A 72,089-nucleotide genomic window follows, 5' to 3' on the forward strand; every position below is an offset into this window, starting at 1 on the left:
ATGTATGTGAGTAGATACCCTACATGCTCTCTACTCACCATGTACTTCCATACATACCCACACCTGTCAGCCATGTCTTTACTTGCCTAAGCCATGCCTCACCAGCTACATTGCTCTTTATACCTTTGCTAGGGGTGCTATGCAGGTATGTCCTCTACACATTGTGAAAGAAGCATGCAGTGTAGACATACTTTTTAAGTGCTATATAATACTAAGAGCTCTGAAAATCCAGGTCCTAGGTATTTCATATTGGGCACCCAAAACTAGTGCATACTTGTGACTTTAATCTCTTTGTGCCATCTGTAAAATGGGGACAGTAATACCCCCTCATCTCACTAGGGTGCTGTGCAAATAAATTCATTAGTAATTGTGAAGCACTCAATGATGAGTGCCATAGGAAAGCCCATGAGGAAATTAATAATTCTGTCTTCAGAGCCCAGTTTGAATAGTGTGGAGTAAATAAGGCCTGGGGCCACACCTTGAACAATGAGGAGAAAAAGAAATATTGAACAGCTGATCATTAAGTGAGCACCATCCCATCCTGTGCACTGAATAAGGCCGGGGTCCTGTGGAAAAAAATAGTATGTGGTCATGTGATTGAAGACTATCATAATGCATAAAACAAAGGGAGCAAATTTTGGTTGCCTGGGCACATTTCCTAACTTTTGAATGCTTGCCTTTGCAGCCTTAATAATGTTCTCTTAGCATAGTTGTTTTGTGTGTAATATCTGTATGTATATCACTTATCTGGTGGTATTCATTCATACCTCTGCACTGGCCAGCAGATCTAGCAGGCTGTACAAGGAGAGCTGGTGCGTCTCAGAAGGATCATAGCCATAGCCTTTGTGCACCGAAACACTCTGGCTTGCAATGTGTATTCATCAGGCAAAATACCCCCCAATGCTCCTGGCTCTTTACTTCTCCCAGCATTGGCTTGTGACTGATGTATTTTTATTTAATACATTTGTTCAACCAATGCAGCTGAAAAGCAAAGGAAGTGTTTCTTGTAATTTCATTTGAAAGTATGAAGATTGGCAGCATCAGAATTTCCTTTGAACTGGTGATTGATTAAACTCTTTCTTCAGTAAGTTGCATTTCATATATAAACAATTACAGGAAACTTGCTGAAACGAACTGTTCTATTAAATGGGCTGACTGCATTCTCCCTGAAGTTAGTAGGAGGGAATGTTTTTTCTTTACTTTATATTGATTCAAATTGATTTTATAAACAGACAAAAATAGAAAATAACATCATCTAAATTTTGAAGCCTATGCCTTGAAATATATGGTACTGTACAGTAAAAAGATCTAAACAGAAAAGGAATGTCTTATAAATACAACTTTAAGTTTAGTAACTAATCATTATTAATATCAATGAACTCTTCAAAACCACTTTTATTCTCATTTCTAAAACTGGATTTTCTTTTCTTATTTGCCTTTTATTAGGCTTTTGACATTTTTCAAGTATATTGTTATTAGGGTGACCAGATGTCCCGATTTTATAGGACAATCCCAATATTCAGGACTTTTTTTTATATAGGTGCCTATTACTCCCCACCCACTGTCCCGATTTTTCACATTTGCTATCTGGTCACCCTAATTGTTATATAGATCCCATGGCATCTCACTGGCTTTTAAATGGATAAATGTTATATAACAATGATGAGTGAGGCAATATCTTTCATTGGACCAAATTCTCTAAGAGAAAGCATAGTATGTTTATTGTTCAGTTTTATGTGCCCACCATAAAAACTGTAAATATCACATTCTCTTGAAGACAGAGAAAGCAAGAAGGCTTGGGACTCAAATCTTTTCGTTAGGAGTAGTTCTTATGTACTCACTATACTGGGAATATACTAGCTGACACTGTAGGAAAACTCTTCACGCTCATTGCAGCTTTTAGTATTCTGATTTCCATTCAGTATACGGTAATACAGTAGTCAACCTAACTAGAAAATTTATTATGTTTATCTCCTAAAGGTGAATTCAACAATTAATTATCTGTTAAATTTAGCTCTTTGTGATTTGTCTGAACAGACTGCAATTTTTATTAATATTTTTATGAGAACTTTTTGTGCAAAATAAATCAACCTATGGATTGCTCATAAACAAGTCCCTATGATTTGTCCCAAAAACTTAGCTCACAGCAAGTATTCCTCTGGGAATTCAAGATGAATGAGTTGTTATTTCAGTGGGAGGTTTATTCATAGATGTCACATGGTACTGGTCCTGTTTCTCAAGTTGATGACCTTGCCTTTACAGAGTACTATCACTGTTGCCTTGTTTCATCATTAATAGAGTTGGTTAACAAATTTTTTAAAAAAATCACAACAAATTTCAAAATCACTTCCATTTCAAAGGGTTTGAAAATAACCCATTTTTATTATTTTGAATCCCTCCCCCAATTTTATCTAATTTTTAATGAAAAACATTATCAAAATTGCACTTCTGTTAAATAACTACATTAAAAATAAAACAATGTTGCTTATTCTTGGCTGAAATTATTCACAAATTGATATTATGGAAGAAGACTCTGCAATGAGCCTTTACAGCCTTTACAATGAAATATAGAAATTTCTTAGTTAAAAAATATAATTTAAAAATATATTGGGAGTTTTGCCATTGACTTCACTGGGAGAATGAGAAGGCCCAAAACAGACTCCTTAACTTGTTTAAAGATGTGGAAAGAGGATGTGTAAGGCCAGGAAAATGTCAAATGATTTAGCTTCAGTGTTCTCTTGTCCTTTAGATTCTGCCTTAGAATGTATTTATTGATCTTGCCTTTATCATAAAAGCATCAGCAAGTGAAGGAAGGGAGACAATGATCTAAATAAAATGTTTATGGAGACAATGTACACATGGAAGAGCTATTTTGAGGTTTTATTATTTTCTATTCATTTTTGACAGCTTGCCAGCCCCAAGAATTGTCAACCATGCAATCATGATCAAAGTGATAAAAATAGCATTTCTTTATTCATGTAAGGATTGTTTTGGGGTGTCAGATCCTGACCCCAGCAAGGGAGAAAAGTATTACTGAGTTTTTCTGGAAAAAAAGGTAAATATCTCCCATGCTCTTCAAGAGCATATAGGAGCTTTCATGTCTAGATGGAGGGGCAGGCAGCTGGGAAGCGGGCCTTTAAAGGAAGTGTTTGGGTTAAGGGAGAAATCTACATTACAAACAAAGATTGGAACAATTCTGTTTGGATCCCAGATGAAGATAAGATTTGCCCTTAGGGTTGAACTGCATAAAGGATTAGAGACTATGCATTTAGTCTACCTTGGACTCATAGTAGTAATTTGACGTAGCATCTCCAGGTGATTCAGGACCTGGAATTGGTTGGTCCCTCCAGGGTGTGTGTAATAAACTACCTATAGCTGCACTGTGCCTTAATGTAGTAATGTTGTGCTTTTCAATCTTAAGGTTGACTAGACCAAGGTGACTCTTCTGGAACTGCCAGGTAGCAGAATGTATATATGAAAATGACATGCTCAGCCACGAGATTGTCAGGATAAAGTCCTTTCTCTAAATATTCACTCATCCATCATTCCACCCTCACTCATCCATCATTCCACCCTCACTCATCCACGCTTTCACCCTGCTAACTAAATTGGTGTTAAAAATAGGAATAGGGAAGAGGAAGAAAGTCCACTAAAAAGTGGGGGAGAAGACAAAAAGCATGGGGGAGAAATTAATCTCCTGCTGTACTATGCAAAAAAGTCCCTTTGTTTAGGAGGGGAAAACCTTAAGCAAATGCTGCAGAAAAACGAAGAAATTTTGCTGGGAAAATGCAGATGGTCCTACTGTTCAATATATATATATATATATATATTTTAAAATCATTATACAGCAAAGCTTAAAAACATCATGTCAGATCTGCAGCCATACTAGTTTGTTCTTGTGATCTCAGCAGACTTCTACATTTTAGACAATAATATGTTGGCACTATACCATCATCTGTGTCTCAAAGGGGAGAATTGAAATAATTCTTCCACTTTGTGAATATGAACATTTGCATAAATAAATTGCATCTATGAACATGCAGAAATTGCATCAAGAATTCTCCCAAAGTGCCAGATGTTATTGCCCAGCAACCAAATCTCATGAAACAGAAAGAATCATAAGAATTGTCTTGAGTATATGATGTAAAGGGAATGAAAAGTTAGATACAGCCTGTGAACATGAAGACACTGTCAATAGTGGTCTGTACAATGAAAAGCATAATACATTCATGGTTATTAATAATGACTATATATTTTTTTATTGACCACCCCATGGTGACCTCATGTACCACAGTCCTTCAGTCAGTCCACATGCAGAGCTCCCATTAACATCTTTGGTAGTTTTGTGCACTCAAGTGCTCTAAGATTAGGTTCTAAGTTTCCAATACTATTGTCTGTTTTTACTGTGTATTCATGATACATCTTTTATGGCATTTGGAAAATTTACATCAGCATAGTCTTCCTCCATGGTTTTGTTTTCACAAACGACAAAACAAACAGGTTTTTATGACAGTTAAGAGAAGATGAAGAAATAAGGGAAGACAGCCCCAATGACACAGTTAGTAGCAGCAGAGAAAAATATAAATGCACCTGTACCTTCTTAGAGTATAGTAAAGCAAATGGATGTTAGCGTGGGCCTTTCCGTCTCAGACCAGAATGGGGCAGCATTATCCAAGCAAACTCTAGCTGTGACTTTGCTAGCGAACTTTCAGGATGAAATATCAGTAGGAAGCACAGAAAACAAACTTGTTAGAATGTATCTGTAACCAGCTCAGTCAAAAATGACTGCTTAGGAAAAAAATCAAATTCACACAACAATATTAAACTTGATGCTTCCAGTTGTTTAGTGGAGAAAGATCACACACTGCATCATAACAGCTCGGACAGATAAGGATATAATTGATTAATGACTGAAGACCAGATTTGAAAAGGTGCTTAGGAACCTAGTAATTTCAATGGGAGTTAGGCACCTATTTGGTTAGTGAGATTTTCAGAAGTACCTTTCTGCAGCTTTAGGCACTATTACCTTTAAAAATCTGGCCCTGAATGTCTTAAGAAACCAGGAACCAGTGAAGGCAAAACTCTTCTCTGTCATTCTATTTAAACCACACTCGTCACTCTGGTACATACAGGTACATATAAAAATTGAGACAAATATAATCAGTTCTATAGGTGACAAAAGAGGACTGGATATAGACCACTGTTACCTCTGTTGCTACGGAGCTGCCTACTTATTCTGAGAAGGTGTTTTCTCTTGAAGAGCAGCCACATAAGCCAGTTTCAGCCTTACAGGGATATTTATGCAATTTGTTTCTTACATCTTTCAGCCTGGCTGCCATATATGGCAATTGGGATCATGGGAAGGATAATATTAGGGGATACTCCATCATATCTATTTGTACCTCATCATGATGGCCTAGCAGGGAATTGGGCTTTTCCTAGCAGACTGATGAACATTCAAGCCAGGGAATATTCTGAAAAGGGCCCTGGAGCCAAAAGAGAAATCTCCCAGTTGACAGCCCTCTTAAGGATCTAGAGATTTCAGTCATGAATTATTGGCCTTAAGATTTATCACTCCCCATACAATACTAATCACTGGGAGATAAGGAAAGAGGATGTGAAGGAGACCCCTGCTAGCATTTAACACTTCATTTTATCAGCTAGAAATAGATTTAAGGCACAGGGAAACCTACTGTGGCAAACCCAGGACAAACAGCTACAAAGGGGGTGGGGGTAGTAATCAGTCCCAGGGGGTTAAAAAGGCCTCTCCTAAGCCACTGAAGAGAAAGAACCATGGGGAAATAAGGTTCAGCTGGGCAAGGGGTTACTAGGGAACTAATTAGGTTCAGCTAGCTCCAATGGCTTGGGACCTTTTTAAACCCTCCCCGAGTGGAAGGGGGGAGAGAGAATAAGCTGCCAGTAAGTTAGGAGCAGCAAGGCTCTGAACCCTTCCAGCAAGGAAGGCCGCACTCTGTCCCCAGAAGGGAAGACAAACAAGCACAAGGGACTGACTGAGGGAAGGAATAGCCAGCCCCTGTGCTACCTACAGGGTTTTGCTTTGCCCACGCTTGGGTCTCCAAGGCTAAAAAGGACTGAGCCTGCTGAGGAGAAGGAGGTACTTTGCCACACTACACAACATATTTTTCCCATACAGGAAGAAGTGAGATGGAAAGTGTTTATGATCTCCTCTCAACATTGTCAATTTTTCTTTTCATTTTCGTCTCTATTTTACAGTGGAAGTATTTGCAACTGAATTCCACTTTGGCTGAAAAGGTTCAGTGCTTTGGGGTTCCCTGGTAGAATCAGAGAAAGTTATTAACAAATTTGTACTGAAATTGCTGATTAGGATGTTTCCTTTTTCGCTTGTTGAAATGAAATTTTAAAAAGAGACTGTCAGGTTTCAAATCACATTTACTTTATTACACAAGAAGCAGATGTGAGTTTGTACTGTTGATCTGATGGTGTTAAAGTGGGTACTGCCAAGCTGACAAAACATCACTAATGGTTTAAAAAAAAAAGATATGGCAATTTTTCTTCATGTCAGTCATGATAATACTGCTAGGTCTGGTTTTGATTAATAAATACAAGTAAAAATGCCAAGCCGAGAGAGAATTGGTAACATTGATATCAAAGCACGTTTTGTTTGCTAGCAGTCCTGTTGCCTACAAAAGAAATGGCAAGGTGGAACTATGATCCAGTCTAAAAGTAATGAGGGACATATACATGCAGAGCTGGAAAATTAACAGCTTTCATTGACAGATCTATATGCTTGAGATGTGATTGTATAACTGTGAAGGTAAAATGATCTGGGAGTGTATCTGCATGGTGGGGTGGGGGGACAGAGGAAGCAATTAAATTGCAACAGCTTATTAAGGAACTAAAAAATAACCTTTGAAATTAGAAAGAAAAAAAAACTTAGCAGATTCACTGTAATGTGATACAAACCCAAGAAACAAATACTTCCTGCCTTGTTCTAGTCCATAATCAAATTGCGAAAATTTCATTCATTTTCAAGTCCTAACACAATGGCAAGAAATGTGTCGCTCTCCAGATAGTAAGACTCTGATCCATATTCAATACATGAAAATGCTCTCTGTCCCCAGATCTTCTTGCTCCAGAAAAATAACAACTAAACAAAATCTCCATATTAAATTTCTTTTAAAATAATAAAATTGCACCAAGAAGATTAGAAAATAAAAACGTTTAAAGTCACATTTAAAGGGGGGTATATTTAAAACACTTGCTGCCGCAAATGTCAGGATATTCCAGAAGACGTAGGCCAGAGTAGCAAAGAAATATAGAAAAACCCATTCTGCCCTGACACCCCCAAGGAACCAGCCCCTGGCAGACTTGCATTTGTGGTTTGAACACAACAGAGTATACGGAATTCAAATAGTATAGGCCTGTCAACTTCCAGAAAAACAGCCCATCTTAATTCAGCCAGATTCTGAAAAATAAATAAATAACTCCACAGTGTCAGAAAGGAAAATTTGTAGCTCAGCCTCTCAGGTCGAATTGCTTTTGTGCCATTTCTGCGGTACATATTTTCAGCTTAGCCTGAATTACTTTTGCAGCATTGCCTTAGACAATCCATTTGTTTTAATGTACATTTAGGGTTGAATTAAAGTCTTAAGTGTTCTTTAGAAGAGTGAACACACAATGCAGTTTAGAGGAGTGTTATTTAAAAATGCATTTGAATAGGACTGATTTGGCAGTCCTTACCCACATTGAAGGGTACGTAAGGTCTACATTGAGCATTTATTCAATGCCATGATTATGCGGCAGGTTGTAGCTGCATCTCCTAAGAAGGAGCCTCTGGAAGTAACTGAGACTTACAGTCATAATTTCTCCCTTGCTTCCCCCTGGCTCCTGGAGGGGAGTAATTTGTTACAGCACTTTACCAAGTACAGCATATTTTCCTCCCCCCACCTTGAACCATTTCAGCTTTTCTAGTATTTGCTAGTATTCTGGGGGCAGAGCCAACCCTCCTCTCCACCCCTTCTCGCCCACCTCCTCTGGGGGAGATGGGGTGAGTACTGGACATACTGGGGACAGGACATGCTGCTCTGCTTTCAATTAGGTGCAAGAACTCAAGGTCCGGGGAGAGCTGTAACACAGCAGGACAGGGTGCTGGAGGAGTCTCACCCCTGTTTGTCCCCCGTGAAGAGATATAGAAACCCCACACTGGGCCTAAAGGGGTTAAAAGGCAATACTGGGCTCAGGTAGCCCCACTCTGCCAGCATGCTCCGGTTGGAATCGGTTAAAAGGAGCTCAGAAGCCCAGGCATAGGTTGATGGACAGACTGCAGGAGAGAGGAATCATCCTCTGGGAAGGCAGACAGAAGGCTGAGCCTGAGAGTAGGCAAGGCCCACAGGCAGAGCCTGCTCCAAGCACCACCTGATTTGAGAACCAGCAGATCCAGCAGGGCTCTGCTCATTTGCACTCTTTTCATTAAGCAAGTGACTGTTTGGACTATAGGGGCCATGCCCCAAACTCAAGGGCCATATAAGTTGGAAGTAGCCCAGGCTGTTGGACTTACACTTTCTGCAGGGAGGACCCTGCTGAAGTAGCTTGCCAAAGGGGCCTGGGCTGGGATCTGCTGGAGAGGGAGGGCCCGGGTACCCCTACCATACCCCCTAAAGGCTGAGGCCCAGATGCAGGTGGAGGCCAGAAAATTCCCAGCTTAGGGTCAAGACCCAGCCATTTCTACCACCCTGACAGAAGGGCAGGGGGCTGGAAAGCAGCTGTGCTAACCACTAGGCATCCTGGCCCTCCGAGTGCCCTATCACAACTCTATTACGGCTAGGCACAAGCTGGCCCTAAGTGAGTAGTCCCACTAAATTCCAGTGAGTACATGTGGCAGAATCAGGCTTTCTGTGCTTAGATTTATAATTATTATTATTTATATAGGACCCAAGTGATTAGTCCCTCACAGAGCAAATACAAAATTTGTTCCCATTCTTGAAGAATTTACAATCTAATTTTACACAAGTTGTAAAAGGGTATTGTTACAAACAGTTGGTGGGAAACGTGTGAGGGTAGTGGAGGTGGACAGATGGGGAAACAGTAAAAAGATTATAAAGATGGTTTATTAGATTTAAAAGTTCCTTAAGTAACTGTTTATAGGCTAAGATTTTGCTTTCTACTGGTGTAGTGAACAGTAGAGGAGACAAAGATACAGTAATTATTGTAAAAGGAAAAGGTAACTAGCTTGGGATAAGGCAAGTAGAAATCAAGGTCTCTATTTATAATGATTCGTCCTTAGAATTAAGATAAAGGAAAACATAAAAACATAAAAAGCACAATGGGTCCAATTTCAAATACAGACATCTTACTTGGACATAGAAATCCTGTATTTAAATGCTCAGATCTACAGTTTGGTGCCCAAATACATGTTGTACATGCCCATGTGCTAATTTGCGTGATGATGTCCTAATTTTGAGTATGAACATCATTGGAAGAGCTTCCTGTTAGAAAATTGTTCTAAATATATTTTATTTGTACTGCAGCCCATAAAGGAAAAAAATATTATGCAAGTTCTGTAAAAGTTTAATTTATTTTGCAAGGCTCAGATGTGTTAAGGATCATATTCTTATCATAGAGATTAGAAGTAAAATAAGAGTTCAAATTAGTAGATTAGAATAATAAAGTGACATGTTCATATGTTAATAAAAATTTCTACTTGTGCATGGAGATTTGGGTGAATGACTCACACTGAAGTTATTGGGAAAGAAAGAACTGAAGTCCTGTGGCTACTCTTTGACCATATACCCCTATGTATTTTGGAGCAGAATAGAGATTATTGATAGGATACCAAGTAATTGTGCAAATATTTACATTAGTGAAACAAATGGGAGAAGTGTAAGAAACAATTCACAAGCAAGAATGTATATTAAAAATTAATGGTATATAATTTTCTTTTGTTTTTTCCTTGAGGGAGTTGGGTGGGATGGCAGAGGGAAAAAAAAAACATGTTTTACAGGAGAGCTTTGATTGCTTGCAGAGGGCTTGATATAAAGTGAAGAGTCTTTCCAGCACCTTCAGTGGGGTTTGGATGATGTTTGGTGTACAAAACCAAGTTAATATGAGAAAAAGTGGTAGAATCAGGCCCCTCTAAAGCAGCATATTGCATTTTTACTTGTTCATACTTTTATTGAATATTAAATTTAGTAAATAAAGCATGGGTAATTAAATCTCCATGAGAAAATAATTAATGACTGTGAAGCTACAACAAATGACCATGTAAATAGAGAATACAGAAATATGAGCACATAAATAAGCATATAATGGTCAGAAGTCAGTTTTACAAGACAATAATGCAGCACTGGAGTGACTGAACTATGTGGCTAAATACAAAACTGTTGTTCCCGAAGGGGGAAAGGGTAGAACTGGGTGAAAAATTTGCATGAAACCTTTTTCTTTTGCCAAAAAAATGCAGATTTGGGTCAACTGAAACAATTTAATAAATGCATGTAAATTTCAGAAGGTTGTTTTGGTTGGGGAAAATATTGTTTGGAAATGTTTTAATGGTTCATTTTGGAAAGATGTCTTGATTTTGGAATTTTCCTTAATTTGATTTTAAAAAACATTTTAAACCACTTAAAAACCTCAAAATCAAAATGAAATATTTTGTTTCAGGTTGACTGAAACATTTTAAGTTGATTTGAAACAAAACTTTTTTGACATTTTGCTTTGCTGAAAATTTCAAAGCATTTTCATGCTGGGCCAATCCAAAGCAATTTTTTTTATTATTATTTTTCACGACAGGCCCCAAATTGCATGTTTAGTTATTCGCAACTCACTTGGAATGGAGTTAGTAGCCTAGTAAACTGGCTCAAAGGTGATATTACCATTGCTATGACACACACGCTTAAAAATATATTTAAGAAATGAATCTTAGAAAAATAACAAACAGAACCCACATATAAAGCTAAGAAGCCAAAATCAATTCTGATAACCAAAATCAAAATAATCAAGCCAAACAATATCAAAAACTATGAGCAGTTTAACTTGATTTTGGGTCCAGAATTACTTACAGGTTCAAATGTGTCGACCCCAAGGGAGGCGTCTTCAGAGTTTAGGTTAGTTTAGGTTAGCAACCAACGCAATTTAGCAGTGAAGAGGAAGTGTGGAGGCAGTTGAGGAGGGGAGGCACAAAACTGTATGTTACTGCCTTAGGGTTTTGAAAATTTGGAAAGGCCATTTAAAAAATTGTACATTTTAAAAGCAAACTTTGTTCCTGGTTGACCTATCAAAAGTATTGAAATTAAAAACATATTTTGCCTCCTAAATCTTAATGCAGATTATTGGACATGAAACAAATATATCCAAAGCACAATTCATGCCAGATCACTAATACATGAAGTACTGAGAATGTGACATTGCTCTAGCATGGACCAGAAAGGAGCCATTACTAGAGCTGACCAAGACATTTCCATCAAAATGAGAGGAAAAATGTAACAAACATTTTCAAAATTCCCCATCACCTTCCTCATTTTCTGACTCCCTCTAGTCATGAAAATAATGAGTTCTTCCTCACCCCATCCAGGGAAGATGGAACAATCTACCTCTCCGCCAGGAAGAATAGCTCGGAAGTGAAACAGACAGGGAGCCATGTTCTGTGAGACTTAAGCAGGAGAGAGAATGTCAAGCAGCTGGGGAAAGAGAATGGGGCCAGTAACCTTGGTTGACGCAATGGGAGCTCTGAATTAGTCCTGCACAAAGAAGCTTCTTTCTTCTCAAGGCTGTGACACATATTGTAACCACATGCAGTGTCTGTGGGAACCATATTATATTAAATTTATTAATATTCTGTCTATGATTGTGGGCTAGGGATTGTATGCTAGTGTCCAGGGAAAGGTTACCACAATTCCACCAAAAAAGAGTTGCAAATGATTACTGCAGTCCCTGAGATTGTAAACCGCTTCTGAGAAGTACCACCCCTTGGGTGGGTTGCATGTACTGTTTCAAACAGGTACCGGAAGCCCAAGGAGAAAAAGAAAGGGATTTTGCTATAAAAGGCTGAGTTTAAACAGATTCAGGTCCTTCCTTCTGATTCAGCAAATGGACTTGACCTTTGGGAGACCCAACCCTGCTGAAGGGTTGGAAGGACTTTAGTCTGTCAGACTCCCCCATGTGAAAGATGGGCAATTTTGGGTATGTTTCGTGAGTGTTTAGATCCTGTTTTAATTTTTATATTTTCTCTGCATGTTTTTGTTTTTTAAACAAATGTACTCTGCTTTGAAAGAGCTGCTTGGGCCACGAGCAATCAGTGGCACACACTTGTCAGAGGCCTTGGAGACAAAGCCAAGAGCAGGGGGCAGTGGACATTAGACAGAGCTGCGGAGGAAGAATCAAATCTTGGGAGACACAGACCTGTCCTTGCTTACAGACAGCCCCCCAACCTGAAGCAAATACTCACCAGCAACCACACACCACAGAACAAAAACACTGACCCAGGAACTATCTTTGCAACAAAGCCTGATGCCAACTCTGTCCATGTATCTATTCAAGTGACACCATCATAGGACCTAATCACATCAGCCACCCCATCAGGGGCTCATTCACCTGCACATCTACCAATGTGATATGTGACATCATGTGCCAGCAATGCCCCTCTGCCATGTACATTGGCCAAACCGGACAGTCTCTAAGCAAAAGAATAAATGGTTACAAATCTGACATCAGGAATCATAACATTCAAAAACCAGTAGGAGAACACTTCAACCTCTCTGGCCATTCAGTAACAGATTTAAAGGTGGCAATTTTGCAAAAGAAAAGCTTCAAAAACAGACTCCAATGAGAAAGTGCTGAACTTGAATTGATATGCAAACTAGATACAATCAACTTAGGCTTAAATAGAGACTGGGAATGGCTGAGCCATTACACACATTTCCCCATGTTAAGTATCCTCACAGCTTCTTGTCAAACTGTCTTAAATGGGCTATCTTGATTATCACTACAAAAGATTTTTTTCTCCTGCTGACAACAGTTCATCTTAATTAATTAGCCTCTTAGAGTTGGTTGGGCAACTCCCACTTTTTCATGTTCTATGTATGTATATATATCTCCTCACTATATGTTCTATTCTATGCATCCGATGAAGTGGGCTGTAGCCCACAAAAGCTTATGCTTCTGTTCTTTTAGTGAGTGCAAAGGGTCTTCAGCCTAAACCCCTGATCTGGGGGAAGAGGGATGCAGGTCCTTGCCCAGAGAGCTGCAATAGCTACAGGCATGAGAGCTGGGTTGGCATTCCTTGAGCAGATCCCACAGAGGGGGATTGAACATACAGCTACCCTGAGACTGTGACAGAAGGAATCGGTAAGAAAGGGCCTAAGAAAAGCAGTCTGAATAAGGAAAGCTGCAGGAAAGTATCAGGGGGAGGAGGGAGGACAAGTTAAGGGGCAGGAATAACCAGGGACCTGTGGGAGTTGAAGTTGGTGCATGGAGTGAGAAACCTCAGCTCAGAGACTGCTGCCAGGAAAAGCCCCTGAAGTGTGGGAGCACTTGTGAGGGTGAGGAGATTGAATTTAAAGAGGTAGTGTCTAATTATAGCAGACACTCAAGTTAACTTTGTAAAGCCTATTTGATCCTGCATGGGGAGGTGTCAGATTTTGCAGTGGAGGCAACAAGAAGAACTGTGTTCCAGAAAGGATTGAGGGATGCCGAGGGATTACCAATAAGGGTCAAATTCCAGCCGTTGGAAACACCAACTCCAGCCCAGAGAACCAGGATGATGACTATAACTGGTTGAAAAATTTTGACTGGTTATCAAAACCCAAAACCAAAAGTATTTCAGGTGACAATCAAAGTGGTGCAATTTAGAAATGCCATCATGGTTCCTCCCTGGGAGCTGTAGTTCAGATGCCTTATGCTCCAATTCTCCTCTGTAGATTGCGCTCCTTGGTTGACTAGGTTTCCCATGGTCAGACTACGTCTCCTGTCTTGGTGCAGAGAGCTAGTCCATTGTGCGAATTCCATGTCCATAGTTCACCATCGGAGATGAAATCTAGCTAGGAAGCCCAGCCCACAGAGAAGAATGGGAATATGAGGTAACTGAACTACAAGTCCCAAGGGGCACTATGGAGGCATATCTGAATCAAAATATTTTGATTTTGGCTGACTAATTTTGTTCTTTGTTTGAAATAATTTAGATTATGGACAAAACCAAAATATGCTTTGTTTTTTGATGAAAAATTGGAATTTTCCATAGAAAGCAAACTCTTATAAAAATTGTTTTGTCAAAAACTCAATTTTCTGTTGTAAAACAGTTTTGACAAAAATATTATGACCAGCCCTAAGGATGACAATAACTAAAGTACAGAAGAATATAGACTTAAATCTTTAGAATCCTGGATTGGAAAGGACTATTATCATTCAGAGGAATGTGTAGGCCTACCAGTGTTTGAAACAGCCTATTGCAAAAAGTTATCCATTATTAATTAGCTAGTATGAGAATTATCATCATTTTATTATGTGTCCTTTTCTATTACCGGTTTTTAGTATAACTCTTATTGAACTATGTTATATTCTAACAAAATGAGAATTTATTTTTCTGTATCTCTACAAGACCACGTCTAAAAATCTTTTCTTTTATAACCCATGTGTGTGAATGTGATTAATGGGGAAACTCCATGGAGTGGTAGATCACAGAATCATAGAAATGTAGGGACCTCAAGAGGTCATCAAGTCCAGCACTGTGTACTGAGGCAACACCAAATATATCTACACCATCCCTGCTGCTCACAAACAGGGAAGAATTAGTAGGGGAAGCAAAAGTGGACGGGAACCTGGGAGGCAGTGACCATGAGATGGTCAAATTCAGGATCCCGACACAAGGAAGAAAGGAGAGCAGCAGAATACGGACCCTGGACTTCAGAAAAGCAGACTTTGACTCCCTCAGGGAACTGATGGGCAGGATCCCCTGGGAAAATAACATGAAGGGCAATGGGGTCCAGGAGAGCTGGCTGTATTTTAAAGAATCCTTATTGCAGTTGCAGGAACAAACCATCCCGATGTGTAGAAAGAATAGTAAATATGGCAGGCGCCAGCTTGGCTTAACAGTGAAATTTTTGCTGACCTTAAATGCAAAAAAAGAAGCTTACAAGAAGTGAAGATTGGACAAGTGACCAGGGAGGAGTAGGAAAATATTGCTCAGGCATGCAGGAGTGAAATCAGGAAGGCCAAATCACACTTGGAGCTGCAGCTAGCAAGAGATGTTAAGAGTAACAAGAAGGGTTTCTTCAGGTATGTTAGCAACAAGAAGAAAGTCTAGGAAAGTGTGGGCCCCTTACTGAATGAGGGAGGCAACCTAGTGACAGAGGATGTGGAAAAAGCTAATGTACTCAATGATTTTTTTGCCTCTGTCTTCACGAACAAGGTCAGCTCCCAGACTGCTGCACTGGGCAGCACAATATGGGGAGAAGGTGACCAGCCCTCTGTGGAGAAAGAAGTGGTTCGGGACTATTTAGAAAAACTGGACGTGCACAAGTCCATGGGGCCGGATACGCTGCATCCGAGGGTGCTAAAGGAGTTGGCGGATGAGATTGCAGAGCCATTGGCCATTATTTTTGAAAACTCATGGCAATCGGGGGAGGTCCCGGATGACTGGAAAAAAGCTAATGTAGTGTCCATCTTTAAAAACGGGAAGAAACAGGATCCGGGGAACTACAGGACAGTCAGCCTCACCTCAGTCCCTGGAGAAATCATGGAGCAGGTCCTCAAGGAATCAATTCTGAAGCACTTAGAGGAGAGGAAAGTGATCAGGAACAATCAGCATGGATTCACCAAGGGCAAGTCATGCCTGACTAACCTAATTGCCTTCTATGAGGAGATAACTGGGTCTGTGGATGAGGGGAAAGCAGTGGATGTGTTATTCCTTGACTTTAGCAAAGCTTTTAATACAGTCTCCCACAGTATACTTGCCAGCAAGTTAAAGAAGTGTGGGCTGGATGAAAGGACTATAAGGTGGATAGAAAGCTGGCTAGATCATCGGGCTCAACGGGTAGTGATCAACGGCTCTATGTCTAGTTGACAGCGGTTTCAAGTAGGGTGCCCCGGGGTCGGTCCTGGGACCGGTTTTGTTCAATATCTTCATTAATGATCTGGAGGATGGTGTGGACTGCACTCTCAGCAAGTTTGCAGATGACACTAAATTAGTAGGTGTGGTAGATACACTAGAGGGTTGGAATTGGATACAGAGGGACCTAGAAAAATTAGAGGATTGGGCCAAAAAAAACCTGATGAGGTTCAACAAGGACAAGTGCAGAGTCCTGCACTTAGGATGGAAGAATCCCATGCACTCCTACAGACTAGGGACCAAATGGCTAGGTAGCAGTTCTGCAGAAAAGGACCTAGGGGTCACAGTGGACGAGAAGCTGGATATGAGTCAACAGTGTGCTCTTGTTGCCAAGAAGGCTAATGGCATTTTGGGCTGTATGAGTAGGGGCATTGCCAGTAGATCGAGGAACGTGATCATTCCCCTTTATTCAACATTGGTGAGGCCTCATCTGGAGTACTGTGTCCAGTTTTGGGCCCCACACTACAAGAAGGATATGGAAAAATTGGAAAGAGTCCAGCGCAGGGCAACAAAAATGATTAGGGGTCTGGAGCACATGACTTATGAGGAGAGGCTGAGGGAACTGGGATTGTTTAGTCTGCAGAAGAGAAGAATGAGGGGGGATTTGATAGCAGCCTTCAACTACCTGAAGGGGGGTTCCAAAGAGAATGGAGCTCGGCTGTTCTCAGTGGTGGCAGATCACAGAACAAGGAGCAATGGTCTCAAGTTGCAGTGGGGGGAGGTCTAGGTTGGATATTAGGAAACACTATTTCACTAGGAGGGTGGTGAAGCACTGGAATGGGTTACCTAGGGAGGTGGTGGAGTCTCCTTCCTTGGAGGTTTTTAAGGCCCAGCTTGACAAAGTCCTGGCTGGGATGATTTAGTTGGGAATTGGTCCTGCTTTGAGCAGAGGGTTGGACTAGATGACCTCCTGAGGTCCCTTCCAACCCTGATATTCTATGATTTTATGATAGGTGTTTGTGCAAGCCCCAATATTGGAGATTTTTAATAGGTCAAACAATCTCCCTTAGAAGGCTGTTCCAGTGCTTAACTACCTGTATAGTTACAAAGATTTTCCTAATATCTAACCTTGTTGCAGATTAAGCCCATTACTTCTTTCCCTACCTTCAGTGAACATTGAAAACAAGTTATCACTGTCCTCTTTTTAACAGCCATTAACATATTTGTTAAGTCTTCTTTTTCCAAGACTAAACATGCTCAGTTTTATAACCCTTTCCTCATAAGTCAGGTTTTCTAAATCTTTTATTGATTTTGTTGCTCTCTTCTGGACTCCAACTTATCCACATCTTTCCTAGGGACTGGTCTACACTATGAGTTTAATTCGAATTTAGCAGCATTAAATCGAATGAACCCTGCACCCGTCCACACAACGAAGACATTTCTTTCTAAATAAAGGGCTCTTAAAATCGATTTCTGTACTCCTCCCCGACGAGCGGAGTAGTGCCAAAATTGATATTGTCATTTCGAATTAGGGTTAGTGTGGCCACAATTTGATGGTATTCGCTTCCGGGAGCTATCCCACAGTGCACCATTGTGACCACTCTGGACAGCAATCTGAACTCGGATGCACTGGCCAGATAGACAGGAAAAGCCCCGTGAACATTTGAATTTCATTTCCTGTTTGCCCAGCACAGGAGAGCACAGGTGACCACAGAGAGCTCATCAGCACAGGTAACCATGCAGGCTGATAATCGAAAAAGAGCACCAGCATGGACCATACGGGAGGTACTGGATCTGATCGCTATATGGGGAGAGGATTCAGTGCTAGCAGAACTTCGTTCAAAAAGACGAAATGCCAAAACTTTTGAAAAAATCTCCAAGGGCATGATGGAGAGAGGCCACAATAGGGACTCAGAGCAGTGAAAGTCAAGGAGCTCAGATAAGCCTATCAGAAAACAAAGGAGGCAAACTGTCGCTCCGGGTCAGGTCCGCAGACATGACGCTTCTACGCTGAGCTGCATGCAATTCTAGGGGGGGACTGCCACCACTACCCCACCTCTGACCGTGGATTCCGAGGCAGGGGTAATCTCATCAGCCACATCTGAGGATTCTGTGGACAGGGAAGAGGAGGAGGAGTGGGAGGAGGAGAGCTTGTGGAGAGCACACAGCACTCCGTTCTCCCCAGCGAGGATCTTTTTCTCAGCCTGCCTGAAGTACCCTCCCAAGCCAGTACCCAAGACCATGACCCCATCGAAAGGACCTCAGGTGAGTTTACCTTTTATAATATAAAACATGGTTTAAAAGCAAGCGTTTTTAATGATTAATTTGCCCTGAGGACTTGGGATGCATTCGCGGCCAGTACAGCTACTGGAAAAGTTTGTTAACGTGTCTGGGGATGGAGCAGAAATCCTCCAGGGACATCTCCATGAAGCTCTCCTGGAGGTACTCTAAAAGCCTTTGCAGAAGGTTTCTGGGCAGTGCAGCCTTATTCCGTCCTCCATGGTAGGACACTTGACCACGCCATGCTAGTAGCAAGTAATCTGGTATCATTGCATGACAACGCCGGGCAGCGTATGGTCCCGGTTTTTGCGGGCATTCAAGCAACATCTGTTCTTTATCTTGCTGTGTAATCCTCAGGAGAATGATGTCACTCATGGTAACCTGGTTGAAATAGGGGAATTTAATTAAGGAGACAGAGGTGGCCCTTCCTACTGGGCTGTTTGCCTGTTGCTGAAAAGAAATCCTTCCCTGTAGTAAGCCAAGCACGGGGGGGGAGGGGGAGGATTGGCGCTGAGCTTTTCACGTGTGGCTAGCAGGGATCTTCCCTGATACCAGCCACGCGGTGGGGGGAGGGATAAAGTAATCATCCCAGAGAATTGGATGGGGCGGGGTTAGTTTGTTTTCTGCTGCTGAAGGTTAACAGGAAAACTGCAGCACTCAACGAGCTTTGCTTGGTATGTGGAAAAGGAGGGTGCAGAAGCCGAAAGACAATGGCTTACCATGGCCGCATGCAAGCCGAATTCTGTTGCCCAGACCTGCGTCTGTGATCTCTATCAGCAAAGCCACAAGCACTCAATATTAAGAGGCAAAATGCGACCTTGCAGAAATCACATGTGCTATGTAATGTGAATTGTGTTGTTCACCATGAAAGAGTATAAGCATTGTTCTGTAAAATGTATCTTTTTAAAAAATTCTCTCCTTTTTTCCCTCCCTCCAGCACCTGCAAATTTTTCAAGCTTCCCTCCTCCTCCCGAAGGCTATCTCAGATAAGGCATAGGAAAAAGAGGATGCGAGACGAGATGTTCGCGGAAATCATGAAATCCACCCACAATGAAAGAGCTCATCTGAATGAGTGGAAGGGACACGGTTTCAAAGTATAGGAAAGATGCCAGTGAACGTGAGGACAGGAGGGACCAACGTGAGGACATGAGGGACCAACATGAGGACAGAAGGGACCAACGTGAGGAGAGGAGAGACACTCGAGATGAGAGGTGGCAGCAGGAAGATCAGAGGAGGCAGGATGCAATGCTGGGGCTGCTGAGTGAGCAAACAGACATGCTGTGGCGTCTGGTGGAGCTTCAGAAACGGCAGCAGGATCACAGACTCCACTGCAGCCCCTGTATAACCACCCTCTCCGCTCACCATGTTCCATAGCCTCCTCACCCAGACGTGTAAGAACGCGGGGGGGGGGGGGGAGGTGGGCGGGAGGATCCGTGCACCCTCCCATTCCACCCCAGTGGACAGCCCAAGCGAAAGGCTGTCATTATTTTAACCTTTTTTTAGTGGCTTTTTCCTTCCCTCCGATCCTCCTCCCAAACCCCACCCGGGCTACCTTCTCAGTTCTCTCCCTCTTTTTATAATCAATTAATAAAGATTTTTAAACAATAGTGACTTTATTTACTTTGAAAGCAAGCTGTGATCGAAGGGGGAGGGTGGGTTGCCTACAGAGAATGAGTCAATAAAGGGGGTGGGTTTTCATCAAGGAGAAACAAACAGAACTTTCACACGGTAGCCTGGCCAGTCATGAAACTGGTTTTCAAAGCTTCTCTGATGCGCCGCGCTTCCTGGTGTGCTCTTCTAATCGCCCATGTGTCTGGCTGCACGTAATCAGCATCCAGGCAATTTGCCTCAGCCTCCCACCCCGCCATAAAGGTCTCCCCCTTACTCTCACAGAGATTGTGGAGCACACAGCAAGCAGCAATAACAATGGGGATATTGGTTTGGCTGAGGTCTGAGCGAGTCAGTAAAGCGCACCAGCGACCTTTTAAACGGCCAAATGCACATTCCACCACCATTCTGCACTTGCTCAGCCTGTAGTTGAACAACTCCTGACTCCTGTCCAGGCGGCCTGTGTATGGCTTCATGACCCATGGCATTAAGGGGTAGGCTGGGTCCCCAAGGATAACTATAGGGATTTCAACATCCCCAATGGTTATTTTCTGGTCTGGGAAGTAAGCCCCTTGCTGCAGCCATTTAAACAGAGTAGTGTTCCTGAAGACGCGAGCGTCATGAACCCTTCCTGGCCAGCCCACGTTGATGTTGGTGAAACATCCCTTGTGATCCACCAGTGCTTGCAGCACCATTGAAAAGTAACCCTTGCAGTTTATGTACTGGGTACCCTGGTGCTCCGGTGCCAAGATAGGTATATGGGTTCCATCTATCGCCCCACCACAGTTAGGGAATCCCATTGCAGCAAAGCCATCCACTATGGCCTGCACATTTCCCAGAGTCACTACCTTTGGTAGCAGCAGCTCAATGATTGCTTTGACTACTTGCATGACAGCAGCCCCCACAGTAGATTTGCCCACTCCAAATTGATTCCCGACTGACCGGTAGCTGTCTGGCATTGCAAGCTTCCACAGGGCTATCGCCACTTGCTTCTCAACTGTGAGGGCTGCTCTCATCCTGGTATTCTGGCGCTTCAGGGCAGGGGAAAGCAAGTCACAAAGTTCCATGAAAGTGTCCTTATGCATGCGAAAGTTTCGCAGCCACTGGGAGTCGTCCCACACCTGCAACACTATGTGGTCCCACCAGTCTGTGCTTGTTTCTCGGGCCCAGAATCGGCGTTCCACGGATAGAACCTGCCCCATCAACAACATGATCTCCAAAGCACCAGGACCCGCGGTTTGAGAGAAGTCTGTGTCCATGTCCATGACCATGTCCTCATCACTCTCGTCACCGCGCTGCCATTGCCACCTCCTCCGTGCCTCGTTTTTCTGGTCCTGGTTCAGCATAAACTGCACGATAATGCGCAAGGTGTTTATAATGTTCATGACTGCTGTCTTGAGCTGAGCGGGCTCCATGCTTCCGTGGTATGGCATCTGCTGTGTTCACCCAGGAATAAAAGGCACGAAACACTTGTCTGCCGTTGCTTTCATGGAGGGAGGGGTGAGGCTGTACCCAGAACAACCTGCGGCAATGTTTTTTTCCCCATCAGGCACTGGGATCTCAACCCAGAATTCCAATGGGCGGGGGAGACTGCGGGAACTATGGGATAGGTATGGGATAACTACCCACAGTACAACGCTCCAGAAATCGACGCTAGCCCCGGTACATGGACGCACACCGCCGAATTAATGTGCTTAGTGTGGCCGCATACATTCAACTTTATACAATCTGTTTCCAAAATTCAAATTCTGTACATTCAGATTAATCCCGTAGTGTAGACATATCCTAAGTGTGGCATACAGAACTGGACACCGTACTCCAGCTGAAGCCTCACCAGAGGTGAGCAGAACAATTACCTCTAGTGCCTTACATACAACACTCCACTTTATATGCCCAGAATGATATTATTCTTTTTTGCAGCTGCATCACATTGTTGACTGATATTTAATTTGTGTTCTACTATAACCCCCAGATCCCTTTCTGCAGTACTGCCACCAAGCCAATTATTCCCTATTTTGTAGTTGTGCGTTTGATTTTTCCTTCCTAAGTGTAGTACTTTGGACTTGTCTTTACTGAATTTCATCTTGTTGATTTCAGACAAATTGTCTAATTTGTCAAGGTTGTTTTGAATTCTAATCCTGTTCTCCAAAGTGCAAACCCTCCCAGACTGGTATCTGCAAATTTTATAAGCATACTCTCCACTCCATTATCCAAGTCATGAATAGAAATATTGAATAGTACCGGACTCAGGACTGACCCCTAGCAGGCCTCACTACATATGCCTTCTGAGTTGGACAGCAAACCATTTATATTACTTTTTGAGTACAGTCTTTCATCCAATTGTGCATCTACTTTATAGCAATTTAATCTTGACAACATTTCCCTGGTTTGCTTCTGAGAATATCATGTGGTAATGTATGAAAATCCTTACTAAAATCATGATGCCTATATGGCTCTGATTTCTGGAACACCTACAATTCTTGCCTTTGAGATTTCTGGCACATATGCCATGGTTAAAAAACAACCACATTTGTACAATAGTGCCAACCCCAAGCATTCAAAAATCATGAGTCATGATCCAAAATCTTGAGATTTTCTTTTAAAAAACACTAAATTATACATTTTATGTTTTTTTTTATTGCCTTCTACTTTTTGAGCCTTTGGGCTTCATGTTGGCATTTTTTAAAAGCTTTTCTCCACAATCATGAGATTCTCACCCAATCACTGGGCTCCAAGAGCTGGGAATCTAATAAAAACTCCAAATATCACAAAGCTTGTGACAAAATCCTGGGATTTGGCAATACAGTTTCTATGGGATTGTCCACATGGGATCAATCATACCCAAGAACAGTAATTGTGGGTGGAGGATTTTCATTATGTTTGTCATTAAAACACCCATATTACCAGATTAACTGAGTGCTAATAAGTGCAATAATTTTTCAGATACTTTTTTTTAACAACTCCAATAACGCTCCTGTATCTATATGAGATGGAAATCAGGACTTGAGTCCAGAAGCCCCTGTATATATGATGTAGCCACTGAGAGATATCATCATGGTCTGCTACCTAGATGATAGTCTGAAAATCAGGAAGTAAGACTGGCTTCTACAATGCTTGTGTTCTGAATCAGCAGTGTAAATAATTGTTAGAGAGAAAAAGTGGCAATAATATTTCTTAAGATGGTACCTGCTGTTGTAGTTACAGTTTTGGCATCCATACTACAAATGAGAAGATATCCTTATACCTTAAGACTCACCTACAAGACGAGGTATTCATTTGCTTGCTTGTATAAATCATTCTCCAAGGAGTAAGAAAAGAATGTTCTCATCAGCGTATCCCTAAAGAATAAAATTATTCAGGATAATGAGGAATCACAGTGACGGATTGGAGGAAATTTTTCAAAAGTTCCTACGGGCTTTCGGAGGACAAGTGCCTCACGTGAAAGTCAATGGGACTTGTTCTCCTAAATCCCTGAGGTGTTTCTGAAATGTTCCCCTGGGATATTATGGCAGTGATTTATAATCTACTTCCCTGTATACAACTGTTTGGTTGATGTTTATAACTTGAAGTATGGAATTCAAATAGTACATCCGAGTCCTGTACAGATCCAAAACTTCACATATCAACAAAGTTTGGCTGCCTGAAAAAAGCTTAGTCCCAGACCTAAAGCAAATTTAAAAAAAATCCAATAGAGGGACTTTGAAGGAGATATGGAGAAGGGAACCCAAGACCTACCCATACACTGGTATCATTCAGAATATGTTTGCCCAAGGTGGAGATTTTTTTTTTTTTTTTACAATTCTTATCAACCACCAGGCAGACCTGAAATAAAGCAAACTTTATTTTAAGAAGTTTATAAATAACATTGGTTTTGGTTGAAGATTTTAGTTAACATCTGTGATGGAGGAGATGAAGCAGCCATGGAAATATTGTGCTGTCTATTTATGGTTTATTTGTTTTTCAGTGGACAATAGTAAGCCTTACAAGCCTAATTTTTTGGACATAACAAGAAACACTTAGCTGCCAGAGATCTGGGGGGCAGAGTCAAACATAGGATCTGAGCTTATGTGGCCTTCAGTTGTTCCTGCAAAGGTAAATACAACAACGCAGGGTTTGTGGGGGGAAGGGAATTTGTTTTTCAAACTTTGAAATATCTTCTAACCCTTCTCAAGGTATGCATGTGTGGCTTTTGTGGTATTACCAGCAATGCTAAAAAATAAAATCTTTCCACGGCAAATCATTAAACCAAAATCTTCCTCATTGAAATAGGAGTATTCAGGGATGGCTGCATCAGAGTTTGTTATTTATGTGGAAAAGGAGAGAATGACCCCCTGAATGGCCAGTTGTTTGCTTTTCTGCAGAGATTGAATGTGACTCTGAATTCTCTGACCACTCTGACCAAAATCAGACTAACTATGTGTGAAGGTACAAAGAACACAGAGACCTAAACATACGGAGCAGCAGCTCATAAGCTCAATAGGGAAAGTCAGGCCAGTAAAACAGACTGTTTATTGATGGCAAGCCCTGCAATTGCTAACAAAACAAACATTTAAATTATAATATAGAGTTGCTTGCAAACCAAATCCAGGAGAATAATTTCCACATTCTCAACTCCCCTCAATATGTTTTTGAGCACTGTCTGGAAAAGTTTTGATTTAAAACATTTAAAATCATGCTAGAGAGAAACTACAGAACCAATAGAAAGTCCCAAATACCCAGGGATTGGAGAGGAAGAGCTGTGATCAGAACACTTGGTTATTTATAAATAAAATAAATCTGCTCAGAGAATTGAAAACTTGAGGTATAAATATAGAAAGTTTTTCATTTTTTTTCTTGATTTGGAACAATCAGCTTAAGCCAACAGGATATGGCTTATGCCTGACAGGAGAGCTTTCGTGAAGTGATATGTAGATGCTTCATTTATACATAAGAAAAAACTCTGGATAAAAGAGTTAATCTTCTGGGATGCAAAATCAGCAGAAGTCTTACTGAGTAAAATCAAAGCCAAGAACACTTGGGAGTGAAAACTCACTCAGGCACCTGAAAATGAGAGGAACTTGTAAACATACTCTAAGATTGATAAACAGTGTAGCTAACTATCCTTTAATGTTATTATATTTGGTAGTGAATTTTACTTTTATTGTTACCAATTATACTTCATTTTTTGTTTCCTTTCCTAAATTTGTATGGTTCTAATCTTAAAACAATGCAAAATCATTTTAAAGAACATTGAAAGGTTCTTTCATACTGAAACACTATGGAACATAATATAGCTTTTCTCCAAGTAGCCAATTGTTGAGGCTGAAAAATTGGAAAGATGCTAGGTTAGCATAAGGATATAAAATAGCTATGCAAGGTCAGACGAAAGGTCCATCTAGCTCAGTATCCTGTCTTCCAACAGTGACCAGTGCCAGATGCTCAGAGGGAAAGACCGGAATAGGGCAATTTATTGAGTGAGCCATTCCCTGTCATCCAGTCCCAGCTTCTAACACTCAGCGGTTTAAGGACCCCCAAGTTGTGTCTCTGGCCATCTTGGCTAGTAGCCACTGATGTACTTCTCCTTCCTGAGTGGATCTAATTCAGGATCTAATTCTTTTTTGAAACCAGTTATACTTTTGGCCTTTACAGCATCCCCTGACAATAAGTTCCTCAGGTTGACTGGGCATTTGTGAAGAAGTATTTTGTTATGTTAGTTTTAAACTTGCTGCCTATTAATTTCATCAGGTGACCCCTGGTTCATGTCTTATGAGAAGGGATAAATAACAGATTATAAAGTTAATACTCTCATGACAAACAGATGCACTCTGTGGGACTAGTCACTCTTATGTAAATCACTACAATTAAATAACACAAAAAGGGAACTTGATACTGAGGGCTGATAGGTCCTTTGTACACATTACTTTTCTGTGGGAAAACATGTCAATATACATTTATGCTCCTTATATCCAGAATCTTTCACTTGAAATAGCAAAAAATGCAAAATTCCAAGACACTAAGGATAATTTATTTTATTCATTACTTCAGATTTTTAAATACACATATAGGTGCCCATCCAGTGCCCTGGATACCTACCCCATACATTAAAAATCACAACATAAACAAATAATTTACACCGGATTTCTTGGAGGGGGGAGGAACGACACATCTGTGGTTTTAGTTGAGCTCCAAAATGTCTAGCTATGAGATGACCAAAGGGGAGAAATTGTAACAATTTAAAAATATTTAAAAAGTGTCAGGTGCGGGTGAGGAATTATCTAACACGGTTAATTGTGTATAGCGAGGAGTAATGGAATAAAATGAAGAAAGGCGAAATGAATAGAATAAAATGGATATCGGGGGAAAGTGTCCTGACAGTACAGTAGGATAATCTTCCAAGAAAAGTGATGGAAGCTCCATTAAGCTGAGATTTTTTAGTACACTGGACAGTACACTAGGGAATGTATTGGAAGGAAGGATCCTTTAAATTGCCACCCAAGCCCCGCTGCCGGAGCCCTGGGGTAGCGGCAGCAGGGCTCCGACGGTGATTTAAAGGGCCCAGGGCTCCCCACAGAGGCCAGAGCTCTGAGCCCTTTAAAGCACCACCAGAGCCTTGCGGTTGGAGCCCCGGGGGTAGCAACGGCAGGGCTCCAGTGGTGATTTAAAGAGCACTGGGCTCCGGCCACTGCGGGGAGCCCGGGCTCTTTAAATTGCTGCCCGAGCCCCGCTGCCACAACTCCAGAGTAGCAATGGCAGGGCTCCAGCGGTGATTTATAGAGCCCAGGGCTCCCCGCAGCAGCCAGAGCCCCAGGCCCTTTAAATCACCGCCCGAGCCCCACTGCCGGAGCCCCAGGGTTACCGCGCTATATGCGAACCCGTGTTATATTGGGTCGCGTTATATCGGGGTAGAGGTGTATGTGAAAGAAAATGTAGAATCAAATGAAGTAAAAATCTTAAGTGAATCCACATTTTCCATAGAATCTCTATGGATAGTAATTTCATGCTCTAATAAGAATATAACATTAGGGATCTATTATTGACCTCCTGACCAGGACAGTGATAGTGACGATGAAAAGCTAAGGGAAATTAGAGAGGCTATCAAAATTAAGAATGCAATAATAGTGGGGGATTTCAATTATCCCCATATTGACTGGGAACATTTCACTTCAGGACGAAATGCAGAGATAAAATTTCTGGATACCTTAAATGACTGCTTCTTGGAGCAGCTGGTACAGGAACCAACAAGGGGAGAGGCAACTCTCTATTTAGTCCTGAGTGGAGTGCAGGACCTGGTCCAAGAGGCAACTATAACAGGACTGCTTGGAAATAGTGACCATAATATAATAACATTTAACATCCCTGTGGTGGGAAGAACACCTCAACAGCCCAACACTGAGGCATTTAATTTCAGAAAGGGGAACTATGCAAAAATGAGGGGGTTAGTTAAACAGAGATGAAAAGGTACGGTGACTAAAGTGAAATCCCTGCAAACTGCATGGACACTTTTCAAAGACACTATAATAGAGGCCCAACTTAAATGTATATCCCAAATTAAAAAACACTGTAAAAGAACTAAAAAAGAGCCACTGTGGCTTAACAACCATGTAAAAGAAGCAGTGAAAGATAAAAAGGCATCTTTTAAAAAGTGGAAGTCAAATCCTAGTGAGGTAAATAGAAAGGAACATAAACACTGCCAAATAAAGTGTAAAAATGTAATAAGAAAAGCCAAAGAGGAGTTTGAAGAACGGCTAGCCAAAAACTCCAAAGGTAATAACAAAATGTTTTTTAAGTACATCAGAAGCAGGAAGCCTGCTAAACAACCAGTGGGACCCCTGGACGATTGAGATACAAAAGGAGCATTTAAAGATGATAAAGTCATTGCGAAGAAACTAAATGGATTCTTTGCTTTGGTCTTCACGGCTGAGGATGTTAGGGAGATTCCCAAACCTGAGCCGGCTTTTGTAGGTGACAAATTGGAGGAATTGTCACAGATTGGGGTGTCACTAGAGGAGATTTTAGTATTAATTGATAAACTTAACAGTAACAAGTCACCGGGACCAGATGGCATTCACCCAAGAGTTCTGAAAGAACTCAAATGTGAAGTTGCGGAACTATTAACTATGGTTTGTAACCTGTCCTTTAAATCGGCTTCTGTACCCAATGACTGGAAGATAGCTAATGTAACGCCAGTATTTAAAAAAGGCTCTAGAGGTGATCCCGGCAATTACAGACTGGTAAGTCTAATGTCAGTACCGAACAAATTAGTTGAAACAATAGTAAAGAATAAAATTGTCAGCCACATAGAAGAACATAAATTGTTGGGCAAAAGTCAGCATGGTTTCTGTAAAGGGAAATCGTGTCTTACTAATCTATTAGAGTTCTTTGAAGGGGTCAACAAACATATGGACAAGGAGGATCCAGTGGACATAGTGTACTTAGATTTCCAGAAAGCCTTTGACAAGGTCCCTCACCAAAGGCTCTTACGTAAATTAAGTTGTCATGGGATAAGAGGGAAGGTCCTTTCATGGATGGAGAACTGGTTAAAAGACAGGGAACAAAAGGTAGGAATAAATGGAAAATTCTCAGAATGGAGAGTGGTAACAAGTGGTGTCCCCCAAGGGTCAGTCCTAGGACCAATCCTATTCAACTTCTTCATAAATGATCTGGAAAAAGGGGTAAAAAGTGAGGTGGCAAAGTTTGCAGATGATACTAATCCGCTCAAGATAGTTAAGACCAAAGCGGACTGTGAAGAACTGCAAAAAGATCTCACAAAACTAAGTGATTGGGCAACAAAATGGCAAATGAAATTTAATGTGGATAAATGTAAAGTAATGCACATTGGAAAAAATAACCCCAACTATACATATAATATGATGGGGGCTAATTTAGCTACAACGAATCAGGAAAAAGATCTTGGAGTCATAGTGGATAGTTCTCTGAAGACGTCCATGCAGTGTGCAGTGGAGGTCAAAAAAGCAAACAGAATGTTAGGAATAATTACAAAGGGGATAGAAAATAAAATGGAGAGTATCTTATTGCCCTTATATAAATCCATGGTACGCCCACATCTTGAATACTGCGTACAGATGTGGTCTCCTCATCGCAAAAAAGTTATACTGGCATTAGAAAAGGTTCAGAGAAGGACAACTAAAATGATTAGGGGTTTGGAACGGGTCCCATATGAGGAGAGAGTAAAGACTTTTCAGCTTGGAAAAAAGGAGACTAAGAGGGTATATAAAATCACGAGTGATGTGGAGAAAGTAAATAAGGAAAAGTTATTTACTTGTTCCCATAATACAAGAACAAGGGGCCACCAAATGAAATTAATGGGCAGCAGGTTTAAAACAAATAAAAGGAAGTTCTTCTTCACACTGCACTGTCAACTTGTGGAACTCCTTGCCTGAGGCAGTTGTGAAGGCTAGGACTATAACTGCGTTTAAAAGAGAACTGGATAAATTAATGGAGGTTAAGTCCGTTAATGGATATTAGCCAGGATGGGTTAGGAAGAGTGTCCCTAGCCTCTGTTTGTCAGAGGGTGGAGGTGGATGGCAGGTGTGAAAGTGAAATGAATTATACTAAAGAAATAGAAGGAATTAAAGAATGCTGTATGTACCTTTAAGTAGAAATTAGAAATGCTGCAAGCCAGGTGTGCAGGAAAGCAGACATTAACTGCTTAACTTGCCACTTAAGGGCAATTGGTGAAGCATTAGTCTTAGATTGATAAGAGTTAACAAGGAAGCAGGATATGCATATTGTGCTCCATGCATATTTTACAGTTTTGCTCTCTCTGTCCTTTTGTTTAGTTTGCACCTTTTTATCTGTATAAATAAGACTGTTTGAATCTTGCATGGTGGCTCACACTATCTGATTGTATTAGCAGAGCGCTGTGCTAATAAACAGAGTGGTCTTGACAAAATTGTGAGTCCTGATTCTAACTTTGACAATTTGGAGGTTCTACCGAGATGGCAACCGTCTTCACTGGGGCTGTGTGATTCCTGACCGTTTTTGTAGGACGACCGTGGTAGCCGGCACCTGGGCATTTGGCCCGAGCGGTCCTCCTCCTGAACGGAAGGGCACACAACCACAGTGAGGTCTACGCCATTGAACCTGTTGGTTCCCACTCTGTTCTGGTAGGGATCCCAGGATCTGACATCAGGAATCTGGTCAGGTAATTATTTCTGTGTTTTGTCCGGACTGAGGACTGTCCTGTCTCTGTGTCTATCTGTCCTCCTGTGGAGTGTTTGAGTCTGGGTGCCATCTCCGTCCGGGGATCGGCCGACCAAGGGGTTCCTGTCCCCACGGTCTGAGTGAGTGAAATCTGCACAATCGCAGCCGCACCGCACCTTGGGTAAAACCCTTGGTGTGAAAGCAAGGGTGATTGAGGCAGTAGCCTGTGGGCTCCTTTTGTGTGTTGCACCGGGCATCGCTCTGACGAACCCGAATTTCCTTCTTGTGTGATTGGTGTGTGTGTAAAGTCCTCCTGTATGGGTAACCAGACGTCTAAGTCGGGACAGTTCCCTAAAGGAACGCCGGCTCATTTTATGTATTTTAGGAAGGGTCCGGACTCCTGTAAATTTCTGGAAAAATGGTCTAGGCTAACTCAGGGAGATCCCAAAACTCAGTGGCCACTGTTAGGATCTTGGGACAAGGACCGAGTAGACGTCTTAAAAGACAAACTCGGCCAATCTAAAACTAAATTGGCCAGAGGAGAGGTTGATTGTTTCATGCAGTGGTGGGAAGAGGCAAATCGTAGGTGGACAGAATCGAAACTCGCCTCTCTCAAAGATTCAAATGATAAGTTAAAAGCTTTATTGAAAACCTCCTCTCCCACCACCAGACCGAGCGCTCCCCTTTTTCCCGTTCTCCGAGCAGATCCCCCTTCATACTCCTGTCTCTCTGTGAAAAAAGATGAAGAAAACTCCTTGTTAGATTCTGGGGATGATGATGAGGAAGACGCATTAATTGGCTTGGCAGCCTTGCGTCGGATCAATAGACTGTCACCAGATTCCCCAGCTCAGGAACAACTGTCACCAGATTCCCCAGCTCAGGAACAATTTCCAGAGATCTCCAGTTCAGACCCATCTGGATCGTCCGATACCACCCAGGCCCATTCCTCTGATCCCGCTCTGCCCCGTAAAAGCTTACGCTTGGGCCTTAAAAATATCCAGGCTCCCCTCCGAATCCTGCATACTGGGGGCCAAGACGGGGGTCCCACTTGGAGCTATAAACCCTGGACTCGTACAGAACTCCTTTCAGTTGTAAAAGGCTTTCCAAAGCCCCGGGAAAATCCTACCAAATTCGCAGAGGAATTTTTGTTAGTATGTGACACCTATGAACCCTCTGAGGCAGACCTCCTGCAGCTGTGCAAGCTACTTACCCCTGGTGAGCATGAAAAATGGCTCACAGCAGCAAATTGGCTCGCAGCTGACCGCCACTCTACTTTACCAGACACTGGTCCTAATGCTGAATACCGGAAAAGGTGTAAGGAGCGAGCTAAAAATCTATTTGAAGCCATCCCTCGGGTATGGACTCCTAAAACTAACTGGACGGCCATAAACGGCTGTAAGCAACGACAGGGAGAAAACCCGGGTGACTATCGCTCCCGGTTAACTGACATTTTTCTGCAACATTCTGGTATACAGCAACCGGATAAAAATGGACAGGGCGCCCTGGCTAATGCATTTGTTAATGGCCTCCTACCTGCTGTTGGTAATATGCTAAAACGAATAAGTGTTGGGTGGGAGACCGAAACCATGGACAAATTGCAAACAGTGGCAGAGCACTGCCAACGTACTTTAAAAGGAAAGGAGGAACAATCAGCTCAACAGTTAATGGCCCTGCAAATACAGCATTATTCAGGACAGGGCAAACAGTACCGGGGACGGGGAAAATACCAGGGACGGGGACGTGGTCGAGGGAGGGGCCGAGGAACTGGATTTTCGGGTTATGGGGATGTTTGTAATTACTGTAAGCAGCCCGGACATTGGAAGAACGAATGTCCGAGCAGGCCTAATAACTCTGTAAATAACCAGCTAGACCCCCTGCCGACACAGCCGGTCAGTCCCCAGCCTTACTTTGTCCCACAGCAATGACGGGATGCCAGGGAACCTCAGGAAATTTTAGCTCCTTTACTACCTCTCACTCCCACGGGTGAGTGTGTGTTAACTATCAATGATTTGTCTCTCCCTTTCCTTGTTGATACGGGAGCTTCGCTCTCTGCAGTTCGTACTACTGACCTGCCTGCGGTTCCCTGCTCCGGAAAAACTGTGTCTGCTGTGGGCATTTCGGGAATCCCAACCCCTTATCCCCTTTCAAAACCTCTACCGGTCCAGGTTGGTCCCCTATCTGCAGATCATGCCTTCCTTCTCTCTGACTCCACTCCAGTAAACCTTTTGGGTCGGGATCTGTTATGTAAACTTGGCTGCACCATATACTGTTCCCCGGATGGTGTCTATTTGCAAATTCCCCAGTCCTCTCTGAGTGATTCTGTGGCCACCCTGCTGTCTGAGACCCCCCTTTCCACCCCAGTCCCTTGTTGCACACTGGTCCCGTCCCTTGAACACCTAATTTCGCAGGTCCCATCCTCTCTGTGGCCAACCCATCCCTCTGAGGTGGGCCACCTAAATACTGACCCCGTCTGCATTACTGTTGACTCCTCCAAACCTCTGCCTCGCCTGTCTCAATACCCTTTAAACCCCGAAGCCGAGGCTGGCATTGCTCCGGTCATGACCGCCCTGCGGGAGCAAGGCATTATTGTTCCCTGCTCCAGTCCCTGTAACACCCCTATCCTCCCGGTTCGAAAAGCTGATGGCAAATCATGGCGATTTGTTCAGGACCTTCGAGCCATTAATCGTATTGTCATACCTGCCTTTCCTGTTGTCCCTAACCCAGCAACGATTCTGGCTTCTATCCCACCAGAGGCAACTCATTTTACTGTTGTTGATTTGTGTTCTGCTTTCTTTTCTGTTCCGGTTCACCCTGACTCCCAGTACCTCTTTGCCTTTTCTTACAAGGGACAGCAATATACATGGACTACGCTTCCCCAGGGGTATACTGAAAGCCCATCTTACTTTTCCCAGGCACTAGCCCGAGACCTAGCTGACCTTGTTTTCCCATCCGGGTCCACTCTAGTCCAATATGTAGATGATCTACTCCTCTGTTCCCCCTCATTATCTGCCTCAAAAACTGATTCTTTAGTGCTCCTTACTGCCCTAGCAAAAAAAGGTCACAAGGCTTCTCGCTCAAAACTACAGCTCTGTCAAGCCTCTGTCACATACCTTGGTTTTCTCCTCTCCCAGGGTTCCCGTACACTTTCTCCCGCCCGCGTCCAGGCTATCCTTAGCTTTCCCCGACCCCGCTCCCCACGCCAGGTCCGAAAGTTTTTGGGCATGGCTGGATTTTGCAGGCAATGGATTCCCCAGTATGCCTCCCTTGCAAAACCTCTCCAGGAACTCACTCGACTCTCTGTGCCTGACCCCATGCCATGGCCCCCTGAAGCAGACTCTGCCTTTGTTTCCCTCAAACAGGGTTTGGCTTCTGCCCCTGCTTTAGGGCTGCCTGACTACTCTAAGCCCTTTACCCTTTTCTGCCATGAACAATCTGGGTGTGCACTTGGAGTTCTCACTCAGGTGCACGGAGGCAAGAACCGCCCAGTGGCTTATTTCTCTGCCACTTTGGACCCTGTGGCCCAAGGCTTACCCCCCTGTCTGCGTGCTGTGGCTGCTGCAGCGCGCCTAGTTGAAATGTCCGAATCCCTTGTCCTTCGCTCTCCCCTTACCCTCATGGTCCCTCACTCTGTGGAAACCCTGCTGTTACAACGTAACACAGGCCACCTCTCCTCCGCTCGCCTTACTAGGTATGAACTTTTACTGCTGTCAGCTTCGTATATTACTGTGAAGCGTTGTTCTCAGTTAAACCCTGCCACTCTCCTTCCTTTGTCTGATGACGGTGATCCCCACGACTGCCTTGCAACTGTTTCTGCTGTCACCGTCCCGCGCCCTGATCTCTCTGATGCCCCTCTCCCTAACTCTGACCTTGTTTTGTTTACTGATGGTTCCTGTTTTCGAGACAACCAAGGTCGTCTCCTTGCAGGGTACGCTGTAGTGTCACTCGCTGAGACCCTAGAAGCTGCGCCTTTACCTTCTGTAACCTCAGCACAAGTTGCCGAATTGGTTGCCCTCACCCGTGCCTGCTTTTTGGCAGAGGGACGCTCCGCCACTATTTACACTGACTCCCGCTATGCTTTTGGGGTTGTACATGACTTTGGCACCCTCTGGCAAGCTAGGGGTTTCCTTACTTCTGCCGGTACCCCTATTAAGAATGGCCCCTACATCGCTGCCCTCTTGAATGCAGTTTTACTTCCGTCTGCCCTAGCTATTGTTAAGTGCCCTGGCCACTCGATGGCAGATACTGATGTTGCTAAGGGTAACGCATTTGCTGACGCCTCTGCTAAACATGCTGCTGCCATAGAACCTTCCCCAGATGCATTTCTAGGTTCCCTTTCTGTTTCTATACCACCGCTGTCCCTCACTAACCTCACCCTGCTCCAAGACTCTGCCCCAGAAGTTGAAAAAGACTCCTGGATTGCCCAAGGTTGCTCTCTATATCCTGATTCCCTTTGGCGTTCGCCTACTGGTGCCTTTGTGGCCCCCTTTTCACTCTATCCGTCGCTGGCCGACCTGCTACACGGTGTTTCGCATGTCGGAAAGGAGGGGATGGTCTCTGCTGTAACTAAGGCAGGATGGTGGGCCCCGCATTTCAGCTCCTTTGCAGCCCGCCACTGTGCTGCCTGTACCACTTGCCAAAGCCACAATATTGGTAAACCTGTAAAAGTGGCTCAGGGGTTCCGGGGCCTGCCCCAGGCACCATTCTTGCATTGGCAACTTGATTTTGTACAAATGCCTAAGTGTCAACGATATGAATTTATTTTGGTTATGGTATGTTTATTTTCTGGTTGGATTGAAGCCTTTCCTTGTCGCAAGGCTGATTCACTGTCTGTTGCTAAATGTTTGTTAAATCATATTATGCCTGCCAAGGGAATTCCTGCCACTCTGTCCAGTGACCGGGGTACACATTTTACCGGACAAATTGTTCAACACCTGGATCGTATATTACATATCACACACCTGCTGCACTGTCCCTACCATCCACAAAGTGCAGGTGCTGTGGAAAGGCGAAATGGTGTACTTAAGAATAAGCTTGCTAAGATTTGTGACTCCACAGGGTTAGGCTGGACAGCAGCTTTACCACTAGCCCTTATGGAAATGCGATCCACTCCATCCCAAAGGCATAAATTGAGTCCCTTTGAAATTGTTATGGGACGGCCCATGCGAGCTATGGCTACCATTACTCCAGTCCCAGACTTGAACTTGACTCACAGTACGCTCCTTCAATATTGCAAGGGATTAATGCAAGCTGTAAGTCACTTCCATTCACAGGTTCGAGCCGCCTGGCCAACAGAACCCACCTCTGACGCTTGCCACAACCTCGAGCCAGGTGACTGGGTCTACGTACGGCACCATCATCGAAAACACGCCTTGGAACCCCGGTGGAAGGGTCCTCATCAGGTACTGCTTACTACCCAGACAGCTGTTAAACTATCTGGCATTGCAGCGTGGATACATGCTTCGCAGTGTAAGAAGACACCCTCCCCGGTGAACCAATCATCACCTCAGGACTGCGCAGAGTCAATTTTGACTCCGGAAGAAGACGTAGAGGAACAGCCTGCAATACCTTACAATCTACGCTCTCGTAAGGGTTGCCAGAAGCAGACGACAACCTAAAGCAAGGCCCGAGAAGGAGCAGTAGTGAGCCTAGCGCCTGCTGCCTGGTGGACGTAAAACCGTAACTACGGTTCCCTCAGTTGAGGTTGTCAGAACCAGAAGGGCCTTGCCTCCAACAATGCACCTCTGGTGGCGCCTGTTCCTTGGCTGCTGGTGTCTTAAGGCTTGGGGAGCCCACAATGACAATTCTTTTATCCAGCAGCAAGTGTGGATAGCTCAGACTCTTAATATTTCTAATTGCTGGGTCTGCAGCCACATCCCAGCTCACTCTCAAGCTGGTGTTCCTGTCCTGGCAATCCCACTCAATTCCCCAGAGCTCACTGGGGGACTTCGTCCGTTTAACAAAATATGGAACAGCAATGACACTTGGGAAGCAGTGGGAATAAACGTATCTAAATGGATAAGTGTGGTGGAGGGAAAAGGTCATTGGTGTTGGGTGTGTAATGGGACAGGGCTGGACCTGGGAAAAAGTCGTTGCCTTCAGCATATTGTGGCAAATGGTGTATGGGATTATTCGAACAAAACTAAAGAGTGGCGGGCTGGGTATGGCGATATGAATTTTTTCTCAACCTGGGATCAAACAGAAAAATCAATTTCATGTTCCCCCTACAGTAATCTTAGTGGAAACAATACAATCTTCCAATGCCATGCAAATAACACCACTCCTCGTAAGGAGAATTACCCTGTGCCCTTCGGAGGATATTACTCCTCCTTTGTAGGCACCTATGTGACAAATGGGTGCAACCGACCCTTCCCAGCCTTAATAGGCCATCATTGGGTTTGTGGGACCAAAGCTTATACTGTGTTACCAGCTAACTGGTCAGGTATCTGTTATCCCGCTCGACTCTTCCCACAATTCCGAGTGCTGGGGTCCTTCCCACGAGAACGCCTGCGTAATTTCAGGCGAAGAAGAAGGGACTTATCAGATGCCCAATGGTATGTAAATAACATAAGCCCCTTGACCTGGGAAGAGGCCATTGGCAGTTCCCTTATCCCACTTGGGGGAGTAATACACCATGCAAAAAGGCTCCTAAGGTTACAAGCAGTAGTTGAAATAATGGCAAATGAAACCGGAGAGAGTTTAAAAACCCTGGCCAAAGAAACAGGGGCGATCCGACAGATGGCCCTCCAAAACCGTCAGGCACTGGATATAGTGCTGGCGGCCAAAGGAGGGACCTGTGCTCTCATTGGAAAAGAATGTTGTGTGTTCATACCTGACGACACCAATGAGGTAATAGATCGCGCTAGTCACTTAGAACAAATTGCATCTCTTCCCCATGAAGAGCCAAGTTCTTTATGGAAGTGGCTAAGTAACCTATTCAATTTCTCTGGCATAGGAAACTGGTTGTTTCAGGGAGCCCTGACTATCCTGTGTGGAATCCTAATGATTTTTGTATGTTTTCAGTTAATCTCCTGTTGTATCCAGAATTGTGTAAGGTATGCCACTCAGGTGACTACCCCAAAACAGAGTGCTAATATGATGATGTTAAATATCGCTGATGAACGTAGAGATAAAGAACTATTAATATGTGGAACCCAGTAATTGTTGGTCTTTGCGTAAGCTTGACCAAAAGGAGGGATTGTGAAAGTGAAATGAATTATACTAAAGAAATAGAAGGAATTAAAGAATGCTGTATGTACCTTTAAGTAGAAATTAGAAATGCTGCAAGCCAGGTGTGCAGGAAAGCAGACATTAACTGCTTAACTTGCCACTTAAGGGCAATTGGTGAAGCATTAGTCTTAGATTGATAAGAGTTAACAAGGAAGCAGGATATGCATATTGTGCTCCATGCATATTTTACAGTTTTGCTCTCTCTGTCCTTTTGTTTAGTTTGCACCTTTTTATCTGTATAAATAAGACTGTTTGAATCTTGCATGGTGGCTCACACTATCTGATTGTATTAGCAGAGCGCTGTGCTAATAAACAGAGTGGTCTTGACAAAATTGTGAGTCCTGATTCTAACTTTGACACAGGAGAGAGATCACTTGATCATTGCCTGTTGGGTTCACTCCCTCTGGGGCACCTGGCATTGGCCACTGTCAGAAAACAGGATACTGGGCTAGATGGACCTTTGGTCTGACCCAGTATGGCCGTTCTTATGTTCTTAATACTGTCAGCTAAATTCTTAGCTGGTGTAAATTAGTGTAGTTCCTTTGACTGGTGGAGTGATGCTAATTTATACCTCCTGAAGATCTCGCCCTGTATATTAAATATGTGTGTTTGTAAATCTATGTATATTCATTATATATATGGTGATAACCAGTTATAGTACATCATCATTTGTATAAAGCCCTTCAATATAAAATGTACTACCTAGCACCCATTTTTAAAATATAGTCCCATCATATTAAAAAAACAAAGAGTGCTGTATCTTTAAAAGGGTCTCATAAACTCCATAATATAAAAATAACGCTTTGCAGGTACTTATTCTTTGGGATTTATAAAATAACCTAATCTATCTGAATATTCTAATTATCTTTGACACATACCTCAAAGTAACATAAATCCTAAAACATAATAATACAGAGTAACCAGCAGCACAGAAAATCATCCAAACTCCCAATTTTTCTTTAAACATTACCCCTCAACATCAGCTTCCTCATCAGCTCTCCTAAGCATGGAGAATATCCTGAAGGTCAGTGGATGTGGACTATTTTGCACCCAGGAAGTGTGTATATTAAAAAAGTATAGGACACTCACAGGCCCCTTTCTTTTACAAGAAACCAAATAATTTTATGATGAACTATATTACATAAGAATATAAGAATGGCCATACTGGGTCAGACCAAAGGTCCATCTAGCCCAGTATCCTGTCTACTGACAGTGGCCAATGCCAGGTGCCCCAGAGGGAGTGAACCCAACAGGCAATGATCAAGTGATCTCTCTCCTGCCATCCATCTCCACCCTCTTTTCCAAGCTGAAAAGTCCCAGTCTTATTAATCTCGCCTCATATGGCAGCCGTTCCATATCCCTAATCATTTTTGTTGCCTTTTTCTGAACCTTTTCCAATTCCAATATATCTTTTTTGAGATGGGGCGACCACATCTGCATGCAGTATTCAAGAAGTGGGAGTACTATAGATTTATATAGAGGCAATATGATATTTTCTGTCTTATTATCTGTTCCTTTCTTAATGATTCCCAACATTCTGTTTGCTGTTTTGACTGCTGCTGCACATTGAGTGGATGTTTTCATAGAACTATCCACAATGACTCCAAGATCTCTTTTGTTGCCTAGTCACCCAGTTTTGAGAAATCCTTTTGTAGCTCTGCGCAGTCTACCTGGGACTTAACTATCTTGAGTCATTTTGTATCATCTGCAAGTTTTGCCACCTCACTGTTTATCCCTTTTTCCAGATTATTTATGAATAGGACTGGGCCCAGTACAGATCCCTGAGGGACACCATTATTTACCTCGCTCCATTCTGAAAACTGACCATTTACACCTAGCCTTTGTTTTCTATCTTTTAACAGTTACCAATCCATGAGAGGACCTTCCCTCTTATCCCATGACAGCTTACTTTGCTTAAGAGCCTTTGGTGAGGGACCTTGTCAAAGGCTTACTGAAAATCTAAATAAACTATATCCTCTGGATCCCCTTGGTCCACATGCTTATTGACCCTCTCAAAGAATTCTAGTACAGAGGTTCTCAAACTTTGGTCCGTGGACCACCAGTGGTCCACAAGGTCCATTCAGGTGGTCCATGGATAGTTCCCTCTAAGGTGTGGGTAGCTGCACATGAGAGAACGAAGGGCCACCCACCTAATTAGTGGAGCTGCACAGGCATGTCACCACTAATTAGATGCTAGATCCTGGAGAAGACACACATGTAAGGTAAGGTGGTGGCCTTGGGGGGAATAGGGGATAGGTGGGAGGGGGTAGTGGGGTTAGAAGAGAGGGGGCAGTGGGGTTAAAAGGTTGTGGGGGGAATTTGGGATGTGCAGGGCTGCAGCGGCCAGAGAAAGAGGTGACATTCCCCAGCTCCAGGGCTGCGGCTGCTGGGGAGAAACGGCCCTCCTTCCCAGCCTCAGCTCCGTGACTGCTGTGGCAGGGGAAAGACCCCCCTCCTTCCCAGCCCCAGCTCGGGAGCTGCAGCAGTGGGAAAGAGAGGGCACATCCATTGCATTAGAAAGATAAGATTACTGATATTAAAATATGAGTTGTGTGCTTTTATTTGTAGAACAAAAAACATTATTAAGATTTTTTTATATAGCGCTTTTATCCAAAGCACTTTGCTATAATTAGCTAACAGAATAAAGAACTTTTGGAAAGATCATTAAGTGGTCCGCCGAGACCCTCAGCAATTTTCAAGTGGTCCATGAAAAAAAAGTTTGAGAACCACTGTTCTAGTAGATTGGTGAGGCACGATTTCCCTTTACAAAAACCATGTTGACTATTCCCCAACAAATTATGTTAATCTATGTGTCTGACAATTTTGTTCTTTACTATAGTTTCAATCAGTTTTCCTGGTACTGAAGTAATTGCCAGGGTCATTCTGCAGCCCTTTAAAAAAATTGGTATCCCAGTAGCTATCCTCCAGTCATTTGGTACTGAAGTTTATTTAAATGATAGGCTACAGACTACAGTAAGTAGTTCTGCAATTTTACATTTGAGTTCCTTCAGAACTCTTGGGTGACTACCATCTGGTCCTGGTGACTTATTACTGTTTAGTTTATCAGTATTTAATATTCTGTTAATAAAACCACAACACAAATGAATTGCTCAGTCCTATAAAATATGAATATTAGAATTAATTTTCTGAGGTCAAATTTTGTGAGCCCAATTTTAGAGCCCAGCCTTGCCATCTTTACTGACATGAGAAATCCCTTTGACTCATGTGAACAAATGATGTGGTATTGGGTCCAAAATGTGTTAATCCATAAAAATAATTAATTAAAACAATAAAATCAAGTTATCTTAAAACATTGTGAGGAGACCTATATGAAGTGTTTCCAATGAAATCTGAATATAGATGAAATTCAGGTACTAGTGTATTTTGTTATGACCTTGAAACTCGGTCTATACTTGCTAAGGTTTGTGAATTTGGGCTTCATTTTGAGTGAACATAAGCCAGTTTGTGATTTTGATGCAAACCCAGGTGAAACTCGATGACTTGGACTGAGTTTTATTCTTCAATTTTGTGTTCATTTTGATCAAAGTGAAACTTTTGGAGTGCAAAGCTACCTAATGTAAGTCTGAACTAGAAATAGGCCAAACCTCACATCTTAGATCCAAACCCTTTGGAATTATGGGCTGTTCAGATTCAGAACCCCAAGATTCAAAGTTGCACCTACTTTTTCAGTTCTGGATTAGCTCCAAAATTGGAAGGGGCTTATTTTCAGTTTATAAGTGACCCACCTCATGAATGTTCTCATGTGATTTTTGGCCCAAGATGGGAGAAATCTCATGAGCACCAACTGATTTTATGTCACTGATGCAAGTTTGGGCTTAAATCTCTTTAGCAGCATACAAGATTTTTGCACTGATGAATCCAGGCCTGAACACTGACCTTCCCCGTATGATGGCAGCAGGTTTTGATGGTAGTAGGACTGGAGCAGTTCCATGGGAAGGTGGTGGGCTTCCACTGGAAGTGGAGGCATTAGGGATCCAGTGCTATTTTGCAGGGGGGGGGGTTGCTGCATCAGGGCATGTGGAGATTTTGAGGGCAATCCAGAAGAGTTGCAGACAATCTGTATAGTTGTGGATCCACTGACCTTAGTCCTCTTGTAGGGAGTGGAGGGCACACACACTGACCATGGGAGCTGATTCCAGTATTACCTGAAGTGCCAAAAGAACTGCTCTCTTGCGAAAGGACTATTCATCTGAGTGAGCAACGTGTGATTGTCATTCCAATTCATGGAGCCTTATTATTCTCCTGTCAGCAGGACACTATTTTTTTCCAAGCATTGCTGGCAGATGTATTCATTTAAGAAGTTAATACACTTCCATCACTGCAATATTTGGTTTTCTAACACTTAAATCTGCTGGCCTACCAGTTTATTTTAATTCTTTGGATCACACTAAAGTGATGAGTCTGGGATGGAAGGCTGGGATCAAATTTCATCCAGATGGTGCTATTTCAGGCCCATATATTAAGAGCTATATAAGCACACTGCTTGGGGTGGAGTGGAGGGAGTCAGAATGAACTCTCTTTTTTTCAAGTATATTAATACGTAGGAACACATTTCTAATTTTACCTTAATTAAAAAGAGAAAATCAAATCACAGAGGTTACTGTGGATTTAAAATCAGTCTAAGAAAGTACTAACAGTGTACATTAATGATTTTAGAGGATTTTCTCTATTGCTGTAAGCCTTTACCATGTGTGATGGTTATCTAAAACAGACATCTATCTAAGACATTAGCAGAAACAGATGGTGGTGGTGGGTTTGTTTGTTTTGTATAAGGAATAGGCTTTCTCCAGAATAAAGGGTATAGAAACCAAGAGGAAACATTTTCCCTCTTGCACATGGTTTCTATACTTGGCCAGCTAGCTTACTATTTATGATTGCCAGACTTATGTCCTTTGAAATAGTAGATATGGGATCAAATACTTATGCTGTGAAAACAGCTGAATGTTAAATCAATGAAAACATGATTTGAACACCCTGGAAATTTCACAAGGATTTACACAGACAACACTATTGCCTTACATCATAACACAGGATGTGTTGCAAATGTGATAATTTGGAACTCAAATGGAAATATGCAATAGCTAGCAAAAAAAAAAAAAAAAAAAAAAAAAGAGAGAAATGTATCAAGAGATAGATTCTTAGTGAAAAACATCTTCACAGGTAGTTCATTTTGATCAATCAGTAGACAAAGAAAATCTCCCAAGCATAAACCAAATGCATCCACAGTATGCTGAGGAACTAGAAGAATGATTTCAAAGTGACACAAATTTCAGTCAATAATGATGGAAAGAGTAAACTGTATAGCAGGTAAGAGCCTGATCATGTGAGGTGCTGACAGTCGTGTAGCACCCTCAACTCCAATTGACTTCATTTTGAAGAGTGAAACCCTAAATTAGTTGATGGTAATAAAGAGAGAGAGAGAAGGCAAGAACACCACTGAAGACAGATATTAGGACCAAGAGGTTAGAACGAGCAGAAAACAATATAATGTTATTCAGCTTGGAAACATACAAGCTACTATATTTGGTGAAAAATAATACATAACAAAGATATTCAATCGGAGCGGAGAAATCTGGAAAGCAGTGATGCTGGAAGAGGCCTTGAGGTGATAGTGGACAGCATCAGATATGCGTTTCCAATGCAATATGGCAGCAAACAAGGCCAAAGAGATTTTGGCCCACATACACAGAGAAATCACATCACAGAGTAGGGAAATGATACTGCATCTCCATATGGCTCTTTGGAGACCACCTCTGGAATACTGCATTTAATTCTGGACACGAGAAAGATATTGACAAATTGGAGCCCATTCAGAGAATGGCTTCCAAAAAATGATTATAGGACTGGTTTTCTGAGGAGAATTTTAAACAGCTAGATATGCATACCTCTGTTAAGATACAGACAGCTAGAAAAGAAGACGTTAACTGTAAAAAGTATTTGAAAGAAGTGTGGCTCAAGTGTATATAGAGAAGAACAATGGTCTTAAATTAAGAAAGAGAAAAATTAGGCTGAATTACCAAGAAAAAATTCCCTAAGAGTAAGATATATTAGACTGAGGAAGAGACTATCAAGAGAAGTGATGGATGTCAATAGCCTACTACATTTAAAACTGTGCACAGCATTACTACATGTAGGGAACAATTCCACACTTTCAGATGGATTGATCCTTGAATGACCTAATAAATCACTTCTATCTGTAATTTCTGTGATACTTTTATTCATCTTTAAGGGGAAGATTATAGCATTATGCAGTTGCTCTTTTGTTCTACTGCCAGCAGTTCAACTAGATGGAATCAGTATCAGTCATTCAGAGGGCAGGATTGGTCACCATTATTCTTTTATAAGAATGTAAACCAATAATTTTAGGCAGTGAAGACCTACCTTACTTATGAAAGTGAAGTATGTTTTGATGAAAGAAAATTATTTCTATGTCTAAGCTGGTCTAGGCTAAAGTCCACAGTAGCACTCTAAACCCAGCAAAATACAGAAAGTCAGTAAATCAATTCCACAGAGCTTGATTGGCACTTTTATAGGAAAACCTGTGGGAATGAGCTACAGGGGAGAAAATCTCCATGGTAAATTCTTCTCAATCATTCCACCAAAGGGAGAGGGTATGCTTTCTCTTTGCTCTTCCCTCCACCCAGCAAACAGGCCCTGGGACCCACAACCCCACTGGGGACTGCTTAGATCCTGAGAGAACAGAAATAGGCCAGGGCTGTTGGTGGAGGGGGCTCCTTGCCTTTGCACTGGCTCTGGATCCTTGATGCTCATAGGTGGTGTTGCTCTAACAAAGATGAAATTCTCCAGCTGGCTACTGCCTGAAGGACTATCCTTAAAATGAGATCTCCACTGTGGAGAGGGCCCCAGAAATATAAGAGGCTGTATTACATTTAGCCATGATCTCTGTGACTGGTGGGGATAATATACATCTTTCCTGGGTCATCCATTGCCTTCCCCCACTCTTGTGTGTATCTCTATACCAGCAGAATAACCTCTTGGTGTCTGAGGTCAAAGAGGAGAGGCACCTAACTTTTCTCAATATAATCGTTAGCATTTAGATTTACATGTTCAAAATGCTGAAGAAACACTTATTAATGACTCCACATTTGGATTATTTGGGTTATGGAATATTGGACTAAATTTTAAGAGCTTTATCAGATTTGTTTACCTAACATTTGGAGAGAGAACAGCTTAAAGTCGATCTCAGTTCAGGCAACTGAATGGAAATATTTTCTTTGCAGTTGGAACTGATTTTCAACTTTGATTTGTACTATTGTTTGTAGGTAGTTCCTAATAATAGAATGTGGGACATTTGCCCTTTTCTTCCTTTTCTCTTTCCCCTCTCTACTTGCTTGGTTTCATTGTGGTATTCTATGTGTACTTCGTGGGATGGAATTCATGCCCTCTGAACAAGCCTCTTATTAACGCTGTTCAATTGATTGATTTGGAGGAGCCCTATGGGTATGGTGTGGCTAACTTCTACTCCTCTCACTTGCAGAGATCCCATTGATAGCTTCTGCCATATTACAGTCTCATTTGCACTAGCTACTGAATTAGAACTTCTGGCTCAGGTTGTTTCTGAACTATTGTATCTAGAGAAACTCTTAAAAAAGGAAATGTTTTGCAATTAGAGCATTTTTTACTGTGGCTTCTTTATAACATTGTTTTTGGGGTAAAAACTCTGTTTCTGCCAATCTAAGCTTGTGTTGCCGTGGCACTGGAACTAATATGAAATCTGATCTAAAATTCTGATTCAGCTATATAATACTTTTGCAGTTCAACCTTGGTCTACTTAGATTTTTTTTAATGTTCGAGTCTCTGGAAACAGTTATAAATATCATTTTATGGAACAGAATGTTCATATTTCTAAAGCAGTAAATCTGTTTGCTCTATAGCGTCAACGTTTTCACCATGCTTTTTTCTCTTGTATCAATATTTCTAACAGAAACTATGCATTCATGATCACTCACACAGATGTCACATAGATCTAAGCTTTGTATAGTCCTGAGATTTGTGTCAGAAGATGCAAAAAGGATTTGTGATCATAAATAAAAAAGTTAGACCACACGTATGATTGAACTGTGATTTATATGTGGGTTGTAAGTCTTCACAGTATATGACTAGTTGTACTGGTGTATTTTGTCTCTTTTGTTAAATATAGAGATAATTATGGAGTAATAGTAATAAAATATTATTGGTATGATTCAATAGTATTGCTTTTTCCTCCTAAGAGACCTATTTTTATTTACTTGATATAGAAAAAATAAGTAATTTAATATTTGTAGAGTTATAATATAAATCTTGGTTAAAATTTACCATCTTCACTTTTTCATTTTTTGTTTTATATTTGTACTTTTTTTAAAAAAAGCAAAACAATAGCTTTCAGTAGTAATCTTCTAGTACTAACTATACTACTTGTCAATCTAAACAGTAAGCCAAAAAAGCAGGTGAGAACAGCCCACCAAAGTGATCTTAGATCTCAAAAGTAGTATAATATATTCAGCTGATATATCCAGCCAAAATATATGTGATCACAACATTGGTAATAAACATTCCAAAAATAGTATTCACAGTTAACTAGTGAACTATACTACAGCATTACTGTGTTTCACCACTTTCTGTTATAAATTTCTCATCTGGTATACAGTCCCTTGACAAACATTGCCAGCTGGTGTAAATTGACACAACCCCTAGAGGCCAGGTCTCCCTTACAACAACCCCCACCCCCACCCCTCATGTGCTGAGCAGACCTGGGTACAGGAAAGTATCTGGGTCATTATTTTTAACATTACTAGCACCAACCTGAAGGTGTGGCCTCCCATGTTCTGTTTTCTTTAAAGTTTTATTAATAAGTTTTTAAGAGTTGTGTCTTATATTCTTTAGGTGGGCCTTTGTTATCTGTTCCAACTTGATATGTAACCTTTTTGGTGCCTATTTGTCTAGCTATCGCTCTAGCCTTCCTCTGGGTGGTAGTAATCCCCTTGGGTTCTGCCTGCTACCCTTCTGGTCTGTCCAAGTTCTGACTACTTGGAGCTCAGGTAAGTAGTTAAATTATTTATTAGAGACGCAAGGCTACAGACACCAATGCTCTACTGGCCAGGCAGAGTCACAGCGGGGTAACCATACCAGCAGATAGCACCAAAGAACTGGTAACAACATACAGTAAAGTAACCAATCAACACACAGCCTGATGTATTGTTGGGTAAACAAGTTAACCAATCAAGAACTGTTGCTAGATAAACAGGTACCTGTCACATGAATTATAACCATAAAATTCTGAGACCTACGAACCTTAAGTTAGGAGTCCCCTCTGCATATGTACAGACCTACTAAGGTCACACAATGGACAACTGGATTGACAGTCCTAGCTGCGCTTACTCTGCTGGCTGTATCCTGGTAGTGCAGCCTACAACCTTCCCATTTTAATTCCTTGTAAAATTTATTTAGTCTGATAGGTCTATGTTATTTTCCTATTGGCTGACATCACACTTGATACTTCTGATGATGGTCTATCAGAAATTTTCACCGTTGAGATATCTGAAGGGAAAATAAAACAAAACACAATTATTCTGTCAAAATTTAGGACCTAGAAGTCAATTGGATTTTTTTCCATGGCTCCAACAAAAATAGATTAAGCTCTTAGGCCCAAATCTTGAGAAGTACGAAATATTATAATTCCATCTGAAGTATATAGCCCCACTTGTTAGTGGAACTGAACACCTCATGGAAGGAATTGATTGTAGGGACGCATAACTCCCGAATCGCCAGCCCACGGGCGCGGCAAACTGCTCCCATGGCTACGAGGCAGGAGTGACCTTCAATCCAGCGTTTGTGTTTGGGAAACTTATTTGGCTGATTTGATTGTACCCTCGCAGCTGGTGTTCACGCGCTCAAGAGATGGGTTCGTTATCTTATGTGCATGTATACTGCCTGGCTTTTCTATGCGCAAGAATGTAACCACTAAGAAGAGTTGTAAACAAAGTAAGGAGAGAAATAAAAACCCCAGGAAAGTTTTCCTGGGAGGCTTTTTGCAAGAGGCTTTTGAAGCTCTCTGGCTACCAACAAACCTGGCGTTCTGTTTCCTTTCCTGTGTCGTCACCACAGCTGGTGACCCCGACGTGATACCCCTCTACTCACCGGCTGGATACGCCGAGCGCGCCCGCAGCTGTTTGCCGCCCCTTATTCGTGAGTATGGGGGGGAGACTTTCCAGTGCCCAGAAGGAGCACGCAAGAGAGTTACAAGAGATTATACGACAGCGATCATGTGTCGCTGTCCTGGTCGCTCATATTGAGGACCTCCTAAGGGAAATAGATCGCCAGTGCCCCTGGTATCCTGACTGCGGGTCTTTACAGCTTTTTGATTGGATACGGATTGGGATCGCCTTGTATAGTGAACCCCGTGCCCCAGTTCAGCACCTGCTGCTCTGGCAGCGTTGTAAGGAGGAGCTGGAGGGGTTCGGCCCCGACGGCCTTAAGCCGGTTTCCCCTTTGCCCCCAGGTGATGGGCCACCCCCCTCCTGCCCGCAGCTGACCCCCCCTGCGCCGCTGCCCGTGGCGGCGCCCCCATGCCTACCGGTCGGGCAGGGGGGCGCTGTCGCCGCGGCGGTGCAGCCGGTGCGCAAGGCCGGTCTCTTGACCGACAAGGAATCCAAGTGTGGGTTCGAGGCGTTCCCCGTCTCTAAGCGAAATAATGGAAACAGGGGGCGAGTAGTGGACTGGGAGGCTCTCCCCTACTCGGTTCTGCACGAGCTCCGGGGGATCTTGAAAGGTGTGTCAAACGGTTATCACTTGCTCCCCCAAGATTGGAAAGACATATGTCGCATGGTGCTGTCTCCCGCGCAATATGTTGTGTGGGACAGCGAGTACCAGCGAGAGGCGCTTGCGGCAGCAGCACAAGGGGGGGGGGCTTATCTTGCTGAGCAGTTATATGGCACAGGGCAGTTTTCGAGCATCCCCGAGCAGGCGGTGGGCACGCCCCAGGTAGCTTTTCCCATCATTGGCCAGTGTGCCCATCGCGCGTTTCGCAGGGTCCCCACTGCGAGCGAGTTCTCTAAGTCCTTCGACCCTGGCGGAGTTGCTGCAGGCGTGTACTGATGTAGGCACTCAAACCCATCAGATGGCCCTGCTGGCAGCTGCCCTGCACAAGGGGCAGAAGCCTCAGGGGAACTGCTTTAATTGCCACCATCCATATTGATGATTAGGTGTACGGCCCTCCCCCTCCGTTGGCTCACTGACGAGCCCGTATGGGTTGCGCAGTGGCCGCTTTTCCCCAGGATATGTGCAGTGTATATTGTAGCAGAGGTAAAGGAAATGCAAACCTACCAATATAGGTTGTGTTGTCTTTTTCAGATCACTGTGTGTTTAAAAGCAATGACTGACTACCCAGAAGGGGTAGACCTCTGTTCTTTTGTTTTTCAGATTATTAGAGAAAACGGATGCCAGCTGAACAGTATTCAATGTACCATGCATTTACTGGCACAATAGGGATTATTTTTGTGTTTTATGGCAAAAATTGTTGTTAAGAGTTGCATACCAACAGTCTTTGGAAGCAAGGACATGGAAGGTTAACCCACTCCCCATATTGCCCATGGGATCCTTCTGGCTACCTCAGATTTCTAGCCAGAGGGCTGGGGAGGGAGGAAAGCTATTAGACACCTGAGGTTGTACCAAGTGCACTCCTCAAACGTGGGTGTGCTTGTCCCGGTTTGTTGCTCCAAAGCTCTGTAATAAAGTTATTTTACTGGAAGAGTGAAGGTTTCCTTTGTAGGTTAAAAGAAGCCGAGAAAGGGAGAAGAGGAAAAAGCACAGAATGAGTTAATTGAGAGGAAAATACAGCTTGCAGGCTCATCCAAGGCCACAGCCAAAACTTGGCTGACCCCCAAGACAAGGGGGGGCTTAAATGTGCCCGAGCAACTATGAGATTTGCAAAACACTGCCAGGCATTAATGAAATGTGTTAGGTTTCTTTTCTCACAGGTAGAGAAGTGCTACCCAAAGACCCTAGCACCCCTGCCATTCATTGAAACCAGGAGACTGAGTCTATGTAAAGTCCATCAACGAAAGATTGCTTTGGCTCCATGCTGGAAAGGCCCTTTCCAAGTCCTGTTAGCCACCAACACCGCTGTGAAGTGCCAAGGACTACCTGCCTGGACCCATGCTTCTCACTGTAAAAAGACCCCTCCACCTCGGGAGGACTCTTTGACTGATGATAAGCCTATTTCTTCTTCTAGCCCTGCTGTGCCTTCTGGACAGCAGGAAAACGGAAAAAAAGACAAGGTGAAGTGCTAGTAACCTCTCCCTTGTCCACTGACAGACCTACTGTTGCTCTGAATTTTTCCAGAAAAAGCAAAACCATTACAGGGTGATGTGCTAGTAACCTCTCCCCTGTATGATGCTAAACCACACTGTTTCAAGAGAAGAGAAGAAGGAACACTTGCTTCCTTGAAACCACAAAGTCCAGGAATTCCTGACTACAAGAGACATTAAGAACTGACCCTGGTGAAGAAACAAAGAATTATACACTAGCAGGAAGAAACTTATGGAACCCATTCTTGGGAACGTGGTATTGATTAGATTTTAAGGTTTATTCTACAGGCTGTGCCCTGTGTTTTGGATAAGTCTTTCAGCATGTATTGCCCTCCCTAATTGGATTTTAAATGATAAGTACCAAAGGCACCTTGTTGCCATTGCCCCTGCCATTTCCTCTATTACACTATTACCCCTGTAACACATCAAAATACAGACAATGACCCAGAAGTTGCTGACAGAGATAGTATTGAATATCACTGAGGCTGGGAAGGCATTGCAGTGGGATCTAGCATGTTCAGGCTTGGCCCACTGCCCTTACAGACACATCAGGAGTACCATCTGATCTGTGGCCATGGAGACATACTTGGAGACTTTCTGGGTGGAAGTGTAGACGTTCTCAATGCTCCTTCCAAGCATATGGACCGGTTGAGGGGGTGTGGCCTTCCACATACCAAATCCTGCCGGGTCCATGGGGAGGATGCATGTGGGATTGAGTAATTCACCAAGACATCTGGGAAATTAAACTACCTGGTATGCCCAGTTAATTTTAGTCAGTGCTCCTGGGAATACACCTGACAGGACGCTTACTTTTTCAAGTTAATGACAGCTGTGTGTATGTTAATGACACCACATTACAAGACATTTGGGTCCACCTGGCACAAGTATTGAATCAATCTGATTTCTGCCTGGCCGTTGCCCCGGAAATGCAAGGTCTGTTAAGTACTTGCCTTGTTCCTGTCTGCAAACCACCCAGCAACATCTGGGATGTGAGACAGTGAAAGAAATGTGCTGTTTTAAGCTTACTGATAATAGTTTTGCATGCAATAGCAAATTGATATGCTGAAATGTTATGCTTAAGTCATCCGCCAAAACGTTTTTTCTTTTTAGTGAGATTATATCTAGTTATAGCCACCCTTAGAGTGGATGAAGACCCTTTTATAGTATGGGGTCTTAGTTTTGATGTTTGATGTTTTACTTTGCTGCTTTGTTTAATGTATACCCAATCTAGTGGCATTGTGTATGCTACCCTGCGAGAGTGTTTTGTTTAAACACCGCATCTATAAAATAAAACAGGGGGGGATGTAGGGACGCATAACTCCCGAATCGCCCGGCAAACTGCTCCCATGGCTACGAGGCAGGAGTGACCTTCAATCCAGCGTTTGTGTTTGGGAAACTTATTTGGCTGATTTGATTGTACCCTCGCAGCTGGTGTTCACGCGCTCAAGAGATGGGTTCGTTATCTTATGTGCATGTATACTGCCTGGCTTTTCTATGCGCAAGAATGTAACCACTAAGAAGAGTTGTAAACAAAGTAAGGAGAGAAATAAAAACCCCAGGAAAGTTTTCCTGGGAGGCTTTTTGCAAGAGGCTTTTGAAGCTCTCTGGCTACCAACAAACCTGGCGTTCTGTTTCCTTTCCTGTGTCGTCACCACAATTGATGGCTCTGAACTTCAATGAAGTTCTTGAGAGAATTTAGCGTGTTGAAGGAGGTACTCATCCCCTTCTAGAAGTAGGCCCAGTGGCTAAAATAAGTAGTGGTAAAAAAAAGAAGTGGGTATATTAAACTAAACTAAATTCCATATTTCCCAAATGAGAAGTGGATAAACTCAGTTTACCAGTGTTTACTCTGAACTACACTACTGGTTGCAGTTGCATAGCACCTGTCTGAATTTGTCCTATGTATTTCTTTGCTTAGGGCCTGATCCTATGAGGTATGGAGCCCTGTCAACTCCCATTCTCTTTTAGCTTGGTCCAACATCCAGTGGAGTCAATGGCAGAACTGGTTGGAAGTTTTCAAAATGATGACAAAGTTTACTTAACCTTGAAAAGAATGAAGACCCATGATAAAATGTGTGTGCTATACTTGAATTACAATCTTTGTACCTGCTTCTCAGTTCTTTACATATCCTGTGTGCAAATCTATGTAAGTTAGCTTGAGAACCACACTGAGAGCTCTGAATGGGAGCCAGAGGAAAGAAATTTTATGATATTTATTTCATTTTGGGAACATTATGTCTCAAATAAGAATAGGATGCCAATGAATGTTAAATGAATTTTGTAAATATGGTCCACAAGTTAACATGATAAGCTCTTAATAGCACTTTCTATCTTAGTAGAAATTCTTCTAGCATTAAAATAAAATTGTTTGTGGCTCACTTTCAACACCTATCACATTGTTATTTAATTTTTTTTGGCATCAGTTAAGACCCCCTACTATTGACATAATAAAATAGACATTAAAAAAGTGAACACAGCCCCTTCCCCAGAAGAATTAGACTAGATTCTAAATTTTCCAGAGGAGCCATGTCTAGCATTGACTTCAATGGGAATTGCAGGAACTCAACACTTTTGATAGTTAGGACACTTTAACTTAGGTGTCTGTGTATTTAGACGCAGATTTTTAGAAACCTGAATCTGAAATCTGCTGATATTTATGTTCAATGATTGTCATGGTTCTTTTTAAAATGGCACCAGAACCACAACATTTTGCCCTTGCATAGCCATTATTGCCCAGCCTTCAGGGGTCATTAATGTTAATGTTTATTAAAAAAGCTATTGATTAAAAGAAGGTAATTTAAATGAAGTTTAATGGAGTCAGGTGTGTGAATGTTAGCTTGTTATGTCTGCCAGCTGCTGGGCAGAAATGAAGGCACACCTAATAAAACAGCAGAGTTTCCCATTCGTGGCTGAACTTGCTTAGAGTGCATCCACATCTGAGGTCCAAAACAGGACCCAAGTGGCCTGTACACAGCAGCTCTTCCAAGTGACTCACAAGAAACACTTCCCCTGGCTGAGTCATTAGAACTTGTGGCAAGCTTTTCTCTGATGGCATTTGAGCTTTGTGTATTTATAGTTCAGTTACTTTAGATGTGTGTGTGAGAGAGTGTCTTATACACAACTTTAGTTGTGGCTAGATATAGGGTACTATCATTGTACTGCCTTCATGTTAAAATGGTGTTCAAAATACTTGTGCGTGGTTCTTTGTATCAGGTATTCATGTCATTTGGTCCTTTTCACTTAACAAAAGTTTGTTTTCTGTTTTGGGGCACAGCTGAACAGGGAAACTGCAAAGGAGCCAATCATAGCTTCTGCACCAGCCCTAGTCCCACCATATTTGTAGAACTTCTTTAAACTATGCGAGTTAGCAATGGGTGAGGGATGCCAGTGTGGCAGATTAACAGCTCACTACATCAGCTTGATGCTCCCTAAATTGTCCCCCAGCCTAAGACGGCAGTTTATGTCCGAACAGGGCTGAGGAGCTGGCTCTCCATGTTTAGGAAGTCAGTGACTATAAACCTTGTCAGGTACCAGAAATAATTAGAGCAGGTCAGGAATTTCTCAATGAAATGAATTTCCGCCAAAAATGCCAATTTGTTGAAGTGGAAAAGGATCTGTTTCAACAAATTTCCTATGTAAACATTCTTTTGAAAATAAAAAAAATCATCAAAATAGTTAGACTATCCTGTTCTGACCTTTACGACGTGAAAAAAAAAAAATCTGTTTTTCAGTTTGAAATGACTTTTTATTTTGAAACTTAAATAATTTATAGTAAAATCCCAAAATAAAAATAAAAGAGGTCAAAATTAAAATGAAACATTTCTAAATTATCAAATCAAAATGTTTCAATTGACCTGAACTGCTTGTTGTTTTTTTTATTATTGGTTTATAAAATTTGAGATTTTTGTCCTTATTTTGAATGGGGAATTTTTTTGAAAACAAAAGTTTTCCTGCTCTTGAAATAATAGGCTGTAAAGATCTTATGTAAAAGCTTCCCTAAAGAGATGTGTCAAAGCATTTTAATCTTGATTTGCAGTAACTAACTCCTGAATCATTCCTGAACAGAGGACGTTAACTTTACCAAACTGTGGAGTGGCTTTGTTACGTAAATTAAGATACACCAGAACTAGGCTGAACTGCCAAGGAAAATATGGAGTTATGGTTAGAAAAGCAAATGATTGAAATTCAGGAAATTAGATTTTTGTAATTAAAAGAAAACCTAAATATTAAAATTCTGGACATTCTCAGATACATTTCAAAGACCTAGTTTTACTGTGACACTTTATTCATGCATATCTTCCCCTTCCTGGTGGGAAAATCCAACCAGTTGCTGCTTGTAAAAATCTTCTGTTCCCTTTTGCATATATCAGTTACGCTATTATGGTGCTTTGATGAATGATCATAAGATGCACCCCTCCTTCTGCCCTGCATCAAGTACTTGTGGAAATCTCAGACCTATCCTGTGAAGGCGTATTGGGGTCTATAACATATGTACTGAGTAGCAGGGATTTCCCGACACCCCCCCTGAATTCCCCCCCTCCCCAGTTTTGTGAACTAGTTACATGCAGTGTTGCCAATTTAGTGATTGTTTGGAAATTTGAATTGAAATTGAAACATTAATACACACTTTAAAAGCATATAAAGTGTATGATAAAATACGTGTATCTGAAAAGTATAATAGATTTGAAAAGTATGCACATAGACTAGCTTCCTTAATCAGCTGTTGTTTTTATGACAATGTCAGTGCATTCATTTCGGTGATGTTGGCCAACCTAATAATTTCAAATTATGATTTGTAAACAAAGTCTAAATGAGCCCTCCCTGACAGCTAATGATGAGCTGGGGTCTGGGAGGAAAGGTTTCAGGACCAGATTGTATTTATATTCACACCTAATCTACCTAGGTATCCAGCAAACAGAGCCATGTTGCCCAAGTGATAGATTTTGGCTGGAGTTGGGTTACAAATCACTTGAATGCGGGGTGGGGGGTGCGGGGGGAATGAAATGTTGTTATTCTTGTTGTATGAGTAAAGGGCAGTAGAACTGTATTTAGCCTGTGCTGATTGAGGGCATCAAGAGAGAGGGTGGGAACAGGTGTTTTGCTTGATAGTCTGCCTGAGTCATAAATACTATTTGACCTGCCCCTCTCCATTGTTTAAAGACAGATCTGATTAGGCTCCATAGATAGTCTTTTGTTTTGTTAAATGACCACTACAGCTGAAATCACTGATAATCAGGTTTAAGTGCTTAGACCTGCTGTGGGACAGTGTTTCTGTGGATGAGACGGCCCAGTGTGCACTAACAGTGAAGTTCCCCCACTGAGAGCTCAGCTGAAATCACTGAGACCTGGGTGGAATCTCAAGAGACCAACTTGCAGAGGTCACAGTGGCAGGTGGCAGCAGAAGGGGACGGCGCAGGGCCATTGGAACAGAGTGATGGAGTGAACGGTGGCACAATGAACAACAGCAGCCAGAGCAAACAGTGAGCAGCTGGAGGAATGAGCAAAGTTCCTTCTTGCCCCCGACCTGGGAGGTGAACTCACGTGAAAGCACCTCTGAACTCTGAGTCTCCACTCACCAAGGACAACACTGGTGAATGTTAATGAAGCTGTTACAAATGCTGGAGAGACAACACAGTTCATGCGAATAAACATGGCTGTGGCAGCATACCTTCTATTTAAGCAAGAGATACCACACACTACAAACTGGAGGCCAATGTTAAGTGCATTGTCACTTGTTCATCCTGAAGTTGAACACTGGTTCCGAACAGGACCAGCAAATGCTCACTATCTTTCTGCAAAAAACTCAACTGACTGGCTAGAAGCATGTGGTGTAACAGTGAAAGACTCAACAGTTGAAAAAGTGAAGAACTTTCTCACCACATTCAAAAAGTTTGCATACATGGCTGATGAATGCACCGATGCAAATGGGAATCCAGTATTAAGTCATTGTGTATGTTATCTTGATGTCAGAGGTAGGCCAGTAGATGCATTTCTAGATGTTCAAGTTATAGAAGACACATCGGCTGCATCTGTGACAAGTCACATCTTAGAAGAGTTAAATGCTTGTCAATTGGACCCCAAACAAATGGCTGCTTGTGCATTTGATGGAGCTGCAAACTTCTCTGGAAGACATGGTGGAGTACAAGCTTTGTTCAGAGAAAAGTGTAACCCTAATCTCTCCTATACACACTGCAGAGGCCATCTACTCCAAGTAGCACTAGTGAAAGCTGCAGACTCTTCAAAAGACATTTTAAAAGCTATAAATTTAGTGTCTTCATTATGTTCTTTTTTTAGCAAGAGTCCAAAAAGACTGAATATCTTGGAAAATATAGAAGATACACTAGGACTGAAGTTCAAATTAGTCCAACCTGGGAAAACCCTCTGGCTTTCTCATGAGCGATCCTTGGCTGTTGTCTTAAAATTACTCCAGCCATTAGTACTGACTTTGGAAAGTATCTTCCAAGATGGGATGAATCTAAGTATTGAGGCTGGTGGTTTACTTTTGCTACTACATTCAGAGAAGACTATTGCCATTCTCTCTCTTGTAAGTCTACTGTTGAAACCACTTGTATCATTAAACAATGCCATCCTGGCATCTGCTACAAAAGTAGTAGATCTTTGTCCAGCAATAGAAGCTACATTTGGATCAATCAGAGAGCTATTCACTGAAAAAATACTGGAAGCAGCAAAGACTTCAGTCCAGAAGTTGGCTAATGAAGGCATTTATATTGAATCCTTAAGTGAAGAGGACAAGAAGTGTTTCTTAAGACAACTGAAAAAGTACACAGAAAGTACAAATCTACAACAGCGACTTCTAGAGTCTATTCATACTCTATGTAGCTTTTACAGATCCCTGTCCTATAAAACACTGACTTGAGTGGAGTGAGGCACTACCAGTAAGGGGACTGCCATGTGCTCAGGATAGAATAGAGAATTTGAACACAGAGTGGAATATCTTTCGATGAATGAATGAAGATTTGACTTCAACTTCATTTTTGTCATCACTAGCGGCTCGATCTGATCTTTATGCTGTGTTTCCTGGGATGAAAGAAGTAGGAATTCATCTCTTGCTACTCCCAGTCACAACAGCTACAGTTGAGTGTTCTTTTTCATCATTGAATAGAATTTTGTGTTCTGAATGAAGTCGCCTTCTGCCTGATCATGTGAATGAATTAATGAGCATATCAATTGAAGGAATGGAAGTACCGCACACACGAAAAGCCACCAAAGATGAACACATTGCATTCAAGAAGTTCATTAACAGAGTTGTGCAAAATTATAACAAGAAACCAAGAAGGATGTAGATGTAGTGCTTCATAGAAGGCTTGAGTAGCCAACTTTAATTTGTGTGATGATTTTAAAACATGAGTTAAATCTAATAAAATGGTCATGAAACATTTTTCAATTTTTACTATGGTGCCATACAGCCCCCCTTTGCCCTCATGGTCTAACCTCTCATCGGCCCTGATTCCCCCCCCCCCCGTAAATTCGACCCCCCCCCATTTCAATTCCTGGGGAAAGCACTGCTGAGTAGGCATAGAAAGTCATTAACTCTAGCTTGTAGCCAGAGCATAAGTTCTTTGTTAAATATTGGAGGATGAATGATTATGGTGGAAAAGAGTTGGGTATCTATCTAGCCCGTAGTGGGGTGGTGAATAGGTGTGAGGCTTTGTGTACATGGAGGCTAGACCTGATGGCTTGTGCTTTCTGATCTTCTCCAGTGCCTAGTTATTGGGTGGGCTTGCACAATTCAGTGATCCTGTTCATCATACTAGCCTGGAGGCATAATCCCTCTCTGAGTCCACTTGGTGTTCTGCATTGCCCAAATGGGCTAGTGGCTTAATGGCCCAATTTGGCCTCAAACCTGAGCTTGCACATGAAAGATTACTGGGAGACTAATAAAAGGCAAAGAACAGATATAAAATAAAGCATTCCTGGAATTTGTTAGCCATTTAGTCCTACACAAATCTCAATTTCTATGGTAAATTATTTGTTAGGGATTGCAATTCAGCCCTAGCTATGATATTTATCTTGCTGAAGTACTTTACTACCTGTGGAGATACTTATTCAGCGTCTGAGCCTGAATTGCTACATACATAGACATTCCCTTCCAGATCCTCAGGAGCTGATAATTTGTGTATCACTTCAGCAAGTAAGTATGTACCCAATGTAGCCATGGTTACTCTAGGTGCAGAACTCAGATCAGAGATTTCTTGTCTCTTCGTAGTAGGAAAAAAAGGTAGAGTGGATGTAGAGGGGATATGTGTTGGGACCAAGCAGAAATATACTACTTCACTCCCAGGGCTGGGAGGGACAGGCTATCAGGCGTCAGCTGCAAGGGACTCTGGGTTAGAGGAGGTTATGGAGGCAATGACATGGTTCTAACTGTTTTTAAAATTCAAGCTAATCTTGTGGTTTCCAGAGGGCCCTGGGACTCCTGGTTTGGCATTAGTGACACTTATGGCTATAATATCAATTACGCAAGAAAATGACACAGGGCTGACAACCTAGGGTCCAGTGACTGCAGATTTGGCTGCTAGGCTCAACTGGCCCTGTAGTGCACATGATCATTTGAACAAAATATGGTTTTGATTGTAGCTGGTCTATGTTTCTGGAGAAGTTGATTTTCCAACATATGGGAATAATTTTTACCAAACACTAGAAAGGAGTTAGATAGCTACACACACATGATCTCTATTTGGGGGGCTGGTGACCATATGCATCTCTTCTGCCTGCACAGTGCTCCCCAAATCCTCCAATGGTCAGGTGTGCATCTGCATATTTTTGTTTGGATAAAAGATGCAGTATTGCTTGGGGCTTACTACTGTACATAGAATTCTTTCAGTACATAGTAGTAAGCCTTGAGATTGTACAAAATTACTGGCAAGGGCCCTTAGTTGTTAATAGTAGACGGTAAAACCCTTCATAAAGTTTGCTCAGTACCTAATGTACTAAAGGCCAAATTCTCTGATGTTGTAATTGTGGCAGCTCCATTGAATGCATGAGAATTTAGTCCTGTATTTCCTATCAATTCATTTCTCTACCTTCATCCTCTCTCATACTGCTATTGTATTACTTGCATCCTGCACAGGTTCTAATGCTGTGTATATAGTTCCTGGCAGAGACATATAATGAAAAGAATATTTTAAATTAGTTGTGAGAATGGGTAGGCTAATTTAAATCTTGTTTTGATAATAACAACTCACCCATATCTGAAAATTAAGCAGATGTCAAACAGAAACTATTTAAAAGAAGTGGGTAATGACAGCAGAATGTTACTTTCAAGAAAAAAGTAAGTCCTTATGTAATGAGTATTATTTAAGGGATATTTATGTAAGATAAATAAGGATTGAACAAAAGTCTGTTTTGTTGTAGCAATAAAAAAAAAAAACCTTCATGACTTTCAAAGCTCTTCCGCTTCCACCACTTTATTTTTCACTCACATTGTAAGAAAATAAAGGAAATTCAAGAAATGGAAAGGCGAGCAGCCAGATGAAGAAAACAACAAGATACATAACTTCAACAGATGGGTCCCCCTTTTCAATTTATACTTAACTTCCCTCCCATAAAAATGAATGGAATGTTCCATTTGCAGCAAGATGTATACTGTATTTAGGTCAGATTAAGTAATAACAATTGTGCTCTGAATGCTTGTACTTGTTTTGCAGAAGAATGTTAATACCCTTTGTCAGCAGTATAATGATGGACAGGATTGAATTTTAAATCATTAAAAGAAATACCATGTGACAAAAGCATTGTAAAGAAATGCTGAACATTTATTACTTCTTTGTTTATTTATATATACCACTCCACTCTGGTACACTCCAAATGCAGAAATGTGCAGGACACTCTTCTCCCATATCAGAACATTCAGATCCATATGGTACCTCCTCTCTGGGTCATGTGGGTTTCGGAATGGAAGAAATTCCCAGGAGGAGCCAGCCCCCAAAATCCAAGAAACTGAAGCGGTCAGGAGCACAACCCCTGTCCCCCAGCATTAGAAGGTTTAGCAGCAGAGACCACTGGATATCAGAGCATTTTCTCGAGTTTTGACTCTGAACATTCCCCTGTGCTGATTGGCTGTTTGCTCCAATCCTCTCGTGCACAGTCTGTTTAACGTCTCCATACCTGCCCCTCATACCCTCCTATTACCTCTCCTCTTCTCCCATGCCTGATGCCTCTCATTCATCTCTTTTAAATATCCTCTCTCCCTTCCTTTGTCTTTTTGTCTCGCTAATCCCTGCTCAATGAAACCCAGTATGGCCAATTTAGAACCAAATAGCCCAATAACGAAAGTGAGCCCCAAATTGAGCAAGATAAAATAATCCAAAATGGTATAAAAAGGATGCAATAATCAGAAATATACTAACCTGAACTGAAAGGCCATGCATGGAACTATGAGACAAGATTGTCTGTTTTTATATAGTTGTCATTGGCATGTATGGGAATGGGATTATGGAATGTTCAATCATTAAGAGCCACTGAAAAAAAATGACTCCACTGGTGTATTCTCCATTTTTGTCCTTAATTGGCAGAAGCCATGAGAATGGATGTTCAATTAGGACCTTCAAAATCTCAAATAAATATTTCTGGTCATGTCTTTCAGAGGCTTCCTCGGTGTACTGTGCCATACTCTTCCAACATTGATGAGAGTCCCTCATGACTGCTCATTCAAGACATTTCTTTTCCTCTGTTGCCCTTTCCTTCTTTCTTCACTGACTCAATTCTGTAATCCAACATTACTTTTTCATTTTTCTTACTCCAGTTGTTCTCCAGCAATCTGATAAAAAGTGGAGACCTAGATTTAATTCACTGATTTTATAGAGTTGTCGTAAAAGTTTGGAAAACTGGTCACATTCAGGAAGAGTGGGAAAAAGGGGCTGCATCATTGATTTTTCAAAAAAGAGGAGTGACCAGCTTGCTCAAAGTATAAGGGAATACCCACATTGTCAGGCCAAGGGAAGGTGTTTACAATCATGTTACTGAATTGACTGACATACTGTCTCAGCCAAAAAATGAGAGAGAATCAGTGTGTTTTCCATACAGATGGATCTACAATCCATGCTATCCATGCTCTGTGGAATGTTACTGAACAATGACTAGAGTGACAAAAGCAAGTTAACATTGCGTTAATAGATTTTGGAGCCATTTCTGACTCAGTGCATCAGTCAACATTGTGGCTGTACTATGCCAGCATGAGGAGGAGATAGTGTCTGAGGAGATAGTGTACCTAGTAGAAGAACTGTACCATAGTACATTTAGCTGTGTTGGGAGTCAACCCAGACTGGTTCTTAAAAGAATCAGGAATACACTAAGTATGAAGTCTGTAACCTACTATAGACTATATTCTGACAAAAATGATTAAGGCCAAATTAGGAGGTGTAAAATTTAAAAAGATTCACCTTCAGAGGTTCTCGAGTATGCAGATGATATTGCCTTACTTGGTAAGATTACTGACTAACTACTGCTAATACTGGAAGAGCTGAAAAAAATGATGATATAAACAAAGCTATACATGCCTCCTTTAAAAACAGAAATACATCATCTGCTGATGCTGCATGTATGTGGCAATGATACTGACTGGGTGAACAGTTTTATCCTTGTGGGTAGTCAGTTGACAGCAGGAGGTTCTAAACTGGAAGAAGTCACATGTTGGATTGGTCTTGTGTCAGTGGTATTTCAGCATCTTCAAAGGCCTCTGTTTGGGCAGTGGGATATCTGTGTGCCAACTAAGACACAAGTGTTCAACCTGGTGTTGATGACAACTCTGTTATACAGAGCAGAAACATGGTTGTTTAACAGATAAGGAGAGGAAACAAAACAGTTTTCAGGATCAGAAATTACAATATATTCTAACATCCTTTGGTTTGATTTTGTCACAAATGAGGAAATAGGTGGATGAACACGGCAAGTTGCAGTCTTGCACCAGTTAAGAACAAGATGACTGCAACGGTGGGGTTATGTACAATGTGCAGAAGATGGTGTTCTTTTACAGAAGGTTTATAGAGCTAAGGTTGAAGCCAGTAGAGCATGAGGCCAATCAAAAATGAGCCTGGAAGTTGCAATGTTGAGGGATTTAAGAAGCCTAAACCCTCCCGTTCTGACTCTTGTAGAAGCAGATGACTTGCAAGAAGATGGCAGTCCATTCAACTTACAACCAAAACTACATCAGTCATATAATCTGCTGCTGTTGTTGGGCATGCATGAAGTATTTCTCCACTTACGCTGAGGTAAGTGGAGAAATGGGATACCGAGAGGAAGCACAAGCAGGAGAGTGCAAGAGGGGAGGACTCCTGTTTCAGACTGAGAAAGCGGGACAATCAGCGAGTTATCTAAAGTGCCTATACACAAATGGAAGAAGCCTGGGAAACAAGCAGGGAGAACTGGAAGTCCTGGCACAGTTGAGGAACTATGATGTCATTGGAATAACAGAGACTTGGTGGGATAACTCACATGACTGGAGTACTGTCATGGATGGATATAAACTGTTCAGGAAGGACAGGCAGGGCAGAAAAGGTGGGGGAGTTGCATTGTATGTAAGAGAGGAGTATGACTGCTCAGAGCTCCGTTATGAAACTGCAGAAAAACCTGAGAGTCTCTGGATTAAGTTTAGAAGTGTGAGCAACAAGAGTGATGTTGTGGTGGGAGTCTGCTATAGACCACCAGACCAGGGGGATGAGGTGGACGAGGCTTTCTTCTAGCAACTAGCAGAAGTTACTAGATCGCAGGCCCTGGTTCTCCTGGGAGACTTTAATCACCCTGATATCTGCTGGGAGACCAATACAGCAGTGTACAGACAATCCAGGAAGTTTTTGGAAAGTGTAGGGGACAATTTCCTGGTGCAAGTGCTGGAGGAACCAACTAGGGGCAGAGCTCTTCTAGATCTGCTGCTCACAAACCGGGAAGAATTAGTAGGTGAAGCAAAAGTGGATGGGAACCTGAGAAGCAGTGACCATGAGATGGTCGAGTTCAGGATCCTGACACAAGGAAGAAAGGAGAGCAGCAGAATATGGACCCTGGACTTCAGAAAAGCAGACTTTGACTCCCTCAGGGAACTGATGGGCAGGAACCCCTGGGAGAATAACATGAGGGGGAAAGGAGTCCAGGAGAACTGGCTGTATTTTAAAGAATCCTTCTTGAGGTTACAGGAAAAAAACATCCCAATTTGTAGAAAGAACAGTAAATATGGCAGGCGACCGGCTTGGCTTAACAGTGAAATCCTTGCTGACCTTAAACGCAAAAAAGAAGCTTACAAGAAGTGGGAGATTGGACAAATTACCAGGGAGGAGTATAAAAATATTGCTCAGGCATGCAGGAGTGAAATCAGGAAGGCCAAATCACACTTGGAGTTACAGCTATCAAGAGATGTTAAGAGTAACAAGAAGGGTTTCTTCAGTTATGTTAACAACAAGAAGAAAGTCTAGGAAAGTGTGGGCCCCTTACTGAATGAGGGAGGCAACCTAGTAACAGAAGATGTGGAAAAAGCTAATGTACTCAATTGTTTAGTCTGCAGAAGAGAAGAATGAGGGGGGATTTGATAGCTGCTTTCAACTACCTGAAAGGGGGTTCCAAAGAGGATGGATCTAGACTGTTCTCAGTGGTACCTGATGACAGAACGAGGAGTAATGGTCTCAAGTTGCAGTTGGGGAGGTTTAGGCTGAATATTAGGAAAAACTTTTTCACTAGGAGGGTGGTGAAGTACTGTAATGGGTTACCTAGGGAGGTGGTGGAATCTCCTTCCTTAGAGGTTTTTCAGGTCAGGCTTGACAAAGCCCTGGCTGGGATTATTTAGTTGGGAATTGGTCCTGCTTTGAGCAGGGGGTTGGACTAGATGACCTCCTGAGGTCCCTTCCAACCCTGATATTCTATGATTCTATGATTCTAAGTCTACTAGGGACTTCATTGTTGCTACTGATTTTACTTGGTCCGATTCTTTTGTGATGGGTGACAGCATAGGCGTGCACAGCCTACTTCATTAGGGTGTGCACCCATGGAGCCCTGCCCTGCCCTAGCCCCACCCCCACCCTGCCCCTATCCACTCCCTCCTACTTCCCGCCGCCTGACTTCCCCCCTCAGAAACCTCAACTCCTCCTGCTCCTTGTCCCCTGACTACCCCTTCCTGGGACCTCTGCCCCTAATGGCCCCCCAGGACCTCACCCCCTATCTAAGCCTCCCTGCTCCTTCTCCCCTGACTGCCCGCCTAGGACCCTACTCCCTACCTGTCCGCTGACTGCCCCGACCCATATCCACACCCCCGCCCCCTGACAGGACTCCCAGAATTCACGACCCATACACCTCCCCTGCTTCCTGCCTGCCCCAACCCCTTTCCACACCCCTGCCTCCTGACAGCCACCCCAGAACTCCCGACTCATCTGACCACCCCCTCCAGAGACCTCCTCACTCTAACTGCCCCCCAGGACCCTCCTTGCTCCCTGGCCCCTGACTGCCCTGACCCCTATTCACCCCCCACCCTCTGACAGACCCTGGGACTCCCATGCCCCATCCAACCCCCCTGCTCCCTGACTGCCCCCTCCAGACCTCCGCCCTTAACTATCCCCCCGGGATCCCACCCCCTATCCAACCCATCCTGCTCCCTGTCCTCTGACTGCCCCCATCCCTTATCCAACCCCCTTGGCCCCGGACCCCTTACCATGACATGAGGCTGCTAGCCTCCCCGCGGAGCCAAACACTGCCCAGCAGGAGCGCACAGCCCTGGCCCCCAGAGCGCTGCACACACAGCGGCATGGCTCCAGGGGAGGGTGGAGTGTGTCTGCCTCCCCGCGGAGCCAAATGCTGCCCTGCGGGAGCACGCGCAGCCCCGGCCCCCAGAGTGCTGCACGTGCGGCGGCATGGCTCCAGGGAAGGGGGGAAAGTGGGGGAGGGACCGGCGGCTTGCTGCGCTCGGACGGGTGCTCCGGCCTGCGAGCGCAGACCCCATGGCTTTCCGTGCCAAGGGAGTGGAGCCATTTGCCTACCCCTGCATTAGGGTGTGCCTGGGCACACCCAGCACACCCCGTGTGCACACCTATGGGTGACAGTAAAAAATCCTAAAATAAACAATGGTGCTTATAGATTTGTGAAAAGGTAAATTCCCTGCCCTGAGAATCTCATAATCTAAAATAGATAAATTATAGTCAAGGGAGCAGGATAAGGAATGCAACATGAAAGCAGATTGATTAAGCACACATTTTGGCCCCAATCATCCATCTGGATGCCTCTGCACCTGTGGATTTCCATAAACAAAGATTCTATTTGCATTCATCTGATGGCAAGATCAAGGCCTTTGCTATATGATCTGTGTATGGATTTGCATGCTGTGAGGTAATTTAAATGAGACATAAGCAGGGGAGTTTCTCAGATAGCATGGGGATGGATTATATATAAAAACAATACAAGAAAGGAGAAAGAGAGAGACTGTGAAGGAAGGCCTGCCTAAAGAAGTGAGTTTTAAGGAAGAATTTGAAGGAGGAGACGGAGGCTTCTTGGCCTAGAGAATCAGACAGCTGTTCCAGCGAGTGACTATGGTACCTATCCCTCAGGGTGGGAATACCACAAATGGAGTCCCTGAACCAGATGGAAACTTGGGACAGAGAGCAAAGGCAAGCAGGCCAATCCCAATTGCCTTGGAGGGAGAATTGGTTGCTCAAGTGGTGTGGGCCTATGACTGAATGTGGAATAAATAAAAAAAATAATAATTCAGACATGTTTTACCTTGCATTTTAATAAAAATAAAGATCTCTTTTATTTGAAGGAATTTTCTTTATTAGAAAGAATAAATAAATAAAACCCAGGCAAAATATTAAAATCTGTTGAGGGAAACAAAATATAACAATTCCACATGGTTTTTAAGATTTGCCAACAAATAATTGAAACTGCTCTAGTGAAAAATTTGTGTGTGCACGCTGAACATTGCTCAACATTGGGCTAATTCAATTTATTGTTGGTATTCTAACAACAAGCAGCCTTGTTAAAACTAGAAAACAGTGGAAATGCCAAAAGACAAGATAACTAGTTATGATTCCCCTTTTTAAATAAAACTTACGTAGGAACCCAAATTCATATTTAAACTTGACTTAAATCAAAAGGAATGGTGGGTGTTTAGCACCTCTGAAAATCAAGACAGTTAATTAGGTGCTTAAATGTGTATTTAGATGCCTGTTAGACACCCATGTTTGAAAATTTTGGCCATTATTTTTATGAAATTACTGTAAGTTAAGAAAAAAAGGTTAAAAATTCAAAGTTACACACACACAGGACCGAATCCTCCAAGACATGGTCCTTTGAGCCCTCATCCTTTTACGCTGTTCTTTTACAGCAATCAGATCCTAACTGTTGATTTCTGGGAGATCAGTTTTGGGTGTCTTAATGTCTTTTGTGATGCTTGTAAGAAATGATCCAGTTAATGAGGCTTCAGCTGAGGTGGGTATAGTCAGCACTTACTTTGCCTATTTATAATAAAAACTAAAATAAAATGTGTATATGTATACAAAATTGTATAATTTGATTATAACCTACTTACTCCACTCTGAGTATGTTATTTGTCTTCTTTCACGGTGATCCTTCAATGAGCTCCCATGAGCTCATTGAAGCACCCAGACCTTAAACTGTAAGCTCTTTATATGTATTTGTAGATATCTTAGCAAAATGGGCCACTAATCCTGACTGGGGCATTTGGGTACTGCATTATTACTACTAATAGTAATAATTAATAGTTGCTTGGGGAAATGCCTGCCTACAACAACATGATTTTCAAAGCATCTGTGACCCCATCACTCAAAGAATTTGTGGCTGGTCAATGGAAATGCTCATCTCAACTATCCCCATCCTCATCCCTTAGAACAAAATGTGTCTTTTTATAAATATTTTTAAGAGTTATGTTTGAACACGGGGACAGAGCAAAATTGCCGGGAAGCCTATTCACTTATCATTTTAGCTCTGGCTAAAAAATGTAGTAACTTGCAACAAATGTAATTTTTTTGTACAATATACTGAAGCAACCCCAATGAAACCTTGTGCAAATGAAAGGAATGCATATTTTTCAAGATAAGAGGTGAAGTCTTAGTTTGGTTGTACAATGGGCTCCTGAAGTCTTGTGAATGGAACTGTCCTGGGACATCAATACCTCTCCCCAGGCTTGTCTCTGAAAATACCTGTGGGACAGGGGAAACTCACATGGTGCAATAGGAATCATGGATAATTCCTGCATCAGTGGATCAAGGTGTAACCTTCTTCATGAACTGCCAGCTACTTTGGGTTAGAGGCCTCAGCCTCTTCCCACTCCATGTCCCCATGGCCTCCTGGCTTTTTGAAAGGATGATTTGTAAGGAACTCTTAGAGATTCACTTGATGGAGGTTTTTGTTTTGCTCCTCTGATCCTCTCCCATGAGTTTTTCTTTGGAAGGAGGAAATTGGGCTAGAAGTATAGATGGCCCATTCATACAGTTGCTACTCAGGCAAACATCCTATTAGAGCCAAGTGGCACCAAGCCTATGGCTAAATAAGTACAGAACTACAACTAAAGATAACTCAGTTTTTGCTTGAGCATCATTCCTCCACACTGTCACGAGGGTGATTCAACTGAATTCAGAGTGTGAGTATGAACATGAGGGGTATCCTCACTTTCCTAAATTTAAAGAAAAACAACTATTACAACAAAGGAATTTTTAAAGACGCAGATTCTGACATTGTTTCCTTAATATCCTTAAGTGGTTCTGCATATTGACAAACACTATTCATCTGAGTTGTAAGCAGGTGTGAACGATAATGGCTATATCTTTTAGGAGGAAGTTCTACTGAGAAAAGTATTGGGCTACCAAGTGTTTATCTGCATCTAAAAATGGAGATGTGGGACAAACAAGGAAAAAACAATTGATCTTAGAATGGAGGTTAAAAGAGCACTCTGTTATCTTTAACAGTTTTCAACACTCACGATCAGGGCCGGCTCCAGGTTTTCTGCCGCCCCAAGCGGCGTGGGAAAAAAAAAAAAAAGCCGGTTGGTGGCAGCTCAATCGCACCGCTCCATTTGTTGGTGGCAGTTCAGCGGTGGGTCCTTGGGTCCTTCATTCCCTCGCTTCCTCTTCAGCGGCAGCTCAAAGAGGAAGAGAGGGACTGAGGGACCCGCTGCCGAATTCCTGAAGACCCGGATGTGCTGACCCAATAACGGACGGAATGCCACCCCTTTGTATTGGCCTCCTCAAGCACCTGCTTCCTTAGCTGGTACCTGGAGTCGGCCCTGCTCACTATGGCCACTTTGAAAGGTGATGCCTGTTGGCCTAACTGTTGACCATTGGTGCCTGACCTGATCTTGGAAGCTTTATAGTTCCTATAGAACATAATTCCTTTGTTAAGCATGTTTAATGGAAGTTATGAAAAGCTGCAACAGCAAGTAGAACAGATAACTAGGTTATTAGATTTGCTATGATTAAAGGCATGTTGTATTAGTATGGGGCCCTGTGGGAGTAGTTATGCTAAAGGCTGGATAGCATAGGCCTAAAGGGAGAAGCTCAGGTCAGATATTTTGCATTCTCTTTCTGAGAGAAAAACAAATAACCACAAATAAACTCACGATCAGGGCCGGCTCCAGGTTTTCTGCTGCCCCAAGCGGCTTGGGAAAAAAAAAAAAAGCCGTTGGTGGCAGCTCAATCGCACCACTCCATTTGTTGGTGGCAGTTCAGCGGTGGGTCCTTCACTCCCTCACTTCCTCTTCAGCGGCAGCTCAAAGAGGAAGAGAGGGACTGAGGGACCCGCTGCCGAATTCCTGAAGACCCGGATGTGCTGGCCCAATAACGGACGGAGTGCCACCCCTTTGTATTGGCCTCCTCAAGCACCTGCTTCCTTAGGTGGTACCTGGAGTCGGCCCTGCTCACTATGGCCACTTTGAAAGTATTCAAGATAGTACACGACAGGATTCCACAAGAAGAGAGTTTTGGAGGGCTTTAGCAATTAGGTTGCTATGCAGTATCTAAGTAGTTAGATCACATTTACATATAGGAATTATTAAGAAATAAGTGATGTAACTTAATTATTGGTTATGCACCTGTAGCGAAGCGATGACTCATTGGTGCGGCACCTCCTGGTAGCTCTTTTCCAGTGTACGGAGCGTCCTCTCAGGCTGGTGTCTTGCCTGCTGCTGGCCCCGTGTCCCTCCTAGACCCTGGTGCCCTTTACTTCAGGGGTCTGCCCCAGGAGTACCCCCACACTCTGGGTCTCCCCTCCCAGGGGAACCCCCAGCTCTCTAAACCCACCTTGCCTCAATGGCTACTACCAGTCATCATCTAGCCCCCGCTCACTAGGGGAGACTGCAGCCTGTAAAGGCCACGCATCATTGGCAAGGGAGTCAGACCAGGTGCCTCTGCCTAAGCCCGGGCTGCACCTCTGCAACCCCTGTACCAGCTTTGGCCTTTAGCAAGGCCTACAGCCTGGGGATTTCCCAGGCTGGAGCTCCCCAGATCCCTTTGCCCTTCCCCAGCACTGGTCCACCTCAGGTACCTTGCTCCCAGGCAGCTAGCCCTTCCCACTCCAGGGCTAGAGTGAGTCTCCTCTAGCTTCTGACCCACAGCCCTCTTATCAGGGCCAGCTGGGCCCTAATTGAGCTGGCCACAGCCATGGCTGCTACTCCAATCAGCCTAGCTTGGCTGTTTTAACCTCTGTTCTCCAGGAGTGAGGCAGCCGCCCCACTACAGGACCTCACAAAGGATACCTATGGATAGGAGAGGAACTGACCTTATTATAATCAGGTTAAAGGGTCAAATACGGATATAGCTCCTTACTATTACCGTAAAGAAGGGCATACCAATTCCCACTTCTTTGGGTTTATTGAGTCCCCGAGACAATGTAAACTGAATCACACCCTCCTTCTGATGGGCTCAACTTGCTTTCCCTTCTGTCTTTGTTTCCATAAGTTGTAAGTATGCACAATGCAAGATTGTAAGCATGAACAATACAGGAAACCACTTTACTTTACTTATTTTATTTTTATATTTATGTATATTGATCCTTTCCCATTATTTCAATTATAGTTGTCTATTCAAATAAAGTTTCTGTGTGTGTTTTGCCAAATTCCATCTTCTCAATTACCTCTAAGTAGCCACCTAGGGAAAGACTCTGTTATCTGTGACAAGTGCATGTTGCACCCCAATACATCATCTTATAAGTGTAATAATTGTTCAGGCTACATAACACATCCACAACCTTTCGGCATCTAATTGATGATGTCTTACAAGATATGCTGGACCACTATGTGCTTGCCTACTTAGATGACATCTTAATTTACTCTGAAGATCAGCCTATGCACAACCACAATGTGCTCAAGGTCCTAAAAAGACTCCACCAATACATGCCCGATGCTAAGCTGGAGAAATGCATCTTTCATAAGCCCACTATGGAATTCTTAGGCTACATCCTGTCCACTCAGGAAGTCCGCATGGGTCCCTGGAAAGTGGAAGCTGTTCATGATTGGGCAACACTGTGAAGCATTTGGGAAATTCAGCATTTCACTGGGTTGGCAAATTTCTACAGATGCTTTATACGGGACTGCTCCCAAATCCTGGCCTCTATAACTTCTCTGCTGTGAAAACTTGCCAAAGTTTTTGCAACAGAGAGGAAAGAAGAAGTGGAAAGAAGTGGGACTGCTAAAAGCTGAGGATGGGGTGTAGATTAAAAATAATCTAGGCATGGACCAATATTTGCCTCAGTTTTTAATGAGGAGTTTGAGGGCAGTGGCAGGGTGGCTGATGGGAACAAGAGTATGGAAGTAGAAATTACCACTTCTGAGGTGGAAGCCAAACTCAAACAATTTAATGGCACCAAATCAGTGGGCCGGGATAACCTCAATCCAAGAATATAAAAGGAACCGGCATGTGAAAATGCAAGCCCAATAGCAAGGATTTTTAATGAATCCATAAACTTGGGGTGTTGAATTGCAAATATAGTACTTATATTTAAATAAAAGGGAAAAAAACTGATCCAGGAAACTGTATCCTCAAAGAAATCTTTCTCAAACCCCCTCTTTTGGCCTTCAAACAACCCCCAAACCACACTAAATTCATAGTCAGAAGCAAGCTTTCCACAGATCAGGACACACCAACTCAAAGTGGCACCAGACCTTGTCAGAACAACAGATGCAAAATCAGCTGACGTATCTCCATTGCTACAATGATCAACACCCCCAACAACACACCATCAAAATCCATGGGCCCTACACATGCCTGTCACGATATGTGGTGTACCTCATCCATTGCATCAAATGCCTCAACAACTATGTGGGTGAAACCAGACAATCACTACGTTCTCAAATGAACTCATATAAAAAAATGATAAATGACAAAAACATCATATCACCTGTGGATGAACACTTTTTCATAAAGAAATCATTCCATATCTGACCTATCAGGCTTTATTTTCAAAGGAATCTGCATAACATCTTCAAAGGATGAGCTTGGGAACTTAAATTCATAACTCTGCTAGACATTAAAGCCATGGACTAAACAAAAACACTGGTTTTATGGTTCATTACATCAATTTGTAATGCACCTTCCTGACCGCTAACCCTTAATTGACCCCTTTATTTTATGTAGTCTCCTACACCATGTGTGACAAAGAGTCCTGTGGCACCTTATAGACTAACAGACCTATTGGAGCATAAGCTTTCATGGGTGAATACCCACTTCGTCAGACGCATAGGTGCCACAGGACTTTTTGTTGCTTTTTACAGATCCAGACTAACACGGCTACCACTCTGATACTTTACACCATGTGTGAAACACTTATGCTTAACAATCTGTCCCAACTTGCAGGGACGGCTCCAGCTTTTTTGCCTCCCCAAGCGGTGAAGAAGAAAAAAAAATAGATAAAGCCACGATCGGTGGCACTTCGGCAGCAGCTCTACCACGCTGCTTCATTCAGTCTCCGAGAGGGACTGAGGGACCCGCTGCCAAATTGCCGCCAAAGATCCTGACGTGCCGCCCCTCTCCATTGGCTGCCCCAAGCACCTGCTTCCTGCACTGGTGCTTGGAGCGGCCCTGCCAACTTGTATTTAGCTCACACACTCTGACTACTTTTCTCAGACCTGAAGAAGAGCTCTATGTGGCTCCAAAGCTTGTCCCTTCCACCAACAAAATTTGGTCCAATAAAAGATATTATCTTATCTACCTTGTTTCTCTTATATAAGAAGGATCTCTTTCTCTATTAAACTTTGGAGGTTTTAGAGTAGTTTCAAGAGACCCCTATTAAAATATCAATAGAACTTTGTTGGTTTCATGCTTATCTTCAGTAGGACTTCTCCTTAAGGGAAATGTCACGCCTGTAGTTAGTCCAGTGATAAACAGGAGTCATTAAATGAACATTACATTTAGTTTGGAAGTAGAAAATACTGCCAAGTCAGGATGATCTGCTGGAGAGCTCTTCCTATGAAAAGAAGTAAAGGTCTGGAGACCATCCAGCGGAGGAAAACTAAGGACTGAAGCCAGGTACTGTAAGCACAAGGATTC

The sequence above is a fragment of the Chrysemys picta genome, chromosome 3, assembly GCF_011386835.1.
Source record: "Chrysemys picta bellii isolate R12L10 chromosome 3, ASM1138683v2, whole genome shotgun sequence".
NCBI classification, from domain to species: domain Eukaryota; kingdom Metazoa; phylum Chordata; order Testudines; family Emydidae; genus Chrysemys; species Chrysemys picta.